Raw genomic sequence first — 72089 nt, forward strand, 5'->3', positions numbered from 1 at the left:
TGTGTTATTTAAAAGTGTGTTGTTTAATTTCCAAATACATTGGCATTTTCCATCTGTCTTTCTTTTATTGATTTCTAGCTTAATTCCACTGTGATCTCAGAGCATCCTTATATGATTTCTGTTATTTTAAATTTATTAAGATGTGTTTTGTAACACAGAATATGGTCTATCTTGGTGAATTTTCCAAGTAAGCTTGAAAAGAATGTTTATTCTGCTGCTGTTGGATGAAGTATTCTATCAATGTCAATTAGATGCAGTTGATTGATGCTGCTGTTCAAGTTAACTATGTCCTTACTTTCTGGCCTGTTTGATTTATCAATTACTGAAAGTGGTGTGGTGAAGTCTTCTATTCTAAGAGTAGATTGTCTATTTCTCCTTGCAGTTCCATAAATTTTTGCCACGTGTATTTTTATACTCTGTTGTTAATTGTATACACATCAAAGATTGTTATATCTTATTGGAAAATCACCCCCTTTACCATTATTTAAGGCCTTTCTTTATCTCTGACATGTTTTCTTGTTCTGAAGTCTGCTTAGTTTGAAATTACTATAGCGAGTTCAGCATTCTTTTGATTAGTGTAATGACATATCTTTCTCCATCTCTTTAGTTTTAACCAATCTGTGCCATTATATTTAAAGTGGCTTTCCTGTAGACAACATATGGTAGTGTTTGCAAAAAAATCCACTCTGACAATCTCTGTCCTTTAAGTGGTGTATTCAGATAATTCATATTTATTTATTTATTTTAATTTTTGCTTTTTTTTTGGTAACTTTTATTTTAAATTCAGAGGGTGCATGTGCAGGTTTGTTATCTGAGTATATTGTGTGATGCTGAGGTTTGGGGTACAAATGATCCCATCACCTGGGTACTAAGCATAGTACCCAAGAGCCTTACAACTCTCATCCGCCGTTTCCCATCTAGTAGTCCCTGGTCTACTGTTACCATCTTTATGTCCATGAGTACCCAAAGTTTAACTCCCATTTATAAGTGAGAACGTGCAGCATTTCAGATCATTTACATTTAAAGAGAGTATTGATGAAGCTAGATTAGTATCTACCATGTTGTAACTGTCTTCTATTATTTGTATTACTGTTATTTGTTCCCACTCATTTTATTTTGTGCTTTCTCTAATTTAATTGAGAATTTTATTTAGCTCCATTTTATCTCCTCTCTTTTCTTGAAAAAAAAAGTCAGCGGTTATCCTAGAGTTTGCAATATATATTTTTAATGACTCTAAGTTTAACATAAAATAGTACTCTACCATTTCACTTGTAGGGGAAGTGCCTTGTAAGAGATTATTCCCAATTCCTCTTCCCATTTTCAATGACATTGCTATCATTCATTTCACTTATTTATATGCTATAATCATTCAGTAATTTATTACTATAATTGCTTTAAACAATTATCTTTTAGATAAATTAAGGATAAGAAAGATAAAAGATTTTATCTTACCTTCATTTATTTCTCCTCCAGTGTTTTTCCTTTACTGATGTAGTTCCAAGTTTCTGGACCAATGTAATTTTCCTTTTTATTTGTCTGAGAATGTGCTTATGTCTCCCTCACTTTTGAAGAATGATTCTGGTGGATACAGAATTCAAAGTCGGTGGTTTTATTTTTTCAAAACTTTATAAATATTTCACTCCACTCTACTCTTGTTTGCATGGTTTCTGATAAAAAGTGCATTATAATTCTTATCCTTGCTCCTCTCTAAGCAAGGGTATATTTCCCCCCTCTGGCTTCTTTTTCTGTATTTTTTTAATAGAGTGTTGCTCTGTTGCCTAGGCTGGAGTACAATGGCCCGATAATAGCTCATTACAACCTCCAGCCCCCGGGTTCAAGTGATTTTCATGCCTCAGCCTCCTGAGTAGCTGAGATTACGGCATGCACCACCACGCCTGGCTAATTTATGTATTTTTAGTAGAGATGGGGTTTCACCATGTTGGCCAGGCTAGTCTCGAACTCTGGCATCAAGTGATCTGCCAGCCTCAACCTCCCAAAGTGCTGGGATTATAGGCGTGAACCACAGTACCTGGCCCCCTCTGGCTTCTTTCAAGATTTTCTTCTTGTCCTCAGTTTTTTACAGCTCAAATATAATATGTAAAGTTATATATTTGCTGTTATTTATCCTGCTTAGTGTTCTCTAAACTGTGTCTGCCATTCATTTTGTAAAATTTTCAGCGATTTTTACTTAAAATATTTCTTCACTTAAGCTTCTTTTTTTTCCCTTCTGGTCTTAAAATTACCTATACATTATACCTTTTAAAATTGTTTCACAGGGCCAGGCGCGGTGGCTCAAGCCTGTAATCCCAGCACTTTGGGAGGCCGAGACGGGCGGATCACGAGGTCAGGAGATCGAGACCATCCTGGCTGACACGGTGAAACCCCGTCTCTACTAAAAAATACAAAAACTTAGCCGGGCGAGGTGGCGGGCGCCTGTAGTCCCAGCTACTCGGGAGGCTGAGGCAGGAGAATGGCGTAAACCCAGGAGGTGGAGCTTGCAGTGAGCTGAGATCCGGCCACTGCACTCCAGCCTGGGCGACAGAGCGAGACTCCGTCTCAGAAAAAAAAAAAAAAAAAAAAAAAAAATTGTTTCACAGTATTTGGATGTTCTTTTCTAATTTATTTTTCTATCTTCAAGTTCACTGATTCTTTTCTCAGCTGTGCTTGGTCTGTTCATGAGTTCATCAAAGGCATTCTTCATTTCTGTTAGTGTTTCTGCTTTCTAGGATTTCCTTTTGATGATTTCTTAGGGTTTTATCCCTCTGTTTGCTTTATCCATGTGTTTCTGAACATTGTCAACTTTTTGCATTATAGCCCTTTTGTATTATTTATAGTTGTTTTAAAGTTATCTGTCTGGTACAGGTTGAGCATCCCAAATCTGAAAATTCAAAATACCCCAAAATTCAAATCTTTTGAGTGCTGATATGATGTTCAAAGGAAATGCTCATTGGAGCATTTTAGATCTGGAATTTTCAGATTTGGGATGCTTAACTGGTAAACATAGTGCAAATATTCCAAAATCTAAAAATATTTCTGCCCTAAGCATTTTGGTTAAGGATATTCAAAAATCTATGCCATACTCGAGTCAGATTTTTGATGTTTTTTTTGTCTGTTCAGATTGTACTTTTTCCTGCCTTTCAGCATGACTTGTAATGTTTTTTTTTTTTTTTTAAAAAAAAAAAAAAAAAAGGTGTGTCAGGTAATGGAAAGTAAGGTGAGTATGTTTTAGTGTGAGGATTTATATTAGTCCAGCTAGGAGTTGGGCTTTATTTAATATTTGCTATGGCTGTGCATTCCAGAGGCTTAAAACTTTTATAGTGTCGTTTTTTTGTCTCCCCTATTTTCTTTGGACTTTTCTTAAGAAATTCTTTGATAGAGTCTGCATCTTGCAGTTATTTCAGCTATAACCCACTGTTATTAAACGGAGTCCTGTTGGTATGGTTGTAAAATACTGAAGAGGGGAAGCTTTCTATAATCTTATGATTACATTTCGGTTCTTTTAGTGGGCCTGTATCCCTGGCCTGTGTCCTTCACAACTGTTTCTTAGCTTTTCACATCCCTTAAGGACACAGGAAGGCTGGGGATAAGGGGGTAGGCTAGGAGCAGGGGGTAGGCTGGGTTGGAGTCAGGAAAATGCTTTTCCCTCAGGTGATTTTGGCAGAGGTTTTGGCAGACTATTTTCATCCGAAAAGTAGGCTTTTGTTATGGAGAACACTCAGAGCATATTTCACGATGATTACTTTTCACCTCAAATTCCCAGAACCACAAAGTGATCTTTCTTGGCTCTTTACCATGAGAACCTGGTGGAATTCCTAGAGGTCAAACCCACTACAGTGTTGAGGCCCTCATAGGACAGCGATTTCCCCAGGAGAGAGAAGCTAGCAGCCATAGTTTAAATACAAACACTCCTTGACTTACAATGAGTTGAGCTCTATTGTAAGTTGAAGATATCATAAGTCAAAGATGTATTTAACACACCTAATCTACCAGATGTCATAGATTAGCTTAGCCTACCTTAAACATGCTCAGAACACTTCCATTACCCTACATTATGGGAAAAATCTAACACAAAACCATAACAGAACTACTGTTCACACTGAATGCATATCACTTTTGCACCATTGTAAAGTCAAAAAATTGCATGTTGAACCATCATAAGTTGGGGACTATCTGTATTCCTAAGGGTAAATTCAGTGGAAAATAGAGTTTCAATCCCCACCAGGACTCAGACAAAGCCCCTAGGTTGATCTGTTCTAGAAATTACAACTCTGTCTCAGGAACATAATTGGGCAATTGTTCTATTATGTGGTATGGGTTTGGTGCCCTATTCTAAGATATTCGTATTTAATTTGCAGATATCTTTCACAAGCTATCATGCATAATTAAAGATTCAAATCAAATCAAAATGTGAAAGCCATCATTTAAAATTTCATAAATCTGTACAAGTAACATCTATTGTTATTTGGTATTACCTACTCCATGATCTTTGAATACAAATAAAGACTCAATGCAAATAAAGATTCATTTCTTTTATTTCTCAATCCTTACCATTCTTCCCTTACCAGATTAATTCTTAGAAGCAATGATCCATCTTTTCTTCTTGAAACTCTCTCTCCTTCTTGCTGCTGTTGTTTTAATAGGTGTTATATTTTAGAGCAGTTCACAGAGAAATTTAGTGAAAGGTACAGAGTTCCCATATACTCCTTGCCCCCACACATACATAGTCTCTCCTACTATCATCATCCCATATCAGAATGGTTCATTTGTTACAACTGATCAACTTACATTAATACATCATCAGTCTTTATCTATAGTTTACATTAGGGTTCACTCCTAGTATACATTTTATGGATTTCACAGATGTAGGATGACATGTATCCATTAATATAATATCATAAAGAATAAAGAATAGTTCCACTGGCCTAAAAAGTACTCCTCTAATTCATCCCTCCTTCCCCACATTCCCCGACAACCACTGATTTTTTTACTGCCTCCATAGTTTGCTTTTTCCAGAATGTCATGTAGTTGTAATCATACAATATTTAGGGTTTTCAGACTGGCTTCTTCCACTCAGTAATATGCATTTCAGGTTTCTCCATGTGTTTTAATGGCTTGATGGTTCATTTCTTTTAGTGTTCAATGATATTCTATTATGAAAATGTACCACCATTTACTTATTCCTTCACTCTACTGAAGGATATCTTGTTTGCTTCCTAGTTTTGGCAATTATGGATAAAGCTGCTATAAATATCTGTGTGAAGCTTTTTGTGTGGATGTAAGTTTTCAATGTTTTGGGTAAATACCAAGAAACTCACTTGCTGGGTCATATGGTAAGACTACTATAGCTTTATTGTAAGTCTTAGAGTTGGGTATTACTAGTCCTTCAACTTTGTTCTCTTTCAACATTGTGTTGGCAAGTCTCTTGTTGTCTCTCCACATAAACTTTAGACATAGTTTACCAAAATTCACAGAATGATTTGCTGGAATTTTAACTGGGATTACACTGAATATAGATCAAGGCGGGAAGAACATCTTGACAATATTATATTTGTCTTAATGAATGTGGAATATCCATTTATTTAATTCATTGATTTCTTTCAGCAGGATGTTTTATGTTTCATCATATAGATCTTGTACAAAATGTTGTCGGATTTATTCCTAAGTGCATACCTAAGGTATATTTAAGGCATAACTTGTTTTATTGTGTTTCACTTTATTGCACTTCACAGATACTGTATTTTTTACAGTTAAATATTCATGGCAATCTTGCATCAAGCACGTCTATTGGTGCCATTTTTGCAACAGCATGTGCTCACTTCACGTCTCTCTGTCATGTTTTGGTAATTTTCACAATATCTCAAACTTTTTCATTATTATTATGTCTGTTTTTGTTATCTGTGATCCGTGATCTTTAATGTTACTATTGTGATTGTTTTGGTGTGCCACAAACTGTTCATATGAGATGGTTAACTTAATCAATGAATGTTGTGTGTGTTCTGACTGCCCCATCATCCAGCCATTTCCTTGTCTCTCTCCCTTGTCTTGGCCTCTCTATGCCCTGAAACACAAAAATATTAAAATTAGGTCAATAAATAACCCTACAACGGCCTGTAAGTATTCAAGTGAAAGGGAGAGTCACATGTTTCTCACTTATTTTTTTTTTTTAACTCTTAAGTTTGGGGTATATGTGCAGATTTGTTACATAGGCAAACTTGTATCATGGTGACTTTTGTACAGATTTTTTCATCATCCATGTAGTAAGCTGTTTCTCACTTTAAATCAAAAACTAGAAATGATTAAGTTTGGTGAGGAAAGCATGTCAGAAGCTAAGATAGGCCAAAAGCAAGGGCTCTTCTGGAAAAGATTCAATTGTCCACAATTTTCCTTTGCATTGTGAACTCTCTTTAATTCTATAAAGATTGAGAGAGGTAAGGAAGCTACAGAAGAAATGTGTGAAGCAAGCAGAAGTTTGTTCATGAGGTTTAAGGAAAGAAGTTCTCTCCATAACATAATGGTGGAGGGTGAAGCTTCAAATGCTGATGTAGAAGTGACAGCAAGTTATCCAGAAGATCAAGCTAAAATAATTGATGAAGGTGGCTACACAGAAGAACATATTTTCAATGTAGACAAAATAGTCTTATATTGGAAGAAGATGTCATCTAAGACTTTCATAGATAGACAGAAGTAAGTGCCTGGTTTCAAAGCTTCAAAACATAGGCTGACTCTCTTGTTAGGGGCTAATGCCATTGGTGACTTTAAGTTGAAGTCAATGTTCATTTACCATTTTAAAAATCCTCGGGCTCTTAACAATCATTCCCAATCTATTTTGCTTGTGCCCTATAAATGGAACAACCAAGACTGGATGAGAGAGCATGTCTGTTTACTGCATGGTTTATTGAATATTTTAAGACCACTGTTGAGACCTACTGCTCAGAAAGAAAAGATGCCTCTCAAAATATTATTATTCATTGAAAACACACCTGGTCACCCAAGAGCTCTGATGGAGATGCACAGGAGATTAATGTTGTTTTCATGCTTGTTAACACAGCATCCATTCTGCAGTTCATGGATCAAGAAGCAGTTTTGACTTTCAAGTCTTATTATTTAACAAATACATTTCATAAAGCTATAGTTTGCATAGATAGTGATTTCTCTGATGCATGTGTGAAAAGTAAATTGAAAAGATTTACTGTTCTCGATGCCATTAAGAACATTTATAATTCATGAAAGACGTCAGCATATTAATATAAACAGGAGTTGGGAAGAAATTGATTTCAACAAACATGGATGACTTTGAGAAGTTCAAGACCTCAATGGAGGAAGTAACTGCAGGTGTGGTAGAAATAACAAGAGAACTAGAATTAGGAGTGGAGCCTGGAGATGTGACTGAATTGCTGTAATCTCATGATAAAACTTGAATGGGTGAGAAGTTGCTTTTTATAGATGACAAGGAAAGTGATTTCTTGAGGTGAGATCTATTCCTACTGAGGATTCTTTGAACATTGTTGAAATTACAAGACAGGATTCAGAATATTACATAAACATAATTAATAAAGGAACAGCAAGTTTTGAGAGCATTGACTCCAATTCTTAAGGAAATTCTACTGGGGGTAAAATATCATTAAATAGCATCTCACATTACAGAGAAATCTTTGGTGAGTAAAAGAGTCAATCAAGGCAGCAAACTTCATTGTTGTATCATTTTAAGAAATTGTCATAGCCATCCCAATCTTTTCTAAACATTACTTGGGTCAGTCCACAACCATCAACTTCGAGGCAAGATTCTCCACAAGCAAAAAGATTATAACTTACTGAAGTCTCAGATGACTGTTAGCATTTGGAAGCAACACTGAATTTTTAAATTAAGGGACATATATTGCTTTTTAGACATAATGCTATTGCATACTTAATAGACTACATATAATGTAAACATAACTTTTGTATGCATTGGGAAACCAAAACATTTGTGTGACTTGCTTTATTGCAATATTTGCTTTATTGCAGTGGTCTTTACCTGAACCCTCAATATCAAGATGTTGAGATATTTTATTTTTTAGGGTGCTAATGTAAATGGTATTGTGTTGTTAATTTCAAATTACACTTACTCATTGCTGATGTATAAGAAAGTGATAGACTTCCGTATATCAATCTTGTATCCTGAAACCTTTTAATATTTGCTTATTAGTATCAGGAGGTTTTTTGTTGGCTCTTTCAGGTTTTCTACATAGACAACTATGTCACTTGTGAATAAAGACAGCTTCATTTCTACCTCCCTCTTGGTTTTGAGACCTCTTTCTCTTGGTTTTGTCCTTTTGCCTTCTTGATCTCTTCTCTTAGCAAAATTTATTGTCTAGAACATATGTAATTCATGTACAGTAGTAATGCTCTCTCTACCAAGATTTCTTTCCTATGCACTCAACTTAGTCATGTATTGACTTCCAATTAAAAAAGCCTGAAACCCACACGGGTATTACAAATAATCTTAGATCATTTTCTCTTGCTTTCATACATTTAACTTATATACAATATGAAAAAGAATTTATTCAAACCACAGCCAAGAGTGTTTCTGATTAAAAAATAAAATTTTTAAAACTCATTTTCAGATATCCATGGTAATTCAACATATTTTATGGCTCCAAGTAATCAATGAAATAATCTGGATTATAATTACCTGGAATAGGCTAGGCACAGTGGCTCATGCCTGTAATCTTAGTACTTTGGGAGGCTGAGGTGGGCGGATTGCCTGAGCTCAGGAGTTCGAGACCAGCCTGGGCAACACAGTGAAACCCTGTGTCTACTAAAAATACAAACAAAACAAAACAAAACAAAACAAAAAATTAGCCGGGCATGGCAGCATGCACCTGTAGTCCCAGCTACTCAGGAGGCTGAGCCAGGAGAATTGCTTGAAGTTGTGAGACGGAGGTTACAGTGAGCTGAGATCACGCCACTGCACTCTAGCCTGAGTGACGGAGCAAGACTCTGTTAAAAAAAAAAAACAAAAAAAACCCTGGAATTCCATTAAAATGGAATAACCATTTTAATACCCTGAAAATAAGAAAACTATTAAGAAAGAATAATTCAAAATGTTTACTGTATAATTTCTCTTCAACACAAAACAAAACAATATCAGCATTTTATTTATAACAGAGAAAATATCTTGCAAAATAATAGCAATATATATTATTATTATTTGTATATTATTATACAAATAATAATAACTATATATATTAAAAGGCTTCCTTTGATCATACAATATGAATTTTTCTCTAATTCTCAACATGTATTCTCAATTATCAAGAACATAAAAATGGATACTTCCTGATAGGCAAAAAACAAAACCCAAATAAAACCCCTTAGATTCTTAGATACAACAATGGTGTTTGATTTTCAAAGGGCTAAATAATTTAAAGAGATACAGATTAGACCTGTGGTATTAACATTTCTCGGAGGAGCAATTATGAAGAAAATATCCAAAGGGGTGTCTTAGTGCGGCAATACTGGATAAAAGATTGAGAAAAATTACTTGAGGATTATCTCAGATGCAATTTGTTATGAGTTGAATAACGTCTTCTCCCAAAAGATATGTTGAAGTTCTAACCCCCAGTACTTCAGAATGTGACTTTATTGGAAATGGACTGATTGCAGATGCAATTAATTAAGATAAAGTCATACATACTAGAGTAGGTTGGATCCCTAACTAAATCTGTTTGATGTCTTTATAGGAAGATACCCATGGAATGAGATAGAGACACAACATGAATGTCGTGCTAGCCATGCTATGCATCTGCATCGTAAGGCAGGTCAAAGATTAACAGCACACCACCAAAAGCTAGAAAAAAGATTCTTCCCTATAGGTTTCAGAGGGAACATGGGCCTGCTAATGAAAGGACACAAAGATAGATGTGTACCCGCCCCCCCCACTACACCCTTTTGTTCTGCTCTCTAATCTTTGCACATACCAGAGATTTCGTAAGTTCTGTGAAGTACCTGTTTTTCTGCACGTACCAGAGATTTTGTTTTGCACATACCAGAGATTTTGTAAGTGCTGAGGCAAGGTCACGAGACGTGTTTAAGTAAGATAAAACTCTTGCTGCCATAAACCTGCTCTCCCGCCTCAAAGGTTGAACCGAAATATCAGAAATGGCGGCAACCAATTATAGTTAGCCAAATCGCCTTGTTCAAACACTAGCCAATCATATATCTGATTTGTATAATAACTCTATGCCCACTTTTCTTAGACTATATAACACTGCTCGGAGCTCAGTGGGGGAGCTCTCCTGCCCGTCTCGTTTCGCGAGCGAGGGAGAGTTCCAGGTTCGAACCTGTAATAAAGATCCTTGCTGCTTAGCTTTGACTCTGGACTCTGGTGGTCTTCTTCGGGGAATAAACGGTCTGGGCATAACACTAACACCTTAGTTTTAAATTTTCATCATACAAAACTGTGAGACAATAAATTTTTGTCTTTTTGAACCACCCAGTTTGTGGTACTTTGCTATGGCAACCCTAGGTAACTGATACACATTCTTTCATGCATTTATTCATATGCTAATCCACAAACATGTTGCCTTCTCTTCACCTCCATCTTCTCATTAGCTTATTCCTTTCAGTACACCTCCGCTTCCCTTCCAATGCAAGAAGCAGCATCATTGCTAGCCATCTTGAGGTGTTTGAACACCTGGAGTATTTTGGGTCACAAAGCAGTTGATATGGTTTGGCTCTGTGTTCCCACCCAAATCTCATGTTGAATTGTACTCCCATAATTCCCACATGCTGTGGGAGGGACCTGGTGGGAGATATTTGAATCATGGGGGTGGTTCCCCTGTACTGTTCTTGTGGTAGCGAATAAGTCTCACGAGATCTGATGGTTTTATCAGGGGTTTCCACTTTTGCGTCTTCCTCATTTTCTCTTGCTGCCCCATGCAAGAAGTTCCTTTCACCTCCCACTGTCAGGCCGCTGAGCCAAAGCCTGCACATATATATCCAGATGGCCTGAAGCAACTGAAGAATCACAAAAGAAGTGAAAATTGCCGGTTCCTGCCTTAACTGATGACATTACCTTGTGAAATTCCTTCTCCTGGCTCAGAAGCTCCCCCACCCAGCACCTTGTGAGCCCCGCCTCTGCCCACAAGAGAACAACCTCCTGTGACTGTAATTTTCCACTACTACCCAAATCCTATGAAACTGCTCCACCCCATCTCCCTTTGCTGACTCTCTTTTCAGACTCAGCCCACCTGCCCCAGGAGATTAAAAAGCTTTATTGCTCATACAAAGCCTGTTGGTGGTCTCTTCACACAGATGCACGTGACATTTGGTCCAGAAACGAATTTTCCCCTGCCCGGGACTGGCAAACTGACTTTACTCCCATGCCCCAAGTCAGGAAGCTAAAACACCTCTTGTCTGGAAAGATACTTTCACTGGATACGTGGAAGCCTTTCCCACAGGGTCTGAGAAGGCCATTGTGGTCATTTCTTCCCTTCTGTCAGACATAATTCACTTTCTTGCTCAGCCCCAACTTCGTCCCAGACAGCAGCCCCCTAGGTGACTATCTTCCAGTCCTCCAGCAGGCTAGACAGGAATTTCGCCAGGCTGCTAATCTTCTCTTGCCTACTCCAGATTCCCAGGCATATAAAGACACCCTAGCTGGACAACCAGTTCTCATTAAGAATCTGACCCTTCAAACTCTACAATCTCAATGGACTGGACCGTACTTAGTCATCTATAATACCCCAACTGCCGTTTGCCTGCAGGACGCTCCCCATTGGGTTCACCATTCCAGAATAAAGCTGTGTCCGTCAGCCAGCCAGTCTGATATCTCCTCTTCCTCCTAGAAGTTGCAAGTACTCACTCCTACTTCCCTTAAACTCACCCACATTTCTAAAGAACAGTAGTAAGCCTTATGAACCTAATACATCCTTTCCCTTTGTTAGGTCTATTCATCCTTACCCTACTCTGCAACAGGGCTTTATGCAGTCACCCCCACTACTTAGACTGCATCCTAAAAACTTTTCATCCCTGCTATCTTGTGTCTAGTAATACTGTTATTATTTGTTCTTACCTATCCATAAGTGCCCTGCCCTTGTCTACACTACTGGCTTATATTTTTTCTCCAAACCATCATAGCTGGCCCTGGTCTTATCCCCTAACCACTACTCTTAACTCCCCCTTAGAGTGGATAAATGACCTTTGCTGAAAAAACACACTGCAATTCTTTCACCCACTTTACATTTCCAGTTTTGCCTTACACAAGGTCTCTTCTTCCTCTGTGGCTCCTCCACCTACGTGTGTCTACCTGTTAATTAGACAGGCACATGTACACTAGTTTTCCTTACCCCCAAAAATCAATTTGCAAACATGACCAAACAGCTTTCCATTCTTTACCAACACTTTATCACTATCTTGTTTTGTTTTTCTTATTATTAATATAATAAGAGAGGAATAGGCCTTGATTTACTGCTGAAAAAGGAGGACTCTGTATATTTTTAAATGAAGAATGTTGTTTTTACCTAAATCAACCTGGTCTGGTATATGACAACATAAAAAAACTCAAGGATAGAGCTCAAAAACTCACCAACCAAGCAAATAATCATGCCGAACCCCCTTGGGCACTCTCTTAATTGGATGTCCTGGGTCCTCCCAATCCTTAGTCCTTTAATACCTGTTTTTCTCCTTCTCTTATTAGGACCTTGTGTCTTCCCTTTAGTTTCTCAATTGATACAAAACCATATCCAGGCCATCACTGATCATTCTACATGACAAATGCTCCTTCTAACAACCCCACAATATCACCCCTTACCACAAAATCTTCCTTCTGCTTAATCTCTCCCACTGTAGTTTCCCATGTTGCCACCAATCCCACTTGAAGCAGCCCTCAGAAACACCACCCATTGTCTCTTCATACCATCCCCAAAAATTTTCGCAGCCCCAACACTTCACCACTATCTTGTTTTGCTTTTCTTACCAATATAAGAGGACAGGAATGTCAGACCTCTGAGCCCAAGCCTGCACATATACATCCAGATGGCCTGAAGCAACTGAAGAATCACAAAACAAGTGAAAATGACTGGTTCCTGCCTTAACTGATGACATTACCTTGTGAAATTCCTTCTCCTGGCTCAGAAGCTTTCCCACTGAGGACCTTGTGACCCCTGTCCCTGCCCGCCAGAGAATAACCCCCTTTGACTGTAATTTTCCACTACCTGCCCAAATCCTATAAAACTACCCCACCCCTAACTCCCTTTGCTGACTCTTTTTGGACTCAGCCCACCTGCACCCGGGTGATTAAAAAGATTACTCACACAAAGCCTGTTGAAATTCTTTTCACATGGACATGCATGACATGATTCTGAGGCCTCCCAGCCATGTGGAACTGTAAGTCCAATGAAATCTCTTTTTCTTCCTAGTCTTGGGTATGTCTTTATCAGCAGCATAAAAATGGCCTAATACAGTAAATTGGTACCAATAGAGTGGGGTGTAGCTGAAAAGATACCTGAAAATGTAGAAGCGACTTTAGAATAGGGTAACAGGCAGTGGTTGGAACAGTTTGGAAGGCTCAGAAGAAGACAGGAAAGTGTGGGAAAGTTTGGTACTTCCTAGGGACTTGTTGAATGGCTTTGACCAAAACCCTGATAGTGACATGGAAAATAAGGTCCAGGCTGAGGTAGTTTCAGATGGAGATGAGGGACTTGCTGGAAACTGGAGCAAAGGTGACTGTTGTTATGTTTTAGCAAAGAGACTGGCAGTATTTTGCCCCTGCCCTAGAGATTTGTGGAACCTTGAATTTGAGAGAGATGATTTAGGGTATCTGATGGAAGAAATTTCTAAGCAGCAAAGCATTCAAGAGGTGACTTGGGTGCTATTAAAGACACTCAATTTTATAAGGGAAGCAGAGCATAAAAGTTTGGAAAATTTGCAGACTGACAATGCTTACATTTTCTGGGAGAAATTCAAGCCGGCTGCAGAAATTTGCATAAGTAACTTGGAACTGAATGTTAATCACCAAGACAATGGGGAAAATGTCTCCAGGGCGTGTCAGAGGTTTTCACAGCAGGCCCTCCCATCACGGGTCAGGAGGCCTAGGAGGAAATGTTTAGCGGTCCAGGTCCAGGGTCCCAGTCCTGTGTGCAGCCTAGGGACTTAGTGGTCTGTGTCCCAGCTGCTCCAGCCGTGGCTGATGGAGCTTGGGCCATGGCTTCAGAGGGTGCAAGCCCCAAGTCTTGGCAGCTTCCACGTGGTGTTGAGCCTGCGAGTGCAGAGAAGTCAGGAATTGAGGTTTGGGAACCTCAGCCTAGATTTCAGAAGATGTGTGGAAAAGCCTGGATGCCCAGGCATAAGTACACTGCAGGGGCGGGGCTCTCATGGAGAACCTCTGCTAGGGCAGTGCAGAGGGAAATGTGGAATCCGAGTCCCTCCTGGGTCCCTGCTGGTCACCCCCCTAGCCGGAGGGGCCACAGAGTCCTTGATGGGGCACCACCTAATGGAGCTGAGAGAAAAGGGCCACCGTCCTCCAGACCCCAAAATGTTAGATCCGCTGACAGCTTGCACCATTCACCTGGAAAAGCTGCAGACAGTGCCAGCCCATGAAAGAAGCTGGGAGGGAAACTGTACCCTGCAAAGCCACAGGGGTGGAGCTGTCCAAGACCACGGGAACCCACCTCTTGCATCAGCGTGACCTGGATGTGAGACTTGAAGTCAAAAGAGATCATTTTGGAGCTTTAGAATTTGACTTCCCCCCTACATTTTAGACTTTCATGGGACCTGTAACCCCCTTTCTTTGGACAATTTCTCTCAGTTCGAATGGCTGTATTTACCCAATACCTGTACCCCCATTGTATCTAGGAAGTAACTAGCTTACTTTTGATTTTATAGGCTCATAGACAGAAGGGACTTGTCTTGTCTCAGATGAGACTTTGGACTGTGGACTTTTGGGTTAATGCTGAAATGAGTTAAGTCTTTGGAGACTGCTGGGAAGGCATGATTGTTTTTGAAATGTGAGGACATGAGACTTGGAGGGGCCAGGGTGGAATGATATAGTTTGCCTCTGTGTCGCCACCCAAATCTCATCTTGAATTGTACTCCCATAATTCCTATGTGTTGTGGGAGGGACCCAGTGGGAGATAATTTGAATCATGGGGGCAGTTTTCCCCATACTGTTCTTGTGGTAGTGAATAAGTTTCACAAGATCTGACAGTTTTATCAGGGGTTTCTGTTTTTGCATCTTCCTCATTTTCTCTTACTGCACCATGTAAGAAGTGCTTTTCACCTCCTACCATGATTTTGGGGCCTCCCCAGCCATGTGGAACTGTAAGTCCAATTAAACCTTTTTTTCCTCCCAGCCTCGGATATGTCTTTATCAGCAGTATGAAAATGGACTAATACAATAGTAAAGTTGGTAGGAATATTTAAGGTCATTTAAGTGTATTTTTACCTGTGGTGAAGCTGAACCTCAAACAGATTATGATAATTTATCATAATGTCCATGATAATTTTAAGACAAAAAGTTGTACTAGAACATGGAGCTCCAGACTACAGGTTGGTTTTTTGTTTGTTTGTTATTCACAATATGCTGGTTTTACAGTAATTGTGAATTTAATCTAACTTTATTCACTTAAACAAAGGCAATTTATTATTTGTCTTACGTGTATTTATTTGATAGTATGCTTTTATTATAAATACATTTCCAAATGTATTTGGAAATAACTGCTTTGTCAGTACTTTTACACAGATTTCAAAGGATCGGACTAGATTAATATAACTATAATACACTCCCTTCTGATCTTATTATTTTACCCTGAATGTTACATTCAGCATCAAATCACTTTTGGCAGTGCTTAGAATAAAGAGGGAGTATCTTCCATGAAATATTATTTCCACAATACATTTACCCAGGATCTTCATTCATTCATTTTCAGTTGTAATAGTGCATTTTCTTTCCTTATCCTCAAGGAAACAGTCAAGTTGAAAAAGTCTCTACACTCTTCTCAAGGAGACAAATAGTTCTTCCCAATCACAATATTTACTATGGGAACACAAAATGTTTTAACTTCTATTGTCACATAAAAGGTTTCATATCCTTGCTCATCACCCAATACTGCCCTTGGTTTATGTTTATACTCTTCCTGAGGTGGAATAGAGGTTGGGGTGAGAGGGAGAAAGTCTCAAGCTTAATCCAAGAGGGTAGGCTATGTCACTAACTATGGGTATGAGTCAAGTCAGATATTCTAGATTTTGCCTTCCAAAGCATGGAGTTGCACTTCTCATCTTTTTTTCTCAGACAAAACTGATAAAGTGGTATTATGGAAAAGTTCATGCTTCAGGGAACATAACACAGCACATTTAATGCATCAGTTTTATCCATTCAGCAAACATTTATGGAAGGCCAGCCATGTGCAAAGCACTATGCATGGTCCTGAGGAAACAACACTAGGAAAGCATAGATAGTTTACTTTGACATAGTTTTAAACTTGGTGAAAAAGACAAGAATTGAGTAAGAATTTAAAATGTGCTGAGTCAAATAAAATTAGCGTGCTAAGAGGACTTAAAATGTGATCAGGGAGTGTGTTGGTAGCATGGCTGCTTTGGTGCAGAGAAACAGAAGGCTTCTCTGAGAAAATTGTGTCTAAGTAAAATTTCCTGGATGCACAGGACCCGAGTAAGCATCTAGAGTCTATTTGGGGAAGATTATCATATTAAATTATATAGGCCTGCTTTCAGTGAGAGTTAAGTTCCTCTTGCTCCACAAGGCAATAAAAAATTTCAGAAAAAGTCTTTAATAAGGCTAAGACTGATGTTTAGAATGTTTTTGAAAACTAAGTTAAAAACGTCTTAATGCTGAAAATTTATTATAAACAATTAGGAACAACTCACACTATTATTCCTTCTTCAAAAATGGAAATAGCAATGAGAGAGTGCTTTTTACAATGATAGAGTTGTTTACTGTAGTCAGTGCTCAATGCAAATGATAAAATTGTGTGGTTGTTAGAATATTTGCTACAAAGGGGAAAATAAAAAACCTGAGGCAGCAGTTTCTTTTAATGTGGTAACAGCCTAGTCATAAAAGAACATCCTACTTCATTGTCATGAATATATGAATGATTCCCGTATTTTACCATGAAACTTCATTGTCATGAATATATGAATGATTCCCATATTTTACCATGAATATTTTCACCATTTACAAGAAAACAGCTGCTACAACTAGATGAATGATTTACTGATAAATACATAACAATTTTCTTTTTAGGATTGCTTTCCAAAGTACCCCCATTTCACCCTTCACTTCATTCAGGTGTATGCATATTGATATAAGAGGGCATTTCCAGAATTTTCTGGATTAAGTAGAAGTAAATTCTTAAGTCCATAAGGTAAAGTTTCTGCTACGCTCAGAATTTGAGCATTTCATTGAATTTACTCCATCCCATTTTCAAAGAGTAAAACCCTTCTCCCACCCTCCAGAACATATCTTCAAGGTTAATGTTTAAGAATTAGTTAAGTCTAACCACCTCTTAAGAGATACGTAAGTAAATAGGCTAGTCATGATAACAAGGTTTCCAAGAGTAGACATAAAGGAATGTTAATGCATCTTTCATAATAGAAACAATAGCTTTATAATCTTAGACTTAAAGTAACTATGGTTACAAAGCCTTGTGCTGCTTTACCTTCACTTGATTCCTTTCACTGGAGATCCACCTCTGTCATCAGGAGAGAGTCTCCTTGTGCTAATGGCTCTCCGTTTGTCATCATGAGAATATAAACATTAAATACCTTATGAACTGAGGGTGTAAATTTCTTTATCTGCTTAAGAAATGTCTTTTCAAGAAGGAAGACTTAGTCAACAAAGAAGAAAGTGTTCTCAGTTTAAGCTAACTTTTCAAATAGAAAGCATTGGCTTTCTGTTGTACCTGAAGTGTTTTGTTATCAATGATTACCAGGCCAGCTCTTCAAGTCTTTGTAGCCATCTTCCTGATGTTGACTAACTACTTTAAAAAGAATCTTTGCAGATACTTAGGGTGAAGAGGTCAAGAAGAAGGTATTATCAGAAGAGAATACTGGATATAGGATGAATTGCTGATGACATCTTCTAAAAGAGCGTTAAAGGCATAGAAAATTGTTGGAACCATAACATTGGAAACAAAGCAGGACTCAAAATTATTTATATAACCTATTTTTTAAAATGATATAAAATACATAAAGAAAAGCACATGAAAATGTAAACAGTGGTTACTTCAGGGTGGAATTATGAATGATTCAGCATAATATACATGTATTACTTACATAATTTAAAAAATTAGGTTCTAGATAATGTATTTTAAACCACAGCCCCATGGCTTTGGAAATTACAAAAAGGACTTACTATGTATCTTCAGAGGAGGTTGGTTAACAATATCAGGAGCTATTAAAGCACTGATTTTTTTTACTTGGAGAAAAAGTAATGAAACGTGAAAGCTACCTTCATCTATTAGAAGAATTGTCAAGTAGAGGATTGTCAAGACTAGAGGTTCTATGAAGACAGCACTTGTCTTAAGAAAGACATTTCTAGCAACAAAGGAACAGACTGATATTCAAGAATTATGGATGGCATTCAAGAAGAGGTGGGGTGGGGGGTGGATATCAGACATATGGTTATAAAAATGATTGCTGCACTCCGTGAGAACTAAAACTGAGGTTTTTTTGAAAGATCCCGTTCAACCTTGGATTCTATTATACATTGCCAACATATTTGCCCCACATTCTACAGGTCAGAGGTGTTGGTTTTTCTTTTCTTCTCTATTTTTAACCCACCTGACTCCCACCTTCTTCCTGTATTGCCAGAAGGTGCTGACTTTCTACGCAAAGAATCACTGGGGCAAGTTGCCCTTGAGAACAATGCTAAAGAGTGGCAAATTGCTCGTGATAAAGTCTCTGATTTAGGTAGAATCAGAAGTGACAGAAAATAGTGATTTGTTTAATTTACCACAATGTGTTAATTATGTACAATAAACAGTGGGGCTGGGCGCTTGACTTGGGGCTCGTGGGGGCTTGAGACAAATCACAGAGGATAAGATGGGTTCTGATTCCGACAATTCATCTAATCACACAGACATAACCCATGCTATCCGTTCCTTCCTCCATCGCCATTACTCTCTATACTATCTCACTCAGAAATGGTCAAAAACATTCTCTGAACAATCTTCCTAAACATCCAAGTCCCCTAGTCCAGGGTATTCTTTGGGTGGTCCCCAATGAGTGTGATACCTTTACCTCTCACTGACTATGAGTAGGAAGCAAACATTTTTATAACACTATACTTTTAGGAAACAACCAAAGAGTCCTAGAAACTTTTCTTTCAAATACCCATGACCAATTATCTTCTAACAAAAAGAACTTCATAAGGATATTTAGAATTTTAGGCAACTTAGATATTTAGAAAACCTATTCTACTCAAACGTGTAAATACTAGAGGGATAATTCAGCTGTTTGGGTATGTTTCTTTGATAATATTAAAAATGTAGATTTCTTTTACTTTGATTCTGAAATACAAATACATGCCATAGACAGGAGAACTGTAACATCCAGGGCTTAGACCAGCTTTCTGCACTCGGCAATGAAGAGGAGATAAAGTAACATATTTTCTTCAACCCATCACAAGGTTCATAGCTGAGACCCCTGTAATGAAAAACAGAATAACAAAAGGAAAACATAATAAATTTATTTAACCATAGTTCTACATGACACAGAAGCTGTCAGAAATGAAGAGCCAAACATGCAGGGAAACTGTGTATTTCATGAATAGTTGTACAGAAGAAGTATGATTGGAGGACAAAAGTGTATGATCTAATGGTAATAAACTGGAAGGAACATAGCAAGGTCTGTCTGTCCAGATTCTTCTTAGCCTCTCTAAGAAGTGTGACACTTCTTCTCTTCGCATTCAGGGCAGAACACCTGTCACATTAGGGTCTTCAGGGGAGAAGGGAGGGAGGTCAGAGAGTAACTTCCTGCTTCTGTGATTTTTTCAGGTCCCTTCAACTTAAAATACTCAGTACACTAAGGTGCCACCTTTTGGGTTATTATGTTCTGAGCCCCAACATTAAGAATGTGAAATCTGTGTGCCATTATTGTTGTTGTTAATGGTATTACTATTAACAGGTGGAAAACTTACATTCTGTAGTTCAGATTCAACTTACATTTATCATCTATATGTTCCAGATGATGGGCTTTTTGCTTTCATTTAAAACACTATAACTTTGAGTGAGGAACTTTGTTCCTCTTTGTTCAGATGAATAAATGAAGTTCAAAAGATTAAGTGTGCTTGACTCATACAGCTGCCTAGAGGTAGAGCTGGGATGCAAACTAAGGTTTCCTGAGTCCAAGACTGAGGCAAATAATTTACAAAATGCCTTTACCTGATTCATATCTAATTTCCCAAACGACCTGTACTGCTTAATCATAATATGAAAATGTTCACATTAACCCATAAGGTAGATATAACACCATTATTCCCTTCCTGAGGCAGATGTGTTAAACTAGTGGCCAAGACCACTCAATTGGTACAGGACGCATATTGGATTCAAAGTCACGTTTCTGTGAAATTCTTCCTTCTGTTGTGAAGAAAAGCATTGTGAAGCATAATGGTGCTCAAGGAGAACAACAGATATTAACAGTGACAAGCCCTAAAAACCTCTGTTTGTCTGCAATGTCTTGGTCTTTACATAACACACATTATAATAATTATTTCTCAATATAGAAGCTCTTTCTTTGCTAACCATCTAATTCCTATGGATGAGTTGTATTTCAAATGATTCTATTGGTAGATTAGGGGAAAAAAACCGTCAAAATTGAAGTCTTAAAATGGAGCTAGAAGATGTGGCCAAAACGGGTGAAAGAACAGGTGTCTGCCTTTATTCTACACTACTTCCGACTGGACTATGAAAGAGCAACACTCTCACTGGGGATACGTGCTAAAGAAAATAAAAAAAACAAAGTCGAGTTGTTCAGTGAGTCTCATGAATATATGGAGACATGTTTGCTTGTCTTGAATTGAAAACTGAATTCTAGTCTTCTGAGACTGTGAGCTATATTTTAGAAGAAGAGGCCAACAAAAGCCTGCTTGTATTATCTAATCATTCTCTCTTTTGGGAACACTCTAATTTTGCTAAAACCAGGATCTCAATTTGGCCTAGCTATAAATTAAAAGAATACTACATGGTTATGTAACTCTGCTCAAAAGTTTATTTGCCCTTACATTAAAAAATAACTCAAGTTACTCTCAATGGATTCATTAAAAACCTGATTTTTCCACTTTATAGCTATTTTGCCTGACAGATGGAATCTGGTTTTTCCCTTATGCTGCATTTTTTGAACCAAGTATATATGGTGGGAGAGCAGCACATTCTTCCACCAACAAAAAAGCCACATTCATATTTCAATAAAATTGCATTATTTGGCATCTACTGTTCACATATGTTCATTTGGCTATTGCTAGTCCCAGTCAATGATAGCACAAGTGGAGTGGATATTTGAAGTTTAAACAAGGAGCTTTAAATTTTGTAAGAGAGAAGAGGCCTCCTGACAGGTAGATCAGTCTATAATTCATTTTTAATGCAGTTGAGAATTCTATAAATCATTTGTTTTTCTCCCATTACATACTATCTCCTGTGCTATAGAAGCCTTAAAAGAAACTTTCTGTATAGTTTTGGGTAGGGTTTGAGGGGTAGGTAAGACTCTTTGAAGGAGCCTTTAAGGATGAATAACTTTGCCATGCAGGAAACATAAAGTATTGCAAGCAGAGAAAATGTATGGAGTTGTGATGAGTTCAGGACTAGGTCAAGCTCTGCTTACGTAGCTGAGGGCACATAGTGAAGAGGTGTAGACACAACGGTAGAAAAGGTAGAATTTTTGCTATAAAGTGCCATTATCAAATGTTTTTGAGTGAAGAATGTACGCTCTATCACTGTGAATACTGAGAAATGGAGTATTACATTCCACAAAATGTGAAAAGAAAACTAGCGAAGAATGTCTATACCATAGGTCTGAAGTTAACTGGACAGGCAACTAGGGACAACATGTATTTCAAAATATTGTTATGAAGCTAAGAATAAAAGTATGCAATACTATAGTCAGCTTAACAAAAAATTTTTTTTTTTTCCATTCTGATTTTTAAGAATTTGATTGGGGTTTGGGAGAGAACATGGTAGAGATGGAATCACTGTGAATGTTTTTTGGTTAAAGTTAAGGTCATTCAGAGATACTGTTTGTTTAACCACTGCTTATAATACATGTCAAAAGAAAACACTCAAAAGACAAAATGCACTCACAGGTTTTTTTTAATGCATCAAAAATAAAGGTGGTTGAAGCTATGACTACCTATGTGTGTCTTGATTAGCAACTAGAGTATGAACTTATTCTAATTTGGATTCATCAAAATTTTATCACTTTCCAAAATTTACAGGTATAGATTTTCATCCTAGATGGTAGTGTTTTATAATTGCATGCATGTTATAGTTGAAAACGTGACCTCTGGAACGAGGCAAACCTGAGTTCTGCTCCACTTAGGAGCCATATGATCTGAGCAAGTTATTAGATTCAACTGTTAAAAAGGAAAATCAGACACTTAATCATATGTACCAAATAGTTATTGTGAAGATTAAGTAAAATGTTGTAAACATGCTTATTATACTGTCTGGTATATACTAATAACTTGATATAAGTTATTAGTCAATTATGTAATTATTATTACCACCCAAAGATCAATGCGCATAATCAGTTTGAGGAAAAATCTGTAAAAACAGCTTTATCTATACACTGGAGCCAATTGATTCACTGCATTTTGCCTGATTAAATCATGAACAAAAGGGTAATAATATGAGCATATAAAATACTTTATTGCAGGGATGTCCAATCTTTTGGCTTAATTGGGCCATACTGGAAGAAGAAGAATTGTCTTGGGCCACACATAAAATACACTAACACTGATGATAGCTTATGAGAAAAAAAAATCACACAAAAAAACTCAATGTTTTAAGAAGGTTTATCAATTTGTGTTGGGCTGCATTCAAAGCTGTCCTGGGTCACGCATTGGTCAAGCTTGCTTTAGTGCTTAAGAAGTATTCTCTCACAAAAAAATAATTTGGTTTTTGTACCAACCCTGCGAGTTAGAAAATATAAAATATTCTTATGGTTTACAAAGAAGAAGAAGAAAAAAGAAAAAGAAAAAAGTATCAAACAGCCAAAAGAAAAATACCAATAAATTCATTCCAGAATAGATCAAGAAGACAAAGGAAAAAGACCGGTTCTTTCAAATAACTAGGGTGGAAAAATAGGATGTCAACTAGTGAATTGATATTGTCAAGTTAAATGAGGAGGATCTAATAAATATCAGATTTATTTAGCCTTTGTAAATAGCTGGCTATTAATTTCTCAAGTGTAGATGATTCACCCCAACAGTAGTGTTTCAGTTATAATTCTTTTTTTTTTTCTTTTGAAACAGAGTCTTCCTCTGTTGCCAGGCTGGAGTGCAGTGGTGCGATCTCAGCTCACTGCAACCTCCGCCTCCTGGGTTCAAGAGATTTTCCTGCCTCAGCATCCCGAGCAGCTGGGATTACAGGCACACACCACCACACCCAGCTAATTTTTGTATTTTTAATAGAGACGGGATTTCAGCATGTTGGCCAGGATGTTCTCTCTCTCCTGACCTCATGATCTTCCCGCCTCTGCCTCCTAAAGTGCTGGGATTACAGGCAGGAGCCACCGCTCACGGCCTCAGTTACAATTCTTAACACATACATTATCACAAAGAAAACATATTATAAAAACATCTATTTAAAATAAATGTCATAATATGACACACGTTTATTTTTAAAAAGTACATTATTGCATAAAGTTTTCATTTATTTCAAAAAATTATATGTATATAGATCAAAAAACAGATGCCATGTTTACCTTTCAATCAACAAACTATAATACAGACTTTGAATTAATAGTCCTCAAACTACACAACTTGGGAAAAGGGTTCCGTTGCTTAGTTGAATATGACCAATCTTTCTTCAAGTTTGCATTTGACTAGATTTTCTTATTTAACATTTTCACCAATAAGAGTTTCTTTAAAAAAAAATCTGATGCCAAATAATTATTGAGTCTGGCAAAGTGAATGTCCAAGTAATATAAAATATATTGATGAAATTTCTCAGAAAAGTGATTGTATCTAACTAAAGAGTTAGGAAAATTTTGTGGCCCTATATGTGCATATTTCAGATTTTTATATAATATGCATATAATATAGTTTCCCTAAGAAATATTGATTCCGGCTCATATATTAGTCAATATTTTAATAACTCATGTACTACCCTGAGTATAATGATATTCAGATGTTCTACCTCCCGATCAAGTTGGAGAAATACTGTTTTAGAAGGACACATATCCAGATTATTCATTTCTAGTTAATTGTCTTAAATTTCCTTGAATATGTCTTGATTGAGTAAGTAAAATATAAGCCAGCAAACTTGGTTAGTCAAATTTAAGGGGAATAAACTCATTAATATTTTATGGGGTTCCTATCACAAGAGTTCCTAAACTAATGAACAGCAACAACAACAAAATGAAGAGAATGCAACTGTTCCATATGGTTACAAATGACGCACTCACCAATGATGCTTCTTAGAGGCTTATTTGGCACTTAGATAATGAACTTAAAAAAAAAATGTCATGTTTGTGTGAATTAATTCTGAGAATTGTGTTTATCATTAATTACAGAAATTGTTAAGCTGTGTCAATTGAAGGTATTCTTAAAACCTGTTGACAAAATAGTGTTTAAAATATAAGATTTGAATAACATATGCCAAATAAGATATAAAAACCATTAATATTTAAATTACTTTCCTTAAATGATGATGAAATCATTATAGGACCATGAATCTCTCATTGGTTTTAATTTCTTGTATTTGTATTTAACTACTTCTCCCGTATACAGTATGGAATCAAATAAATGGTGACAACTCAAGTTTGAAAGGTCTGTAACACTAAAGCTGGAATTGAAAGGGATTTCTGTAAAGTAAGACTCACTGACCCTCCTTGCCAAAATAATGTCTCACATCTCAGAAAGGGGAATTGTGCTGCAATAAACACATGCATCCGTGTGTATTTATGGTAGAATGATTTATACTCCTTTAAGTATATACTCAGCAATGGCATTGCTGATCGAATGGTAGTTCTTCGCTCTTTGAGGAATTGCCATACTACTTTCCACAATGCTTGAACTAATTTACACTCCCACCAAAAAGGGAAAAGTGTTCCCTTTTCTCTGCAACCTTGCCAGCATCTGTTATTTTTTGACTTTTCAATACTAGCCATTCTGCTTGATGTGAGATGGTATCTCACTGTGGTTTTGATTGGCATTTCTCTAATGATCAGCTTTTTTTCATAAGTGGGAGCTAAATGATGAGAACTCATGGACGCGAAGAGGGGAACAACAGATACTCGGGCCTACTTGAGGGTGGACGAGGGGGAGGAGAGAGAGGAGTAAAAAAAAAACTGCCAGGTACTCAGCTTAGTACCTGGGTGAGAAAACAATCTGTACAACAAACCACTGTGACATGAATTTACCCATATAACAAACCTACATATGTACCCCTGAACCTAAAATAAAAGTTTAAAAAAACAAAACAAAACCGAAAGGAAATAATCAAAAGACATAAGATGAGAGACATGAGAAAACAGAGAGAAGAGATGAGAAAGTCTTGGTGCTGTGATTTTTTTCACTATAGGATTGAATTCTCTGAGTAGTCTTAGTTTTCTTGCTTATGAACCAAAAGGACCGGGGAAGTTTTAAAGTCTCTTTAAATTCTGCACTTTTGTGATTGCAAGCATATAAGATTCTCTGCTCCATAATTGTTGCCCCTTTGTTTTCTTTGGTTATCCAACACATAATATAGCGAGGATAAATATTTCAAAGTATGGAATAGAGTTTGTATTTTAGCCTGACAAATTGAGGTTTATTTCCTCATTTTATTAATTTTTAAATTTAAATAGATGTCTATAAAAATCATGTTGAGGCCAGGCGCGGTGGCTCAAGCCTGTAATCCCAGCACTTTGGGAGGCCGAGACGGGCGGATCACGAGGTCAGGAGATCGAGACCATCCTGGCTAACACGGTGAAACCCCGTCTCTACTAAAAAATACAAAAAATTAGCCGGGCGAGGTGGCGGGCGCCTGTGGTCCCAGCTACTCGGGAGGCTGAGGCGGGAGAATGGCGTGAACCCGGGAGGCGGAGCTTGCAGTGAGCTGAGATCCGGCCACTGCACTCCAGCCTGGGTGACAAAGCGAGACTCCGTCTCAAAAAAAAAAAAAAAAAAAAATCATGTTGAATTACAGGTATCTATAAGTGAGAAAGATTTTTCTCATTACTAAAGCGTATACATCTATTTGTAAAAATTTGAAATTTTAATGTCATTTTAACAGAAGATGTCTTAAATATATAATCCTAAAAGAAACTCCCAAAATCATAGATAGGTCTATGTGTATGTGTATGTTTGTGGAGAGCTGTGGGATAATTCATGTTCAATATTTTATTTAATAAATAATATCAAATTCAGTAGCTAAAAATACTTAACTCTAGCATTATTAGAATCCTCACACTTCAATCACGGCATGCCAGCCACCACTCAGTGATTCTCGAAACGGATTTAATGCAATGTGCTACTTGACATTCTCTCTTTGGAATTTCGATGCATTTAAATAAACCCCACGGGTAATTCAAAATAGGGTATGTAAAACTTCTATAAAATGCCCAGATGTTAGCAAAATTTTGGTCTTTTATATTTTAACACTTATTCCTATGTAACTTTTATAAAATTCAATTTTAAAAGAACACAATGTATTTTACATCTTCCTAATCGTCCTTAAAGTTTTAAAAATTAATTTCTCATATTAATTGGACAGGCAAGAAAGGCATATTTCTCTAAAAGCTTCATCAACATTTTGATTTGTATTTTCAAAGGCCCTTTTGGAAAATGTGTACTGGCTCACAGAGGATTCATGGGAAAGTATAAAGTAATATAGGCCTTGCTTAGAATACTCTCAGGCAATGACTAAAAACACCATGAAAATGTGTGATCAGGGCATCCAGACCAAAGATACTTCTGAGTGCTCACTTAAGTAGATACTTAGCTCTGTTTTCCACAAAAACTTTTCCTTGAGACACTAGTTTTTCCAAAACATTCCTCACAAAAAGGAACTCCTAGTTAAACAATTTGAAATTCTTTATGTACTCTATCTTCCTCCTAGAAATTCACACATCACAACATATTGGGTTCCCAACAAGTACTGCAATAAAGTGTACTATTTAGTTCTATTTAATCCAGAGTTTCCTAGTTATGGTGTTACCAAGTATAAAATCCAACCAATTCTACCCCCTTCCCCCGGTTCTACTTTACTAAATACTATTAATTTGTAAATTTGTAACTCTATCAAATACTCATCAGGAAACACTGCTCAAGACCTCAAGGCCTTGGTATCATGACTGACTTAGGCCAGAGTGGAGCCCAGGGAGCAGATATTTAGGAAAAAGGCAAAAATCTAGGAAATGCATGAGGGTTGTTCAAAATAGAATTATGAGTTCAATTTTTATTTCATAGAGCACAATGAATGTACTGATGTTTTATGTTTTCACATATTCAGAAACATGATAAAGTTGTGAGCTGCAACCATGATACGCTTAGTAAAAATGACTGCTCTTCTTGTCTCCAGTAAAAGTATAACTCTACTTAAATGTGCAGCATGTCTTTGTTGCAAAAATGCCTATAAATGAAAATAAATGTATAGAAAGTATATTTTCAAATAATTAAATTTTTAAAGAATGTGAAAAATTTCAGGAGTGCAGGCAGTACACAACTTATGTTATTCAGGTAGACCAGTAACTTGAGCCTGAGGACCCTGCATGTTACTCAAATGTCATCAAGAAGTTCTTCCTATATTAAAAGAAATAACCCTTGGTGAATATAGCACAACAATGTAATGCACTTAATGTCACTGAACTGTACACTTAAAAATGGTTAAGATGGTATCTTTTATGTTATGTTCATTTTACCTTAATTTTAAAAAATCTAATCTTGTTTTGAAACCCCACTAAAATGGCAAGATTTTGTTAATGTTTGTCAGAATTACTTGCCTAGTAATAAAATCAGATTTCAAAAAAATGCCTAAAAACCCTCCTCTATCATTAGGAAACATTCATCTCTGTTAAAAGAGAAGGTATCATGGATGCTGAAAAGGATGAAACAGTTGTCAGAACACAGGGAATATTCTCTTCTTTTTCTCTACTTCCACTATGTAAATCCTCATAACAGTAGGGCTTCAACAACAGCTCTGAGAGTGAACTTTCCTTTTACATTGCAAAGAATCATACTTCTTTCTATAAATGTGAAATGGTATTTCATGAGTTTTTTTTTTTTAAATTTAATTCTTATCACAGCACTAAGAGCAAAACCTGCTACATGAATTTAAGGTTAGGTAAAATATATTTGATTTATCGAAGTGTGCATTAACATAGGAGAATTAACAAATTTGTGAGAAATACACTTAGGAAAGGATTAATGAACTATAAAAGGATTGATGAACTATAAAAGGATTGATGAACTATAAAACTGACTGCACAGCTAGAAATATTTTAAAACGTTGCTCTTGTTGGCTATCATAGTCTCTTGACTGCAAGTTTATGAGGGCAGAGAACACATCCATCTTGTTCACTACTACTTTTTTCATGCCGAAAACAGTACCTAGTGTAGTAGGCACTACAGATTTTAAAATTATTTAGTGAATTCAAGATAGAGTTAAAATGCAGAAAATTTCTTTGTAAGCAATGGTTGAAAATTGACACGAATGAAAGCGTTTTTCAATTAATAAGCTATTTCAAATATTACCACTTGACCATTTAGATATCTAATCTGTCATGGGTTCCACTGTTCATCAAACACACGTTGAATGCTCTCTTCCAAATTCATCCAAATCTCACATATGGAATTTTATTCACAAGCAAATACTCTATGTTTCAAGAGACCAATATTATCAACACTTAAGCACTAAACATCCAATTCTGAATCGTTTTGTCTATCGAACTATTGCTGAATTTTTCTCATGAAGTCTGGGCAAAGAAATTACATTGAATACATTTTCTTATAACTTTTTAAAGTGGAGGCATTAATATTAAAACATTTTATATATTTTTAAGACTTCTGTTGGAAGAAAAACACCTAATTTGTTAATATATGTTATTTGAATTAATTAATATTCTTCAAAATTAGAGCTGTTTGCACACAAACATCAAAATGAAGAATTATTAAATGATGTTTCATGTAATCCTGATATAAGATTTAGAGATAGAAGTCTGTAAATATTTGGAGGAATATAAAAGAGGCATCTATCACTTTTAAATGCATATCTTAGACTTTATTTTTATTTAAGTTTTTTTATTTAGAAAAAGTAAAATATAAGCAGGAAAAGTAGAACATAGCTTTTACATAATTAGCTAAAAGAGACAAAGCTTTGGAATGTCTTTTAAATCTATTTTAAAAGCTCAGCTACTTTGATTTTTTTTCTGTTACAGACTCAAGAAAAGTTATTTCAACTGAATCACATACATAACTCCTAGAGTGTAGACAGTTGCTATTATTTGTTCACTTCATCAAATGCTCTTTTAAATTCTTGCTACATCTGTATTACCAGGTCCTAGAGAAACCAAGGTGAAAGAGGCCCAGGAGAGGCCAAACACTCTTTGCTATTTCTAACAAAGGAAATGCCATTCTTGCCACTAACTCTTGGAATGATTTCCAAGTTCTCGAAAAATAATTTAACCTGTGTCAAGTAGCTGTCTTATCTGGAAAACTCAATAAACGAATGTAGAAGTTAGAAAGAGTAGGGGAAAGTTAGGTGTTATACTGAAATGGTTTATTCCAGGCAGGTTGAATTGAGACTCCAAATTAGCCAGCATACTTCCATACATCTGCTCACTTTTCTTTAAACTTGAGCTATATTATTGCAGAAAAGCATGATAATCCCCACTCTGATCTTGTATATCAAATGAAGGAGGTTGAAACATCATAGCACATGCACCTTTCTAGGTCAGTTAAATATTATGAGTGGATACATTTCCTTTGGGGATCAGCATTTTTACATTTAAGGACAGATTAAACAGGCAGAAAAAGTAGAGGAGAAATATATAAAATATTTGTATCCAATGACAAGGATTCCAATTTTACATTAAACTTTAGCTTAAAGAGGACATGCCTATTAGATGATACTTCACTTAATAGTTGGATCCTTTAACATTTTGTGCAAATTATTTCTCGGTAGCCAAATCCTACTTCACTGTACCTGAATAGTGGTTCACATGTAAAAACCTCAGGCAAAGGCTCATGTAGTGCCAAAGTGAACAGTATCCTTTATTTATTTGTTTAAAAAGGTGAGGTCTTTGTACACTATTTTCTTAATTTGAAGCAGTTTTAATGTGGCAGTTATAAAAAATAAAATTTTAAATTATATTACATAAGTTTTCAAGGAAATTCTATTTCATAATTTTCCAGCTGTAGAATTATTTAATATGAATGTTTATTATATGTTGGTTCATGCAAGAAATATTTCTTATAATAATTTTAAGGACATCTGCTAGTGTTCTCAAGCAGAAGAACTGAGGTATTTTTAGGAGGGATCACTCTGCATTGCTTATCAATATTTTTCAAGAAAACCAAAAGTACAATGGAAACATTCTACAATTTAAACATTTTCTCATTTTCATTTTTTAATATGAAAGACAACTTATAAAAATTTTTATAAAGAAAAGGGGCTACAGTAAATTGCACTTGTTCATGCTGACTGGTATAAGAATGAATATTCAATTTGTCTAAAGGGTCCTGGGATGGCACAAATACAGGTTCATGCTCTGACTCTGCTTTCCCGGTCCCACAATTTGCTTTAGTGTTGGCTGGAAAGGGGATGAAAGGAGATAATATATGAAACATCTGCCATTTGCCAAGAACCTTGTTTAACATTTTACATATGGTTTCTCACTTATAAAAAGTAACATAAAATCAAAAAGAACAGCCAAAATAAATCCCTTATTTTTCTTCCTATCAAATCTAGATTTTTCTCATCTGTCTGAATAGAACTACAGTCTCTAGTAAGGAAGAAAAGCCTGATTTCTTTCTCTTTTCCCTGTTTGTAGTCACAATTTTTAAAGAGTCATGAAATAAATAAGATCCAGAGGGGGCTGGCAGCCCAAGAGAGAATGCTGCTTTTATTTACCTTATTCTCTCTGAAGGTTAGATGGTGATAGTTGAGAGAAACTGGACAAATAGCAGGTAAAGAAAATGGGCAAACGTTCAGAATAAAGAATAGTTTTCAGCTGATTTGAAATAACAGATTATTAATGACTGATTTAAAATGGTTAAAATGCACTGAAATGTAAATCTTTAAGTCCAAATACTGGGGGGATAAAGGTAATTTATTTAATCTCATTTAAGACTAACTAAATTTATAATCTCTTGGAGAAGCCAGGAGTGGTGGCTCACATGTGTAATCTCAGTGTTTTGGATGGTTGAGGCAGGAGGATAATTTTAGGCCTGGAGTTCAAGGCCAGCCTGGGTGACATAGTGAGACCTTCGTTTCTACAAATTTCTAAAAATCAGATGGACATGATGGTGCATGTCTGTAGTTCCAGCTACTCATGGGGGGCTGAGGTGGGAAGATTCCTTGCGCCCAAGAGTCTGAGGCTGCAGTGAGCTATGATCATGCCACTGCACCCAAGTCTGGGCAACAAAGGGAGACTCTATCCCTAGAAAAATAAAAAGTATACGCCGGGCGCGGTGGCTCACGCCTGTAATCCCAGTACTTTGGGAGGCCGAGGTGGGTGGATCACGAGGTCAGGAGATTGAGACCATCCTGGCTAACACAGTGAAACCCCATCTCTACTAAAAATACAAAAAATTAGGCAGGTATGGTGGAGGGCGCCTATAGTCCCAGCTACTCGGGAGGCTGAGGTCGGAGAATGGCGTTAACCCAGGAGGCCGAGCTTGCAGTGAGCCGAGATTGTGCCATTGCACTCCAGCCTGGGCGACAGAATGAGACTCCGTCTCAAAATAAATAAATATAAATAAATAAATAAAAATAAAATAAAAAGTACAAATTGTTTTTGGAAAGTGATTTCATTAACTCCCTTATATCATTTAATAACATTAAATTTGGCATGGCTTGTCATTATAGGTAGCTATATCTCAGCTCTGCTGAAAGTGATGAGATTTAGAAAGATAATCGTTAAGATGAGAAACTGTACTGAATTGATAAAAGTATTTTTATAAATCCTTCAGTCAATACTATCCTAAATCTGTTTTGATTTAAAAGCCATCCATACATATTGTATAAATCAAATTTTCAGTCATATAATTGTAATATTCTCTATTTTTATCCCAATAAAGCATGGGTAACATGGGAAACAACATTTCCAATCAAGAAAGTTTTGTTTGCTGATGTAAATAAACCAGTAGTCTGAAAAATTTAAGTGCTTATAAACTACTTGAGAGCAAAAATAAAATAGTATTTACTGCTGTCTTTCTTGGCTTATCACAGCACTCACCTTAGGCTCATAAATGGCTATATAGTTGTCCTAAATGATAAACAATTTGAATCAAGATTACCACTGTGAATTAAAAGCTGGATTACAAGTAGATCTTGATTTATAGGAAATTTGTGTCCCCCTGAGTAGGCTAAGCCCTGGCCTCGGTCACTGCTACCCACATTTTTCCTGTCTGCTGGCCAGTGACGGAGAAAACACACTAAACATTTTGATGTTTCACTATAAAAGTGCATGTCATTATGTGGCTAAAGTCTTTATAGTCTCCCACACCAAAGTCATGTTTGAAACACAATACATGAGCAATCCCGAGCAGAGTTTGTTATGAAGAAGGATACTGAGAATAAATAGATGAAATTCTAGACATTTCTAAAGAGGATCCAGCTATTTAATGGCCACTGAAGTCTTCAATGAATAGGTGTGAATATTTCAGTGTAGTCCAACCTGAACTGAAAAGCAGTTCTTACGTCCAAATTTAAATACCTCCTGTGCATATAAAAAAGGTCCACTTATTAGTCCAAACATTACTATGATTGGGATCCTGAAATAACATTCTCTTATTATTGGGTATATTATTCAGCAAAAAACCGTTGGGAAGGCTAGGCTAGAGACTGAGACTTGTGCTTGGAGATGACAAAGTTGAGACATCCTGGTATTTACCCCACAACAGGTCGGGATGGGCTGAAGATGGCTGAGTAAGTACATTTCTCTGTTAAAGTTAAAATAATAAACCATGGATGAAAGTCTGCAAAATTCTATTCACCAACTGAAAAGTTGTTAGTATTTGGATATTGAGGATCATCTGAACCACTTTCCTCATAGGTTGGGTCCATTGTCTTAAAAACGCAAGTGCAGCTCCCACTGAGAGGGCTGCAGTGAGCTACGTGACCACACTGACACTTGAGAGCACAGTTTGGTCCATACAGGCCCGGCCTGCATTCTATGAGGGAGAAAATAAAAATAAAAGCAATTCAGATATGCTTTCAAAAACACACTGTGTTCTTACTATTACTTCTTGGCATTCAATAAGATAATTATACGTTTGTAAAGTATTCTTTTTTACCATGGGGTATCTTCCCATGCTAGAATGCTATGTGATAAAAGTAAGAACGCCGATGGAAAACAGGAGAAGGCTGGGAGTGTCAAGGAAATTAGTGGTAACACTGAAAAGAGAAGTCAGGACAGCTACTTACATTTTTAAGGTGCCTTCTGAGAATCAGAGTATTCAGTAGAGCTTTAGTGGTTGCATTGTGAAGGACACAGGGAAAGTTGGCTAGTTGTCTTGAGGTCAGAGAAAGGCAACACTCACGCTGAATGCCCAATACAGGAGACTGACCTTTAGGATGAAAACACAATTATTTGTACTTATGTTATTGAAAATAAAATGACTTTAATTTCAACTGTTTCATTTCTTAAAATATGTCAGAAGGTCCATAGATCCCCTGATCTATGTCCTACAGGACTCTAACTATCTTTAAATTGAATTGCATTGTGCTTGCAACTGAAAGAGAAATGATGGAAGATTATAGAAAGTGTTAGCTTTATTAAAACAACCAAATGTTGACCAAAAAGGCCGAGCCTCGGTGTTTGCTCTTGGCCTAATTTCCATCAGAGAATTAACAAGTTCTGTTTCTGAAGAATTACGAGGATAAGGAGAAAGCCCTGCCCAGCTCATGGAAACAGAAAATAGATTCATATTTCCCACTCGGTCAGGCAGGACTGGGAAGAAACTCAGTTTATCAATGTTCAAGGATCAGAGAAACTCAACTGTTCAATCCTAATAGTCACCTATCCTTGTGGAGTTTACAAAGTGTGTCTCTAATACATTATCTCTGTTGGTTCTAATACCTGTGAGGTGGGCAAGGCAGTGAGTTAAGCTCTCACATTCTACAGAGAAATAAACTGAGGTTTGGTATGGCTTAAAAGATCTCAATTACTACAATATATCTCTGATAAACAGCAGAGCTGGGTTTTAGAATTCCTACCTAGTGCTCTTTCCCCATTTTACACTACTATATGAGTGGATACAAGGTGTTAAGCATATGCAGAAGAAAGCCCTAATAAAAAAAGTAAAAAGCAGGAAAGTGAGAATTTGGGAAATGTCAGTAAATATGAAGATATAGTCCCTGGGGCAAATTCTGAAATTTTGGGCAAATTTTGTTTAAAACTTCTTTATTGACTCACTATCCTTTGTGCTGGGTTAGAGATGAGCAGCTGGATGTAATTTTTTTATTCTTTTGCATTATGAACGTAGGTTAAGATGTGGCCTAGCTCTCTTGCCTTAATTAACTAATTGGATTAGAAATATAAGGTAAATAGAAACATAAACCAATTTTGCAATTAATTATTTTCACAAGGGTTCAACATCAGCAAACAGTAATTCAATCCCTTCCTAAATGAAGCAGAAACAGGTTCCTTTAGGAAGAAGCTTTGGAGGCAATGGAAATGCTGCTCTAAATCTTTAAACCATGAAACTTTGTGAAAAATTAAAAAAATCCTGTATCATTTTAAATGAAGTTCAACCCAGATACTTCTGCCCAGTGTGTGGGAGGATTACTTAGTTTGGTGGCAAGATTGAGTGTTCTTACTAGAAAAAGTTGTGAGTCAGGCTCTCTCCTGAGCACTCCAGAATCTGATTTTAATTTATAAAAATACCACATTTTCATGTTAATAATGATGTATATTTAAGACATCTGTCTGAATGTCTGCAAATGTTAATTTACCAATGGGGGAAAAATAATCCAATAAAAGGTTGTTATATTCTTTTATGAATTAATATTATGGGTGTTTAATAGCTCCTTTACCAGAGTTCAGGTTAAAATGAGGTCTTTTATCTTTATGGTGCCTGCATAGACACAGCTGTTCACACTTAATATCACAGATGAACTGTGCTTAATTGAAAATAAAAATGAAAATAAAAGACCTTGTAGGACATCTGTGTAGGCCATGACTTTATTTAGAAATAACCCTTCTTTTAGAAATGAAGCTTCAACCCTTCTCTTTTGCAGATGAGAAAAGTAAATTCTGAGATTAAACCCTCTATTTTGGGAAATATCTGTGGCAGGGTCAGTCCTTCAGGTCTATTGTGAATTATATAAAACTTTTCATCTGATAATCATCCATTAAATCTAGTAGCAAGTGATTAGTTCAAAATTACTCAATCTACTCTCTCTTCTTCTTAAGACAGTCCCTGAAGAATTAGAACTTTATATTTTAGGTCATTCTTTCTCTGAGTCAAAAGAAAAATGAAATATACATTTCAATTCCCAAAGAGTAGCCTGAAGCTTAGGTCCAAAGAATACCATCTGGAGGGACCACACCTTAATTGCCTTAATTCTAGTGATTTCTATGAATCGCCTTTGTGATGGGGCATTTAACTGTGTCCCTTTAAATACTTACCATGTTACCATGTGTCCTCCGACAGCTATAGTGTTGTTTGAGCTGCCTGTGATGTAACAGTTACAAATCCTGCTCATCATACTAAGGGCAAAGTATCAAGCAATTCTGGGCAATGCTCTTTCCACTTCTAGTAGGAAAATGTCTACAGATATCTTATAGCCATGGGTCAGGGGGGAGTCCTTAGGTGCTTTGGGTCTTACCAGCATCACATCTGACTCAGTTCTCCCAGGGAGGCAGAGGCATTTTTCAATTTTTGGGTGGCAGAAGTTTTCTCCTTCACAGTCACAAAGTTGATGGCAATCATCTCCAAACATGCCAGGTGAACACTGACCAAAAAAGGAGAAATGCTGAAAAATTAACACCTTGCACTTTCATTAATGCATCTTAATTAAAATTAGATATAAAATTTCCTCAAGATTGAGTTCCAAATAGTAAAGTGGGATGATACTGGAATTTGCTGGTAAAAAGAAGAGAGAAATGTTTTGGAATGTCAGAATGAAGGTCCATTCTCTAACTGATTTGACTTGCAAGTCTTAAAGTTGATTTACTTTAACACTAGTATATATCTTTAGAATGCAAATAAAATTTTTGAAGGTAGGAGCTTTAGGAAGGGAACCAAGTCTACAAGCCTATTGTTTTACCTTTAATATTTCCCCTTAAAGTGTTTTTATTATTCATTTCTCTAGAAGACAATAAACTCCATGTTTTCCACTATATTTCCAGAATTTAACACAGGGCCTGCTACTTGTCATGTGGTAGTATACCAGAGTCAGGTTAGAATTTGTTATCTTATTGCTACCACAGATACATAATGGGTGACATTTTATTGAATCACTAAATAATACATGAATAATGAAGGATGTACAAAAAGATTTGTGAGTCAGTATCTCTCCTGAGTACTCCAGAATCTGATTTTAATTTATAACCAATGACTTCTTCTGATGTGCAGCCAGAAAAATATTGATCTTCTCCAGTCTTGGAGGTAAAATCTCCAAGAGGTTTAAGTCCTCCGTATTGGACTTACTAAGAGACAATTCTGTATTACACTTGATTGGCCACCTAAGGAAATGTTTCAAAGATTAAATTTTAGACTTTAAAACCTAACTTCCTTGTAAGATATTTACCTACCGTATATGCATCATATTCTTTCACACTCTTTCTTCCTTCTTCTCTTCCTCCTTCCTTGGTCTCAGACCCATGTTTGTCATTTACTCCCAGGATTCAAATATAAAAAACTATATGATATCACCTTCCACAGATACCCTCTTATTTATTTACATAATTTAATTTAAAAATCATTCTCACTAAATTTAGCCTGGATTTGAACACATTGCTTCTTTATGTCTTATTTATGATTGTGCCACTGCAGCCAGAAAAATATTGATATTTTTCTTTATAGTGACATCTGGGAACGTAGTATGAGACTAATATACAGATCCTTTTTTAAAGGCCACAGACAATAACTTTGACTACCATTATCATCATACTATAATTATAATAGTCATGATTGTTGTAACTATATGCACAAGACTGTACATAATATAGGCCAAAACAGGACTTTGTGTTGTTTACTGAGTTTGTGGCTTTTAGGGCTTTATAATATTTTATTTCAAACTGAGTAGCCCAAATTCTCACCTTTACATCTTTATCTCCACTCATGGCTATGATTACTTTCTAGTGGTAAATGCCTAATTCACGTCTTTAAATATTTTCATAAATTCCTTGTATCTCTTTCAATGCCATTGAACCCAATACATAGGTCACATTTGTTAAAAGCATTTAATGAAATATTTATTCTCATTCAGAGGTAGACTCCTTGTCCATCAAAGACTATCATTTTTAGTGGTGTTTTGAAATATCTCACAACTTTATATAAAGGAAACTAAGATTTTGACCAATCAGCCACAAAATCAGAAGGACTCATTATATTGGCCATTGAGTGAATTCCTACCACTTTAATGTGCAAGTTGAATGGTTAAGTAATTGTTGCGTATTTTCAGTTTCATTACACGTTTGTGACCAGATGAGAAGATCTCACAGTTACACAGAATTCTCACATTTATTTCCTTAAAAATGCTCTGGCAATACCTTTTTCACATCGGCTGCTGTGGACACCTGCTGGGCAAATGCACTGTTCCCTTGCTGCATCACAACTAGCTCCATTTTTTGCAGTCATAGATGTGAGCATAATTCAAGCCATAAAATCCAGGAGGGCACACTAGGAAATGGAAATGTCAAAATGCTATTACTTTAAAAGTAAATAAAAGGAAAATTAAAATTTTATTTACTTTAAAAGTAAATAAAAGGAAAACTAGAATATGTTCAATTCATTTGTTTCCCAATACCAAATAAAGAGATGAGACAATTGGAATGAAAGAAAAAATTATACAGAGAAGCATATTGACGATAATTTGGTCATACAAATAAGTGAATATACAGGTGCCAGTCTCTATAACTAGTCTAGAAAAATGAATGAGGAAATTGAAATAGCTTTAAGTAGATCATGCTTATGTCTTATGATGTGCACATAAACATTTGGTCAAAGCCTTTCCTAAAATCCTTCAATACTGGCTGGGCGCGGTGGCTCACGCCTGTAATCCCAGGACTTTGGGAGGCCAAGGCGGGTGGTTCACGGGGTCAGGAGTTCGAGACTAGCCTGACCAACATGGTGAAACCCCGTCTCTACCAAAAATATAAAAATTAGCCAGGCATGGTGATGCATGTCTGTAATCCCTACTCAGGAGGCTGAGGCATGAGAATTGCTTGAACCTGAGAGGTAGAGGTTGCAGTGAGCCGAGTTTGTGCCACTCCAGCCTAGGTGATGGGTGACAGAGTGAGACTCCATCTCAAAAAAGCAAATAAATAAAAAATAAAAAAAATCCTTCAATACCTTAAAGACATAAAGAAGCAATGTGTTCAAATCCAGGCTAAATTTAGTGAGAATGATTTTTAAGTTAAATTATTTAAATAAATAAGAGTATCTGTGGAAGGTGATATCATATAGTTTTTGGTATTTGAAGCCCTGGGAGTAAATGATGGGTGTGAGAGAGGTGATCTTTCTCTCATTTCTTTTGATATTTGATCATTTTGATATTTGAAGTCCTGATATTTTGATATTTGATCATTTTGATATTTGAAGTCCTGGGAGTAAATGATGGGTATGAGAGATGGGTGTGAGAGAAAGGAAGGAGGAAGAGAAGAAGGAAGAAAGAGGGCAAAAGAATATGATGCATATATGGTAGGTAAATATCTTGCAAGGAAGTTAGGTGTTAAAAGTGTAAAATTTAGTCTTTGAAACATTTCCTTAGGTGGCCAATCAAGTACAATACAGAATTGTCTCTTAGTAAGTCCAATATGGAGGACTTAAAACGTCTTGGAGGTTTTACCTCCAAGACTGGAGAATATCAATATTCTTCTGGCTGCACATCAGAAGAAGTCATTGGTTTGTATTTAGAAATCATGTAGTCTAAGCAAATACCCTTATTTGAAAGCTAAAATTGTCGTCTGCCTGGGGAGATGCTCATTCTGAAGAGGTGTGGGAGAGCTTGACTGTGGACAAAGGATTTCCATTTCTTTTCTTGAATTTTCTCTGGGGCTATGCTTACCACTCACCCATGGAATACAATTTCCTCACTTTTTATTTATTACCTCCTTTTGCCTTTGTTTTTCTCTCTTCTCGCTTTCTCTCTCTGATCCCCCTCTGCCCTCTTAACAGATACGTAGAGTTGAATTTGACTAGGCTTGATGTGGATGATACTTCTCCAGTATGCATGAAGTTACCCACGACAGATTTATCATTAGGAAGCACTGACATTCAAGGAGCAGAAAAAAGAAGTAAAACTGAAAGAAGATAAAGGAATGAATTGTATACTATATATTCTTTCATTTACTGTCCTCATACAATGCTTAAAATTAAGAGAGATCCGTGCATAGTTTTCTTCTGTTTGTTCCTATTAATCAATTTTTATCGAGAATACTTAGCAATATCAGATTTCCTTTATCTCCCTTACTTTATATATAAAACTGAGATACGCCGTGGCTCATACCTGTAATCCCCGCACTTTGGGAGGCCGAGGCAGGCGGATCACCTGAGGCCAGGAGTTTGAGACCAGCCCGACAAACATGGAGAAACCGCATCCCTACTAAAAACACAAAATTAGCCGGGCGTGGGGGCGCCTGTCTGTAATCCCAGCTACTCGGGAGGCTGAGGCAGGAGAATCACTTGAACCTGGGCAGGGGCAGGAGCCGAGATCGCGCCATTGCACTTCTGCCTGGGCAACAAGAGCAAAACTCCATCTCAAAACAACAACAACAACAACAACAACAAACGAGATAATAAAGGTTGCCACACTTGATGTCTCCATTTTGCTAAATAATACTATCATTCTTCCAAGTTCCCTCCCTGGCTTGGAATTTTGGAGCCATCTTTGATTCCTCCATTTTCCTTATCTTTATCTCCAATACTTTGGGATGCCGAGACAGGTGGATGGACTGAGGTCAGGAGTTCGAGACCAGCCTGGCCCATATAGTGAAACACCATCTCTACTAAAAATACAAAAATTAGCTAGGCACGGTGGCAGGTGTCTGTAATCCCAGCTACTCGGGAGGCTGAGGCAGGAGAATCGCTTGAACCCAGGAGGCGGAGGTTGCAGTGAGCTGAGATCATGCCATTGCACTCCAGCCTGGGCAACAAAAACGAAACTCTATCTCAAAAAAAAAAAAAAAAAAAAAAAAAATTAGCTAACCCAAGCAAGATAAAAGTGATAAAATGCAAATATATGACAAAGATTTTTTAAGGTGGAGGGAATGACCATCAAATGAGATAAATATAAAATTATAATATGAATAAATTTAAAAAACTGAATGAAATGAAAAATGTTATAGAAAATAACTCACCAAAATTATCCCAATTTGAGGCAGAAAATCTAGACAAGGCAATTAAGTTAGAAAAACAATATAGAAAACAGTAAAATAGCCCCTGCATTAAAAGAACAAACAAAAACAACAAAACCCAGCAGTTTCAGGTTCACAGAAAAATTTTATAAAGCTTTACCAATCAGATCATCACCTTACTACTTACACTGTTACAGAGCATTATAAGAAAGGAAAATCTCAACTACATTGAGCTGAGTGCATATAACATCAATTTCAAAATCTGACAAAAGTTACATTAAAAACTAAAGCTCAGTTTCACTCATGAATATCAATGTCAAAATCATAAAAAAAAAGTCAGTATACAGGATCTAACAGCACATTACAGAGTATAAATCACAGCAAAGTAGTATTTATTCCTAGATGTAAAGTCATTCATTGTAAGAAAGTTCATTAATACAACACATGATATTTATCAGCCTAAAGAGAGAATCTTATCACTAATTGTGTAGGTAAAGAAAAGACATTTGCAAGAGAGTCACTATAAATTTGGTATAAAAATATTGAATAAATTAGAAAATTAATAGCTATATATTAATATGAATATTAAAAGCTAACATCTTTTTTTTTTTTTTGAGACAGGGTCTTGCTCTGTCACCCAGGCTGACGTGCAGTGGCATACCTTACTGCAGCCTTGACTTCCTGTACTCAAGCGATCCTACCACCTCAGACTCCCAAGTAGCCAGGAGAACAGGCATGTGCTACCATGCCTGGCTATTTTTTTTAAAAAAAAGGGTTTGTAGACATGGGGTCTCCCTATGTTGCCCAGGCTTGCCTCAAACTCTTGGGCTCAAGTGATTTTCCCACTTTAGCCTTCCAAAGTGCTGGGATTACAGGCATGAGCCACTGGCCCAGCCCAATATCTTATTTAATAGGAAACAAAATGTTTAAACAAATGCAAAAATGTACCATGTTTGTTCTTGGAGAGTTAATATAAATATGTCAGTTCTCCCTGAGAGAAAGTAGGCACAACATAATCTTTGGATGATGCTGTGAGAACAGACATTTCATATATTGCTTATGACAATGCAAAATGATACAACTCCACAACGGAGAAGAACTTCTTGTACGTCACAGAATTACATTTTAATTTACCCAAAGATGCAGAACTCACTGATATTGCTAGAGAAGGAGAATTGGCAAAAATATTAAACAATATATGCGCACAAAAATTTTGTATATTGATACAAAATTTATAATACCAAAAGCTTAGAAACAACCTAAATATCTGTTATTAGGAGACTGGTTGAATAAATTATGCTGCATTCACAGTGAAGCACCATTCAGCTATGAAAGGGAGTGAAAAATAGCTTCACGTACTATTATAGAGCAATCTCTTGGATACATGTTTATGTTCCATAATATCCTTGAAATTATAAAACTATAAAGATAACATCGTATTAGTTACTGCCAGAAGTGGATTTGGGGATGAAATGGGGGTGGGTGCAAATATATAATGAAGAGACAGTATGAAGTAGTTTTTGTGGAAATAGAACTATTCTATATCTTGATTTTGGTGGTAATTACACAAATCTATACAACTGCATAGAACTACACACACACACACACAAACACAGATATGCACATACAGATGAATGTAGGTAAAAACTATATTAGTTCTGTAGTCTAGTTAACAGTAATGTACCAATATCAATTTCTTGGTTTTAATATTGTACCATAGTTATATAATATACCACTGTTCGAAGAAGATGGGTGACAGATACAAGGGACTCCTACTTTTGTAACTTCTTGTGACTCTATAATTATTTCAAAATAAAGAGCATTTAACAAGGCAAAGTGGAAAATTGCATGCTATCAAATTATAAGAAAGGGAGATAGGAATACATATGTCTATTTTCTTACATTAAAAAATTGAATAGTATGCCATACAAACTTTTTTTTTTTTTTTTTTTTTTTTTTTTTTTTTTTTTTTTTTTTTTTTGAGACGGAGTCTCGCTCTGTCGCCCAGGCTGGATTGCAGTGGCCCGATCTCGGCTCACTGCAAGCTCCGCCTCCCGGGTTCACGCCATTCTCCTGCCTCAGCCTCCGGAGTAGCTGGGACTACAGGCGCCCGCCACCACGCCCGGCTAGTTTTTTGTATCTTTTAGTAGAGACGGGGTTTCATCGTGTTAGCCAGGATGGTCTCGATCGCCTGACCTCGTGATCCGCCCGTCTCGGCCTCCCAAAGTGCTGGGATTACAGGCTTGAGCCACCGCGCCCGGCCACAAACTTTTTTTTAAAAGGCCATTTATATTTGGGAGCAGGGAATAGAGTGGAAACAGCAAGAAAGAAGCTAGACTTCTCTGATTATAGCATTTTTCAGATATTTAAATATTTTATGTTACTGTAAATAATAATTAAAATCAATGAAATGAACCTAACTATGATTGAATTGGTGGCAAAACTATGTAGCAAAGAACTGTTTCAAATAACTTCAAAACACAGTAATTGGACAACATGTGTCTAGTGGAAAGTGTAAGAAAAAAACTACAAAAAATTTAAATATTTAAAATATGTATTAATGATTTAAATAGTAAATTTAATTAAATTATTAAACTGATCAACTTAAAATTAATTAAACCAAAATTACTTTTTAAATTATTTAAAATAGTTTTATATTTAATTGAGATAGTTAATATTTAAACTAATTTTCAGAATTATACTGATGTTAGTAGTGTTGCTGTTTTGAGATTTGACTGTACTATGGAATAAAGCCAAATGAGAAATTATATTGATGTTGTTCAGAATCAAGAATTTTAAAGTGGGAGAAAGAAAGTGCATATGTAAGAACAAAGAGGGTATGTAAAATTGCTGTGGTCCTCAGTTTGAACTGCATTTGTATGAACTCATTATATAGTTGATATGTAATAAAAAGGCATTTCATAGCTCTGTTCAGAGAAAGTCTTAGAAAAAAATTACTGTCCCAGTTGCAGTGAGCACAGCCAAATTTTGGTTTCTATACACCGTTTCCAACTAAAAGAAACCAGAGCACTTTGGAAGAAGTGGATTATTTCAGATTTGGAAATGCATATGTAGAATTAAGCATAGAACAAGCACCTAGTTATCTCAGATAACAAGGAATGGATCATATTACTGGGGTTGTGCAATTAGAACTCAAGAGCCAATTATAAGAGGCTCCCTCTGTCCAATGATAGAAAAGTGTGACATCAGTAAGTATACTAACTGTATGAATTTAAGTGTATCAACATGTTTGACCTCCATGATTTCATAATAGTGCTGCCAAAATGTAGTTTTTGTTCATCTTGGAAGGATACTAGTAAATCAACTATCTTGTAAATTGATAAATAAGTGGAAAGTAGAAAGCATTTATCTTGCCTTTTTCATGTGAACCATGCCTCAAAATAACCAAATATGTGATCAGAGAAAACTTCTCTACATAGACCTATTCTAACTAACAAGTAAAGAAAAATTTATGGACTTAGAATATCAATCTTCTGTAAGCTTTAATGAATTCATGGATCAGGGCAATAATGATCATTGACTGCTAGTATAACAAAAAGATAGGCAAGCCTGACATGTGCCTTATTGTGGAAGACACATCACCCATGAAGTGTTCTCATCAATATATCAAGCCTGAATCTGATCAAGACTTCATCTACCCAGGGAAGGCAGAAGACAGAGAAACGTGTGATTATAATACCAAAATACACAAAGGGCAAAATGAGAAACTTGACAACAGCAGCAACCTAATTTTTTCAACATGTATCTTACAAGGGGGAGAAAGAAAAAGAAGGAACTTCTAATTGTTAAAAGATATTAAAGAAACTTATATCAAGGACTGAATTTTAGAGGTAGTATTTGAATCTTGAGTCAATAAATGTATTAAAAAATCATAATGCTTGAAGACTATTTGACTATAAAAAGAAACTAGTATTTTTGATATGAAAATTGTATCATAGTTACATTTTAAAAACAAATTCTTATCTTTTAAAGATATATACTATGAGAATGTTTGGATAAAATGAAACGATGCTTAGGATTTGTTTCAAAATAATTAGGAGAGAGGAACAGAACTAGCCATGAGTTTCTAATTATTGTGACTGGGTGACAGGTACATTAGGATTCATATATTATTCTCTAGATTTGCAGAGGATTAAAATTTTCATTAAAAAGAAAATCCTATACTTTTATTAAAGACATATTTTGATTGGTTCTGTTTAGATTAAACAATAAGATAATTAAAATTAAAAGTTTTTTAAATGATTAGATATGGTGAAGTATTGTGGGTATATTTTTAAAAGAATACTACTAATACTTATCAATATTATGACCATGATCTGCTTCTAAATAAAACCATAGAGGTACAGAGTGAAGGATTGGGTGAAAGTATAGATGACATAAGATTAATCATAAATTGATAATTGTTGAAGGTGAATGACAGATCTATGGAGATTCATTATACCATTATATCATTCTCTTAACTCTTATATGTGTTTGAAATGTTACATAATAAAAAGTTTAAATGATAGAATCAATGGTAAAAATATCCCACATACTAAATGCCAGAAAATTACTCAATTTACAATCAAAAAGAGCATGGACATGACAGTTCTGTCTGTTTTTAAAAAGTTGATGTTTTAATCTCAAATCACAAAACTGGTAAGGGCCATCTCCCATGAATTAGGGAGGATATCCATCTTGTCAAAATCCCATGAAAAATGGCCTTGAATCTTAGATTTGGAAGGACTGTCAGGTATTATTCAGCTCAGTACCCTCATATTCAGATGGGATAATTAAATCACAATGAGGATGTGAACTGCCCAAAGGCAGACCACATGGTGTTAGCAGAGCCAGGGGTAGGATTCATGTTTATCCATGCCCATTGCAATGTGGTTTCTTCTGCACCATGTTGCTGAATTTCTTTCATGACAGTTGAATTAGTAGTGACAGATGGTAGATAATCACACTCATTGTCACCAGGTCTAAAGAATCACACCACCCGTAGTTGCAACCATCTAGGTAAACGTACACTGTGAATTTTTTTCTACTCTGAGTGCCTCAAGTTTAGGCCTCCAGCACAAAGTTCTCACCATACTTTGCCAGAACCTTTGCTCTGTAATCTGCCAAAATACAGTGTCTCCTACAATAATGTGCTCTAAATAAAGCACATGCTTTCCAGTGTTGTACAAAATAATAAATTGTGGTTCAGGAAAACAAACATTAGAACAACTATCAATATTCATTTTATCCATTTTTATCACTTTAAACATTTATCTACATTTTATAATATACTTCTTAGTCAAGAAGTGCAAGAATGTCATTTATAAATAAAAATGCATATATAGTGGTATAGCAGGTCCCCCCATCCATGGAGAACACATTCCAAGACTCCCAGTGGATGTCTGAAAGCTCAGATAGTATTGAACCCTATATACACTATGTTTTCCACTATACATACATAGCAATAATAAAGTTTAATTCATAAATTTGGCACAATAAGGCATTCACAATAACTAATAAAATAGAAAATTACATCAATATACTTAATTAGAGTTTTGCCAATCTTACAAAAATCTTATTGTACTGTACCACAGGTAAACCACAGGCAAAGGGGGACCACTGTACTAATCAAATTTTTCCTGATGAAATAAATTTTGGAAACTTTTAGGAAGCCCTCTTCCCTCCTTGTAGCTGTGCCTACTCTTACTCAGGTGATCTGGCTTCTCCCAGAGCCCTGTATCCTCCACCTTACCTGCCTCAAAGCCTCAGGGGTGTTGGAGATTCTTCAGCTTCATGCCTAGAAACTCAAGACTTAGTAGATTCAGTGTCCACAAAGCCTTTGGGTTTAAAAAGTGGCTGGTAGGGGAGTTAAATTTAGGTCTCAGAGGAGCTCTTTCACATTAATACTACTTCAGTTACTTAAGGAATTTAGGAGTTTTCATGTGATATTTCAGTAACAAGGGAATATATCAATCATATTTACATAACAATTTTATTGGAAATTCAATTATGGTTATAAACAATTTGAATTAGCTTACAGGAAAATAGCTTCTTCAGAAGCTTCTGCTGTATTTTATCAACCAAAGACAGTATTCTCAAAAGCAGATCTCTTTTTTTTTTTTTTTTTTGAGACAGAGTCTTGCTCTGTTGCCTGGCTGGAGTGCAGTGGCTCAATCTCAGCTCACTGCAACCTCTGCCTCCAGGATTCAAGCAATTCTCCTGTCTCAGTCTCCAGAATAGCTGGGACTCTAGGCGCCTGCCACAACACCCGGCTAATTTTTGTATTTTTAGTAGAGACGGGGTTTCACCATGTTGACCAGGATGGTCTGGATCTCTTGACCTCGTGATCCGCCCGCCTCGGCCTCCCAAAGCGCTGGGATTACAGGTGTGAGCCACTACGTCCGGCCTAAAGTAGATCTTTATTGAGGGAAAAAAGGCAGTGAATCAACTTGCTTGTTTCACAATAATTTCCTGTCCACCCAAGGCCACAGATAGACCTTCCATCTGCAGAATTGTAAAGGCCACCATTTTTGCAAGTACATTTTAGCTGATAATTGAGGCCATATCTTACATGGGGACAACCTGTAATAAAACTTTTAAAAAATAAAATAATAAGGCCGGGTGCCGTGGCTCACACCTGTAGTCCCAGAACTTTGGGAGGCGGATCACGAGGTCAGGAGATCCAGACCATCCTGGCTAACATGGTGAAACCCCGTCTCTATTAAAAATACAAAAAATTAGCTGGGCGTGGTGGAGGGCGCCTGTTGTCCCAGCTACTGGGGAGGTTGAAGCAGGAGAATGGCGTGAACTCAGGAGGCGGAGTTTGCAGTGAGCCAAGATCGTGCCACTGCACTCCAGCCTGGGTGACAGAGCAAGACTCCATCTCAAAAATAAAGTAAAATAAAATCAATCAATCAATCAATCAATATAATAAAAATAAATAAAATAAAAGAATAAAAACAACTTCCTTCCTTTTTTTTTTTTTTTTTTTTACAGATTTGACGGAGTCTTGCTCTGTCACCTAGGTTGGAGTGCAGTGGTGTGATCTTGGCTCACTGCAACCTCTGCCTCCCAGGTTCAAGCAATTCTCCTGCCTCAGCCTCCTGAGTAGCTGGGATTACCGGTACACGCCACCACACCTGGCTAATTTTTGTATTCTTAGTAGAGCCAGTGTTTCGCCTTGCTGATCTCAAATTCCTGACCTCAGGTGATCCGCCAACCTTGCCCTCCCAAAGTGCTGGGATTACAGGCGTGAGTCATCGTGCCCTGCTGGAAAAACAACATTTTTCTCTACTTCAGATACAGTAACCTATCTAGATAGCAAAAGCATAAGAAATGTTAAAATTAAAACAAAGAACTACTCACATGTTATCTGTAAGGTAGCAAATACATCACTTTCATTCATTCATTCATTCATTTTTTCATTCACTCCATAAATATTGATTAATACTGTGTGTTTGTTATATTGGGAACTGCAGAGACCCTTGTGAAGAAATAGCAGTCCATCCCAGATGGCGAGGGAAAAGATTTTATATATTTAGTCTTATAACTGATAAAGAAGAAAAATGAGCAGTTTGTTTTCAAGTTACTAAAATGGTAAAAGTATTTCAACTTACAGAGGCTGGTGACACAAACTAAAATGCACTACAAGGAATTAAGACACAAGTGGCCCTGGCGTGGTGGCTCACGCCTGTACTCCCAGCACTTTGGGAGGCCGGGGCAGGCGGATCACGAGGTCAAGAGATCAAGACCACCCAGGCCAACAGGTGAAGCCCCGTCTTTACTAAAAATACAAAAATTAGCTGGGTGTGGTGGCAGGCGCCTGTAGTCCCAGCTCTTCTGGAGGCTGAGGCAGAAGAATCGCTTGAACCTGGGAGGTGGAGGTTGCAGTGAGCCAAGGTGGTGCCATTGCACTCCAGCCTGGCTACAGAGAGTCCATCTCAAAAAACAAACAAAACAAACAAACAAACAAACAAACAAAACCGCACAAGTGAATGAAACTAACCAGACAAGGAAAACTGAGCCTCTCTTTCTTCAGTATCAGGAAGATAATTGAATGATGGGAAGTGCAACTGATGGTGAGCCCCTCCAAGGTGAGAATTAGACTTGCATTTTGCTGCTTCAGATATGAAGAATGCAAACCCAATATTGCTAGCTAATATGAGTTTTTAAGGAAAACTCAAAAATCCATATTTTATGTGTAATTAACAAATCTTTGAAAGTTGATGACTAATTAAAGTTGTTTTACAGTACTGCTAAAAGTCAAAACTATGACAGCCAATTCAAACATATTTGTGGCTACATTTGGCCAGCAGCCTGCCATTTTATGACCTGCAGTTTATAGTATTTTTACATAATAATATTTTCCACATGGATTATCTCATTTAATACTAAAAAATACCCCTGTGATGTGGGTAGCAGTATTCTTATTTTACTCTTGAGAAAATTGAAGCTCTGAGTCTAAAGTCTTGCTCAAACTTAGACACCCTGTAAGGATAAGAACAATATTCAAATCTAGAATATCTGACTTCCAATCAAATTATTTCTATTCCAACTAGCAGAAGCAACCTTAGAGTAATTTTTTAAATTCCAGCTAGCAGGAGAAGCATTAGAGACATTTTTATATTCCAGCAAGCAGGAAAAAAAAAAAAAAGTTAGAGAAGCTTTTTTTTTTTTTAACTTGACCAGAGGCATTGGTCAATACATAGCAGAACAGGTACAGGAATTCAATCTGCATGATACTTTCTTTATTGCTTTTATTTGAGTGACTAGCTGCACTGAATTCCAGTACCAAATGAAAAAAAAAGTTTTGATTTTGTTACTTAAATAACAGTTATATTTGTACAATTAATGGTTGAATCATCATTACATGTGTAATAGACTACCTTGAATTAAATCCATTTTACCTTTTGCCTATAGGGCAAATTAAGCAGCATCAATATCAGGTCTTATTAAAACAAACTTTTGTCTGTTTCCCTTCTACCCTCCTAAAACAACCCTGTCCTCGTCAGCCAGGAGACCCATTCATCTAACAGCCTATACATTGAAATGGCTTGATGAAATCAATGAATCTGTGAAAATACAGGACTTCTACTAAGCCAAGATAAGACTTAACACATAATTGGAAAAAAAAAAAACCATAACTGGAAAAGTGAGAAGAACTTCGAAATATTTCTTTCCACAGGTCTAAGTCTTATGACAATATTGATGCAGAATTGTGTAAATGACTTTATGGCCTTTCTAAACTTTATATAATCACATTAATTATTTCAAACAATATACAAAGACATATTACCAAAAAAAGTATTCCATTCCTGTGTTCCAGTATTCTCAGTTCCCTTCTTAAAAACATCATCAAAAATATCATCATTACCAGCTATTTTCTGTATCATAGATTTCACTTCTTTCAATAAAACTCGCTGAGTACTCTAAATTTTCAACCCACCCTGCACTCTCCAGCCCTATTTCATGTTCTTTTTTCTCTTACCACAGATTTTACTCCCTCTAGAGCACACACACACACACACACACGCACGCAGACACACATGTTACTCTTAAGAAAATGAAGCTCAGAGTCTCAAGTCTTGCTCAGACTTCAACACCCTTTAAGGATAAGAATATATGTATGTTAGAGGGATATAAATAACATATAAAAATTTATGAATTTCCTTATTATTTATATTTATTGTTTGTTATCTCTCTCACTAGAAAGTAAGTTGCATGAGCACTTGGATAGTCTGTATTTTAACCATATACTTTATGTGCTTGAAACAGGCATTGTCATTCAATAAATATTTTTTGAATTAAGTGGATAAATGGCTGGATATATCCAGAAATATCCTATGGCTAGTAAGGCATAGTATGTCTATGTCCTGTATTCCTTAATGCTTTTCTACCCAAAGGTTAATGTGTGTGTATGTGTGTGTGTGTGTGTGTGTATATATAATATATATAATATATAATAAATAATATTGTAAATGTTGCTTTATTTTACATAAAATTTCCCAAGATTTTTCCAAATTAGTAAATATAGATTAGCAATGTACTAAATTAGTACATGTACATAAAATTAGTATAGTACATAAATTAGTACACAAAGTATTATCTTTCAATACCTTAAGTTTTCCAAATTAGTACATTAGTACATATATGCCTCATTCTTTTTTAACAGCTGCATAGGAATTTATTGTACTTTACAAAATTTATTTTGGCATTCCAGATTGTTTAAAATAATTTGCTACTACAAACAATGCTGTAATGAATATCCTTATGTAAATCTTTGCTCTTATATAATATAGTATAATATCATAATATAATAACTGTAGAGTAAGTTCCTCAAATAAAATACGTGCTTTTTAAGTAGTAATGAACACTGTCAAATTTCCCTACAAACAGATTTTCCAGTTTACGAAGGATTATTAATGTGCCCATTTGTCAATCTTTAGCCAATATGGCATGCCATGATAATCTGATAGGTGAAGATGGTACAAAGTGCAACTTAAATTTGGATTTGTCACACTATAAATGATGCTTGTGATCTTTTATAAGGTCCATTGGGTGTTGTAGAGCCTCTTCTTATTGATATATGAAAGAAATCTCTTTGCTTATTAAGAAAATTAGTCCAGATACAGTGGCTTACACTTGTAATCTCAGCACTTTGTAAGGCCGAGGTAGGAAGATCACTGGAGCCCAGGACTTGAGATCAGCCTGGGAAATATAGTGAGACTCTGCCTTCATGAGAAATAAAAAAATTAGCTGAGCATGGTGGTACATGCATGTAGTCCCAGCTGCTCAGCAGCCTGAGGTGAGAGGATCACTTGGGCCCAGGAGTGAGAGGTTGCAGTTAGATATGATAGGGTCCCTTCATTCCACCCTGGGTAATAGAATGACACCCTGTTTCAAAAAAATGAAAACAACAACAAAAACCCCCCACAGATCTTAAAGCTTAATCTCCCATTCCAGCAGTGTAGCTTAAAAAAGAGAAAAGTAAAAGAAATACAAGAAAATTAGTGTGCTTTGTTGGTCTTTCTTCATCCAGCTTATTTATACATTTTTGTGTGTGTGTTTTATACCTTTAAGAAATTTTTTATTTTCTTTAAGTCAAAAAGACTATGGGTTTCTTTTCTAAAAAATGGGTTATGAGTTTTTGTCACGGCCATACAAAATAATTTTTTTATCCCCATGTTAATTTTGGTACTTGTATAATTTTCATGATTATCTTTAAATACTTTACACATCTGGAAGTAATTTGGGTGAACAAAATAATGTAGGAATACAATTTTTTTTTTTTTTTTTTGAGACGGAGTCTCGCTCTGTCACCCAGGCTGGAGTGCAGTGGCCAGAACTCAGCTCACTGCAAGCTCCTCCTCTCGGGTTCACGCCATTCTCCTGCCTCAGCCTCCCGAGTCGCTGGGACTACAGGCAACCGCCACTTCGCCCGTCTAGTTTTTTGTATTTTTTAGTAGAGACGGGGTTTCACCGTGTTAGCCAGGATGGTCTCGATCTCCTGACCTCGTGATCCGCCCGTCTCGGCCTCCCAAAGTGCTGGGATTACAGGCTTGAGCCACCGCGCCCGGCCAGAATACAATTTTATCTTTTTCTAGATTGCTGTAATTTCTCTTAATGGAACTCATAAGGTCAGTCATATTTTACCTTTTACTTAGTAATTCCTCATTTCCATTTAAGTTAATTTTATTGTTTTCATTGTTCTTTATTTTCATCCCTTCTTATTACTAAATATTTACATAAATATTTTGGAAGATAAATTCAATCTTTCATCACTAATTATGATGCCATAAGCTTTATATAAATGCAAATTATCAAGCTGAGGAAATTCCCTTTATTTTTAGTTTTCTGGGTTCTTTAAAATCATGAATAATACTGAATTTTGTCAAATGCTCTTTCTGCATCAATTGGTATGATACTCCTAAATTTCATCTTTAGTCCATTAATATGGTAAAATTGATTGTCAAACATTCAACCAGCCTCACATCCCTAGAATGAACCACACTTGTTGGTGGTGTATAATTATTTTTTAAACTAATTTTTAAACTCTTGACATATTTTCTAATATTTTGTTAAACATTTTTGCTATGTTCATGAAGGACATTATTCTGTAGTTTCTTTTTTGGTAATACTTTTGGTTTTGGTATCAGAATAAAATGAATTGGGTTCCTTTTTCTTATATTTTAGAAAGAGACTGTGTAGAATCTTAATTCATCTTTGAACATTTTATAGAATTCTCTAGTCAAATCATGTGGAACTGGAAATTTCTAACTTATATTTATAGGGCTATTCAAATTATCTATTTCATATTGGATTAGTTATTGTTTATGCTCTTCAAGGAACGAGTTCCTTCTATCTAATTAGTCAAATTAATATGTGTAGAACTATTTATAGTATGCCCTTATTATTCATTTCATGCCAGCAGCGTCTATAATGATATCCCCTGTGATATGGTTTGGCTGTATGTCCTCACTGAAATCTCATCTTGAATTGCAATCCCCACAGTTTGAGGGAGTGACCTAGTGGGAAGTGTCTGTATCATGAGGGTAGTTTCCCCATGCTGTTCTCATGATAATGAGTGAGATCTCATGAGATCTGATGGTTTAAAAGCTTTTGGCAGTTTCCCCCAGCTCGCTCTCTCTCTCTTCTGTCGCCACATGAGGAAGGTCCTTGCTTCCCCTTCAACTTCCATCATGATTGTTAGTTTCCTGAGCCCTCCACAGTCATGCAGAACTATGAGTCAATTAAACCTCTCTTCTTCATAAATTACCCAGTCTCAGGTAGTTCTTTATAGCAGTGTAAAAATGGACTAATGTAGGAGAGTGGTACTGGCAGAGCGGGACACTGCTATAAAGATAGCTGAAAACGTGGAAATGACTTTGGAACTGGGTAACGAGGAGAAGTAGAAAGAATTTAGAGGACTCAGAAGAAGAGAGGAAGATGTGGGAAAGTTTGAAACTTCCTAGAGACTTGTTGAGCAGTTTTGACCAAAATGCTGATAGTGTTATGGACAAGGAAGCCCAGGCTGAGTGGGCTCAAATGGAAATGAGGAACTTATTGGGAACTGGAGCAAAGGTCACTCTTGCTATGTTTTAGCAAAGAGACTCATGGCATTTTGATCCAGCCCTAAAGATCTATGAAACTTTGAACTTGAGAGAGATAATTTAGAGTATCTGGCAGAGAAAATTTCTAAGCAGTGAAGCATTCAATATGTGACCTGGCTTTTTCTGAATGGATACAGTCATATGCACTCACAAGGAGATGGTTTGAAATTGGAACTTACATTTAAAAGGGAAGCAGACTGTAAAAGCTTGGAAAATTTGCAGCCTGACCATGTGGTAGAAAAGAAAAACCAACTTTCTGTGAAGAAATTCAGGCCAGCTGGAGAAATTTACATAAATAATGAGGAACTGGATGTTAATAGCCAAGACAAAGGGGAAAAGGTCTCCAGGGCATTTCAGAAATCTTCATGGCAGCACCTCCCATCACAGGCCTGGAGGCCTAGGAGGGAATAATGGTTTCACGGGCTAAGACCAAGGTTTTGCTGCTCTGTGGAGCCTTGAAACATACACCCTGCATTCCAGCCACTCCAGCTCCAGGCATGGATAAGAGGGGGCCAAGGTACAGCTCAGTCCATTGCTTCAGAGGGTGCAAGCCCCAAGCCTTGGCAGCTTCCATGTGGTGTTGGGCCTGTGGGTGCACAGAAGACAAAAGTTCAGCTTTGTGAGCCTCTTCATAGACTTCAGAGGATGTATGAAAACAACTGGATGTCCAGGCAGAAGTCTGTGGCAGGGGAGGAGGCCTCATGGAGGTTCTCCATGAGGAGAACTGGCTTCCAAGGGCAATGCAGAGGGGAAATGTTCAGTTGGAGCCCCCACACAGAGTCCCCACTGGAGCACTGCCTAGTGGAGCTGTGAGAAGAGGGCCACCATCCTTCAGACCCCAGAATGATAGATCCACTGACAGCTTGCACTGTGCACCTGGAAAAGCAGCAGACATTCAATGCCATCCTGTGAAAGCAGCTATGGGGCCTGTATCTTGCAGCACCACAGAGGCAGAGCTGCTCAAGGCTTTAAGAGCCAACCTCTTGCATCAGTGTGAACTGGATATGAGACATGGACTCAAAGGAAATTATTTGGGGGCTTTACGATTTAATGGCTGCCCTGCTGGATTTCATACTTGCATGGGGCCTGTGGTCTTTTTGTTTTGGCCAATTTCTCCCATTTGGAACAGGAACATTTACCCAATGCCTGTACCTGTACCCTCATTGTATTTCAAAAGTAACTAACTTCTTTAAAAAATTTTATAGGCTCATAGGCAAAAGGGACTTGCTTTGTCTCAGATGAGACTTTGTACTTGGACTTTTGAGTTAATGCTTGAATAAGTTAAGACTTTGGGGATTGTTGGGAAGGCATGATTGGTTTTGAAATGTGAGGACGAGATTTGGGAGGCACCAGAGGTTAAATGATATGGTTGGCTCTGTGTCCCCACCCAAGTCTCATCTCTAATTTTACTCCCCATGTGTTGAGAAAAGGACCTCATGTGAGGTGAATGGATCAAGGGGGCAGGTTCCCCCATGCTGTTCTCACACTAGTGAGTAAATTCTCACAAGATCTGATGGTTTAAAAGTGTTTGGCAGTTTTCTCCTTGCTCTCTTTCCTGCCGCAGTGTGAAGAAGGTCCTTGCTTCCCCTTTGCCTTCCACCATGATTGTATGTTTCCCAAAGTCTCCCCAGCCATGCAGAACTGTGAGTCAATTAAACTTCTTTCCTTTATAAATTACTCAGCCTTAAGTAACTCTTTATAGCAATATGAACATGGACTAATACATCCTGTTTCATTTCTAATATTGGTAATTTGTGTCTTGCCTCTTTTTTCTGTCAGTCTTGCTGGAGATTTGCCATATTTATTGATCTTTTAAAGGGGCCAGTTTTGTTTCTGGTTGATATTCTCTATTGTTTTCTTGTTTTCAGTTTCATTGATTTCTATCTTTATCTTTACTACTTCCTTCCTTCTTGCTTTGGGCTTATGTTTCTCTTTTAATTTATTGAGGGAGGAGCTTAGATTATTGAATTGTGACATTTTGTTTTTTTCCAACGTAAGCATTTAGTGCTATAAATCCCTCCTTCAACTCTGCTTTAGCTGAATCTCACATGTTTCAAAATTATAATGTCATTTTCAAGCAGTACTGTATAAAATTTCCTTGAGATCTCCTCTTTGATTCATGGATTATTTAGCCATGGTTGTTTAGTTTCAAAGTGTTTGGAGATTTTCTTGCTATCTTCCTATTATTGATTTCTAGTTTGATACCATTGTGGTTAGGGAACACACTCTCTTTGTTCATTTTGTATTGCTATAATAGAATTCCACAGACTTAATAATTGTATCTGGTAATGCCTTCTTGCTGTGCCATCCCATGGCAAAAGGTCAAGGGCAAGAGAGTGCACACAAGAGAGAGCAAAAGGAAAGGGTGCTGAACTCATTATTTGTAATGATGCTACCTTGCCTGTGATAATAGTAGTAATTCATTTATTAAGGCAGAGCCTTCATGGCCTAATCACCTCCCATTAGGCCTCATCTCCCAACATTTTTGCATTGGGTATGAAGTTTCCAACACATACATTTGGATGAGACATATTCAAACCATAGCAACGCTATGTACAATTTTAATTATTTTAAGTTTGTTAAGGTTTGTTTTACAGCAAAGAATACAGTTTATTTTGGGATATGTTCTATGGGCCCTTGAAATGAATGTGTATTCTGCTGTTACTGGGTGGAACATTCTGTAATTGTTGATTAGATAATATTGGTTGAATTTTTCTATAGACTTGCTGAATTCCTGTTTAGTTGTTCTATTAATTGTTGAGAGAGGAGTACTAAAGTCTGCAACTGTAATTATAAATTTGTTTATTTCTGTTTTTAGAACTACCAGCCTTTTCTGTAGATATTTGACAGCTGTGTTTTTTGATGCATATAAATTTAGGATTGCTATGTCTTCTTAGTGAATTAACCCTCTTAAAATTATATAATGCTCCTCTCTGGCATTAGTAATTTTCTTTGCTTTGAAATTTATGTTATTTAATAATAATATAGCTAATCCTCCTTTATTGTAATTAAATAATCCATGGTCTTTTTCCATTCAACCAATTTATATGAATTTTAAACATTGGTATATTTAGGCTATTTACATTTAATGCAATTGGTAGTATGTTAAATCTGCTATTTTCTTTTTTGATTTCAATTTGTTGCATTTTTCTTTCTCTTTTTACAGATTTATTTTGTATTACTTTAACATTTTTAATACAATTTTGATTTAGCTGTAGTGTTTGCCAGCATATCCTTTTATATAGATTTTTTGGTACTTCTTTAGGTATCATGTTATACACACCTGACTTACAGTCTACAGAGTCAATATTTTACCAGCTTGAATGATGTGTGGCAACCTAATCTCCTTTCTGTCCCTTTACTCTCCTCATTTATAATAAATTATCAAATATTTTTTCTATATACATTGAGAACTATATCAGTGTCATAGTTTTTGCTTCATCTGCCAAGTATAATCTAGAAAACTCAAGCAGAAAAGAAAAATAGTTTGTGCTGCTATATTTTTACTCTTTCCTTTATGCATTCTAATTTTCCTGATGTTCCAATATTCTTTCTTGGTCATTTTCTTTTGGTTTCCAGAAGTTCCTTTAGCCATTCCTTTAGGTTAAGTCCACTAGCAACAAATTCTCTGCTTTCCTTCATCTGAGAATTTTTTTAAAATCTCCTTTCCATTCTTGAAGGATTTTTTTTGCTGGATATATGATTCTGGTTTGATGGTTTGTTTGGTTTTTTTTCCAGCACTTCAGATATGTTGCATCCCTTCCATGACTTTTTATGAGAAATCTGCTGTCATTCTATTTGTATTTCTTCTATAGCTGAGGTGTTGTTGTTTCTCTCTCAACACCTATCTATAAAAGAAATATCAACATCAAGCTTCTGAAAATGAAATATATATTAATGTATTTGATATATATAATATATAAATTATTCATTATATTAAAATTAATATAGTTTATTCATTAATTGAATTAAAATATAGATTATCTTTAATATACCAATTGATTTGATATATTATTTAACACATATTAATATATATTAGTTAAATTAATGTATATTTAATTTTCAGAAGTTTGATGTTGATATGACTTTTGTAAATTTCTTTGAGTTTATCTTGTTTGACATTAACACAGCTTCTTCAAACTGTAGGTTTATGTTTCTTGTCACATTCAGAAAATTCTCAGCCATTATTCCTTTAAATATTTTTTCATCTCCACCCTCTTTTTCCTCTTCTGGGACTCAGATGACATAATGGTAGATATTTTCTTAGAGTACTACAGGTCTCTGAGGCTGTGCGTGTGTGTTTGTTGGTTGCTATTTTTTTCTCTCTTTGTTGTTCAGGTTGGGTAATTTCCATCATTCCTTCAAGTTCATTGGTTTGTTCCTCTGTCCACTCCATTATGCTGTTGAACTCATCCATTGAGCTTTTTATTTTGGTAATTTTATTTTCCAGGTCTAAAATTTCCATTTGGTTCCTCTGAATGTCTTTTATCCTTTGCTGAGCCTTTTAACTTTTTATTTGTTTTAATTATATCTGTAGTTGCTCATTGAGGCATTTTTATGACAAATGCTTTAAAATTCTTGTCAGATAAATTTAACATTAGTGTCCTCTCTGTGTTGGCATCTGTTGATTGTCTCCTCTTCCGTAAGCTGAAATTCTCCAAGTTGTTGGTTGCTGAATTTTAAAATATTGAAACTTGGAAATTTTGAATATTATGATACCAGAACATGGATCTCATTTAAATTTTCCATTTTAGCAAGCCTCCTCCTTCTATATTACACTGGTGAGAATAGGGGTTCACCAGGTAGAGGTTCAAGTTCCCTAGATGGCCACCAAGTAGGAGGTTGGATAAATGGGGCCCCATCCTGCTGGGCAGGATGGGAATTCAGCTCCTCACTATGCCTCTGCTATACCAATGTCACTGATAGGGTTAGAGGTGCATCCTATGGCTCCCACCTGGTCTCCACTGATACTACATTCATTACCACTTGGTGGTTGTGGGAGTCCTGACTCTACTAGACCTCCTCTGATACCACCAAAAGGGAGGAATAATGTCTCTCTGCTGTCTGGTGGAGGTGAAAGTCCACACTCTTCACATCACATGGTCTCCTTGGACTAACTGCATAGGTAGAGGCTTGTTACTAACTGGTAGGGACGAAAGTCCAAACTCCCCACGATGCCTTCTCTTACATAGTCCTGGTGTGCGGGGTAGAGAGGGGTACCTTCTCATATCAGGATGGGGTTTGAAGTGTACACTCCTCATTTGGCCCTTGCTCATGGGATTGGGATTGAGGATACAGCTTCATTTCGTAGTGTTTGCCTGAAGAAGACCAGTTATTTTCTAAAAGTTTTCTGTATTGCTAGACCGTCCCATTTCCTGTCCTTTGACTAGAGAAATCAATTGTATCTTAGAACTTTGTCTGCACCCATTGGCCTACCTGGGTTGTAGGTTTCTCCAGCACTTAATCTGGGATATATGAGACAAAAAACAAAACAAAACAAAAACAAAATAACACAAAACAAAACAAAACAAAATGAAACCAGGGAACTCACCATCATGTTGCTTCCTAGATTTCTAAGGTTCTTATCCAATCTGCTTTCTTTTCTTCATATTTCAGAGACTTATGTTTGTTTTCTACATTATGTGGAATGTTTACTATGTTGAAAGGTAGCAATAGGAAAAGGTATGTGTACTCCATTGTTCCCTACATGAGCCTTATAAATATACTCTTACATAATTTAGGGAACCTTGTTTAGAGAGTACAGATATTATATAATATAGTAAATTTATTTATTTAGTACATTTTAATTCAGTATAAATGGTAATGAAGTTAATACTATTCTGCTTTCTCTTATTTTTTTTTCATTTCGTTCCTCCATCTGCTTTTAGTTGGATGTATTTTTATTCTTAACATCTCAGTTGAAGTATTCTAAATTCTAGAATGTACCTTTATACACTTAAACACACTTACTGTATTATTATATTTAAATAATATATTTTGACACAGATCTCTCCCATGTACCCCACAACCTTTAATGAGGAAATAAGACCAGTATACCTATACTCCTTTGCTTTCTCTGTCTTTCCAGTTTACGCCTTGTTAGCACTGTTAAAATCTCTACAATTGTTATAATTTACAATATTTATCTTCTGTCATGGAGGCATAATTCCCACAACTGTTTTAAACTTAGCCTTAACTAAGATGAATGTAATGTTTACTAATAGTCTTTTTATCAGATATTTCCCATTTATTATTTGGCTGCTTAAATTTATCTTGCAATTGTTCCTTTAAAGTATTTTAAGGCTACTATATTTCCGGCAACTTTTTCAAAAGCGGTTAATTTGCCACCATATTATATTTGAATAACAGCTAATAGTGTATAAAATACATGTCACATTTTTTCCTCATGAACTTAATAGGCATTGATTAGCCATATGTTGGCAATGAATACTGCTATAAGGTAAAAAGTCAGACTGATTTTTCTCATTCTTAAGTAAGCTCATATTTTTCCTTATATCTTCAATGGAGTTTCCCCTTGCCTTTGAGCCACTGTAACTATTATTTCCTGAGATAAAATATATTCATTCAATATGTAACATCAGATCTTTTGTTTCAAAGGAAAAATCTTGAACATTATATCTGAACATTTTCCTCTTCCAATTATACATTTCTCTCTCATTTCTTTTCCATTTCATTATTTTAACTTTCCTCATTTTTGTTTAACCTGGCTGTACTATCAGCAGATTCTGTCCTTCCTTTACCTGCTCCCAATGTGGCCTTCATTTATATGATGTGAGGTTTAATTTTTCATTTCCACTTCTTTTTTGAGCTCTGCCAGCTTACTTTTTCATTTCCTTTTGTTGTCTTTTCATTTATTGCATGAACCCTTGTATCTCTGCATTGCACTCACGTTTTATAGAGAACACTTTTTCATTACATCCTTTGAATTCTTGGAAGAGATTCTGGTTAATATCTTCATGTGCTCCATAGCAAAACTTTTCTGCTCTTGTTTCATCTGCCTTTTCTTTTTCATATTCCTTTACTCCTTTTTCCTTCTTACAGAATTTGCACTAAAAAAGCAAGGGAAGCTTTGAACAGTTTCAGTTTTTGTTTGTAAAATGAGAGAAGTATTTTATCTACAAGCTTCATTTTTCAATGCACCAGATATTTCTGGAAGGATAGTGTTGAGTTAGGGTTAGAAAAATGATCTCAGCTAGAAGAAAGCCTTCTTCATCCAGCGTGCAGCTCCATATAACACAAGGTGTGGAATGTATGTATGTATGTGTGTGTGTGTGTGTGTGTGTGTGTGTGTGATATGTGTGGGCTGAGCTTTTCTTTAGTTGTAAGGCTGCTAAACTACCCACAGATTCCTTTCTGTCCTAGTGCAGAGTTAAAAACATGGTATGTCTGTGTAATTCCTGTTTTGTTTTGTTCAGTTTTCCTCCACTCTAAGATGTTCAGTAGGATTCAGAGACGTTTCAATAGCCCTCCTATTCACCCAATCCTTATTTTTCAGGAAACTGTCCTTAGTTTTGCTCTCTGTGTGTGCCATGGAGAAGTGGCCGCTCTGCTGACCCTACTTAAGATCTGTAGGGGCCCAGTATTCTCCCGAAAAATCCCTGTTTTCTGACACTTGACAGCTCTTCTCTCCTTATGACAGTAATAACAAATACTACAATTAGGATAAGAAAATTTTGCAGTTTTCAACAAAGATTGTGTTTTTCTCCTTGTCTCCCATTTTTCTTATAGATTTCAGGGGGCCTCTTCAGGTTCAACCTTCTGATTGAAGGGGATATAAAATTATTTAGTTCTTATAATTAGACATCTCCAACACACAATTTTTGGCAGTTTTATAAAAGTTATCAAATGTTGTCTGAAAATTTCTTCCCTGTCAAGAGCATGCATAAGTTATTCTTTGCTTTTGTTTCCAATTTGTGCTTATCTTCCAGTAAGCTATTTTCTATATAGCGCTCTGGTAGCATTTTTGTTTGTTTGTTTCTTTTTTAATTTTGGTTTTTGTTTTTGAGACGGAGTCTCGCTCTGTCGCCAGGCTGGAGTGCAGTGGCCCGATCCCGGCTCCCTGCAAGCTCCGCCTCCCGGGTTCACGCCATTCTCCTGCCTCAGCCTCCTGAGTAGCTGGGACTACAGGCGCCCACCACCAAGCCCCGCTAATTTTTTATATTTTTAGTAGAGGCAGGGTTTCACCGTGTTAGCCAGGATGGTCTCGATATACTGACTTCGTGATCCGCCCTCCCCAGCCTCCCAAAGTGCTGGGATTTCAGGCGTGAGTCACCGCGCCGGGCCCGGGAGCATGTACTTTCATGTTATTTGAAAGCCACACTAAAAGAAAAAATTCTTGTAAGTATTGCGCATATAATTATCTTCGTTGGCAACAAATCTACTTTTGCAGCGTAGCTAAATTAGTGCTTGGACAGAGAAGGTGACCTTGCCATCATTGTTACCTTCCTGACACCTGGTTCCCATTCGGCCAGGTGGACACTGACACACTCCAGTCACTGGGTCACCTTGTCCTGGGCCACAGGAAACCGTTGAACACAGTTCTGCCCACAGTGATCTTCAGGACAAGCTGCAAGTAAGAGCAAAATAAAGCAGAGCAAAACAAAACCAGATTTTTCTTATTAAACATTTTGCCAGACAAGATTTTTTAAAAGTTGTGAAATACATGACATTTTCATTTAATCAAATAGGTTTTACTGACTTGCTTTTAGTTTGATTTTCAATCTGAAAGGTTAGTTAGAAATAAACAAAGCAAAACAAGGGACTGTTTAAATCGCTGCTTACATAGAGCCATTTTAGTTGGCGTTAGGAATTTTCAACTGAATATCTAGTGTCAAAAACTTACATATAATATGAATGTCTCTTACAAATTAGGGACCTCAACTGTTCCCAATTTGGATTGTTTTTCTTTGCCATGTGTCTCTGTCTTAGCAAGTATAAGAGTGTGTGTGTGTGTGTGTCTCTCTCTCTCTCTATATGTATGCATATGTATATTACATATATTATGTTATATAATATATAATGTTATATAATATATGTAGGTATATTATGTGTACATATATGTTATATAACACATATAGGAATATTATGTGTACATATATTATGTTATATAATATATGTGCATATAATATATATACAAAATATATATTTGTAATAATCTTGAGTATATAAAGCCCATTCTAGAATATTAGCTAAAGTTCCTGTACATAAATATGAGATTCATTATGCTCATATCTTCAAATATTCATTTGTATATTTATTAATTTGTTTGGTTATTTTTTGCAACTTCATTCCACAAATTCGAGATGCTTACCAAAATATACATAAATACACAAAGATAAAATAAATATCTGTTGAGAATCACGTAGAAGGGAAAATATGGTAATAATATAAAATAAATATCATATTTTTTGGAACATTTAAGAAGTGAGTTGCAAATTTGGCTCTACCCTACTAAGCTGTCAAAGCAAATGGAAAGTGCTTAGGTACAAGATCACAACTTTCTTAAGACCAAAGTACCCCCAGTGTTCAGAGAAATCACAGCTTTGAAAATGCTTTGGCAGGAGGACATTTCTTCCACTTACTCTCTTTCAAGAACAAATAGAAAGGAACCAGACAGAACCTTGCTTAAGAAATGTTTATAGGTTGGCCTTAACTGAAAGATAATTTGCCAATCGAGGCCTCAGGAGGTACTATCCACTAGGTGTCAGTTGTCTGCTACCTGGAGCCAGGTTTTGTCTTGTCGTTTATTCTCAATATAGCAGAGCGCTGAGGCCTGCAGGGCACTTAAACAGAAAAATTACCCTCCTACAAAGCAGACAAAGCAACTGACTGACCAGGAAACATAAGCATTTTGGGTGTCTTTAGCACATAACAGTGTAGTACCCTGTCTAGTTACAAACTTAGCTATCATTCATCCAAATGAAGGAATCTCAAATGAAGGTATTTCACAATCTAGTTCACTCATGTTGAGGTGTGTGTTAAGGCAGTACTTCCATCTTTATTTTAAGATCTGTTGGAGGTACTTTTTTAATTCATAAGATTACAGGATAAAGCACAAAAACACAAATGTGCAGTTCAATGGACGATCACAAATCCTCATTCATAACACCCATGTCAAAAATACAGTGTTGCCAGGACTGACTTCCCCACAATGCCCTCTCCTGCTCATTGCCTCTTTTACCTTCCCTAGAAATTATCATAACCGTGGCTTCACATGTGAGGGTTTCATCCTGAGTAACTCTCACCTGAAGCGTCAGAGGAGTCAGAGTATATGACTATGGGTCGAGTTATTTGGGTTAAGCAAAACTATATAAATATGTTTAAAATGGCACATCTGAAAAAAGAAAAAACAAAATATACTTGGTAACCATATCCTCAGAGTGTCTAAGTCTGTGCATTTGTAAGGGCTCTTCAATCTAGTGCCTTAAACTTCATGTCAATAGTTGTTTTTGTAATAAGTAGTTAATTTAAGGTCTTTGGCTTTTAGGAAACTGTTTACTTTTTGGTGAGCAGGAAAACCACTTACTTTTGAGATAGGAAATTGCTGAGCATAAATGAAATTGTGGAACTTTAGACAATGAGTTTGACACCGTGAACACAGTAATCTCAAGTCTGCTCTGATCTTGGCAAACGTATTTTCTAATACTGACTTGAGTCTAGCGTTGCTGGGGCAAGGGGGGTTATCACCAAAAAGATCTCTTTGGCTACTTTCACTGTCTTTAGCTGTCAACCAAACTCCTACATAAATATTTTTCAACCTAGAATTTAGATCAGTTTGTGTTTGCTGTTAGTACTATAAATTAGGAAGTAAAATAATTGCAACATTTACTCTTTAATTGCAGTTCTTAAAAACTCCAGTTCTCAGCTTTAGTACTTTTGCTACCAGTATTGGGCCTTGGAATGATCAGCATATCCACTCCATAATAGGCGATAATAACTTACTTTGACTTCAGTCGGCCCCAGTGAAGCTATGAGGGCAGATACAGGTGCCAATCATGGTGTCACAGATGCCATGATTCAGGCACTTACACATCTTTTGGCAATATGGACTATATGTGCCTTTTGGGTATCCTGTTAAAGGAGAACAAAACCATATGTGGTATTGTAACTTACAGCAATCAGTGTTTAAATTCACACCAGTAGACATGTGGTTAACTCAACATTCCAATTTCTACTGGTATTTTCAATCACCTTCAAGCTGTTGATTCAAGGCATGGAGCTATCTGAGGATAACTGAGATGATACAGATAATTATTAGTATTTGATGCTGCCTGTTAATAAGGTATGACTTAACTTTGCGCTTCCTTGGGAATCTACCTACTTTTAAAAAGTGCTTAGACAATTCACTGAACAAGGTTATCTGATTTCTACCTAGATAAGTTCATTATTTTACATATTTAAGTGCTATAGCTTGTCTTGTCTGGAATTATCTGGGTTTAATACATGTAATAATTGAAAATGAAACCAAATATAGAGGATGCCTCTTCATTTTCTGTTAGTTTTCCAATTTTCTACTTTCATATCCAGGGAGGTACGGCCTACCATGATGATACTGTGTAAGAGATAAATAATGGCCAAAGAATGCTTTTTGTTGCGATTCAAAATTTTATAATCCACACGCATATCCTATCTCCAAACCCAAAATTCTCACCTTGAGTCTCAGATTTGCTTTTAGACTCAAAGAGTGACTGCTTCTTTCCTCCTTTTTCATTCCAGTTAAAAATGAAATTCTCCATTATGGAGATGGAAACCAACACTTTAAAACTGTTCATACCAAAGGTTATTTATCTGTACAGCTGTTGTATTTCTTTACTGCTTTCTGTGAAAAACAATGGGTTTATTTCATATTCTCTCCTGTCATTTCCTCCCATCAAGGGATGTCAGTTTTCATAGCTAATTGCCCTCTTTTTTCGTGCACAGCATTTTTTTTTAGTCCTCTCAAGTAGTTCTTTTTCTCTCTCACTTATAACAATTTGAGTGTACTGAAAACAAAATCAATGAGGGTACCTAAAAACAAAATTAGTGATTTTTTAAAAAAAAGTCTCCGTCTCCTTCTCTTCTACCATTCACCAAGATATAAAATGCTTCTTTCACATCCATTTGGGTCAGTTTTGAGAACATAAGTATTTACAGTTTTTATTAAATTACTAATATAGTAAAACAAATGTGATGCTGAAAAAGAACACTTGGTTGCTTGAGATTAGAGAAAAATGCATGAAACAAGCTGAAAATATGGCAATTGAAACCTTAAGGTCTGATGTGTACTGCTGGCCTGTTGCTTTCAAAAAAGGAGATTAAATTAATAAGAGTTGACTGGTGTAGAAAACTCTCCAGTGGTATTACTGTGAAAGGAAAGATAACATGAATTTCTACTCAAGTAAGGAAAGGAGCAACACAAGGAAGAGTGAAACTTGTGTTGTAATGGAGGAAAATGTTACACTTTAGATATAATCACAAGTATCAAAGAATCAGTATCTCAGTTGAAAGGAAAAAAACAGCTTGTGTAATTGATGAATTTAAATAACTGATATAGGCGAAGGTCTAGATTTTGAGATAATTTTCATGTGAATCAGTTACTTAGAAAACATAATTTTCCTCTGATATGAAGCTATTTTCCAAACTTTCTTAATGACGGTTTTATATTTCATAGACTCACCCTGTGTGGTTCTTTCTTCATATCTATATGTGTATATATATATATGTGTGTGTGTATATATATATTATATATATATTTGAACATCATCTGATTTTTAGCCTTCAACTTAATTATACTTTTGAAATTGGGAAACTGAATGTGGTAAAATTAATGTACTAATAAGTGAGCCATCTGTTTGAAAAACAGTATCTGTGCTAACCTCTTAGTCCGCAAACTCATTAAATTTGTATCAAGAGTATGATATGTGTTTATAGATGTGCTGATGACGTTTGTTTTCCAATAGTAAATTATTTTATTGACAATTTCACTTTCCTATTCAGTTCTGTGTCATGTGAAGTTTGAATTCTGGAATCACGCACACAGCATTTGCTAAAATGTTTGCTAAATTTAACAAGAAAACAAGAAAACGCACACCCAGGATTTTACTTGGCTCGTCCCTTCCCTCATTTCCTAAATCCATTTTGATCTTTACTTGGCCTTTACTCTATCCTTTACAATTCCTTCTTCCTGGAAATTTTGTATTTCTGCCAAGCTGTATTTAGTTACTTTCCATTATAAGGTGACTATCTTTTCCCATCCTTGCACATCCCCTTCTCTTGAATTCTCATTCCAAGAAGCTTGGATGGGAATTTACAGTTTTGATTTGTTTAAATATTAAAGGTTAAATGCCAAGCCCCTTTGCTACTGTATAATATTATTATGTGAATGGCCTTTGGTACTATGATTAAAAACTTAAAACAAACAAGGCTATGACTGCATCCTGACATACATAGCTACCAAGAAATGAAAAGCATGCATCTGTTTTCCACAGAGTCTGTTTTCTCAGTATTTGACCAGGTTACTCAGATACACCAGCCATTGTTATGCTGTTTGGCTTTATTCTTAAAAGGAGATACTGACATTTGGTCTGTCTGAGTTTTTATTGCTATGAGCAATAGCATTAAAGCTCAAGTTCTGTGAATGTCTTGATATCTTTCTCTTGGCACTGGTGACTACTATGTGGCCCATGCTTTTCAAAGTATTCTATACCAAGTGTGGGGGTGTTCTTATGAATACTGTTAAAAGAAGTGACCATAGTTATAGAGGACTCTAATGCCTTAAATAGCCTTAAAGAAAGTGACTGTAAATAGAACGTATTGCATACAGGTTGGAGAAATAAAAGGTTTCCAGGGTCTGTGGTCACTTTAAAACCTCTTATTGGCCATAAAATACATAGCACTATGAGTTTACATCTAACAGGAATTGCTGTTTTTCCTACATGCTATCCACAAGTTAGGACGGACCCATCTAGCCTCTGAATTATGAACAAGTGATGAGATTCTACTGTACGTTTGTCTGCTTCCTCTGACCTCTGCTGAGAGGAAATTTGGATTCTCCATTCTGAACTTAGGAACATGAAAGCCCAGTTGTTCTTGGCTGCCGAAAGTTTTGTTTTTAAGCCAGCTACACCTTTTATAGATATTTTCTTGAATCTTTTTTCATAGTCCTGTAATTATAGTGGATGTTGCCAAGGACTCCTTGCAGTCACATCCAACCACGTGTTGCATGGAAATAAGCCAATTTGACTAGTCAGGGAGCAGTTCCCTGACTCAGCCAGCCTCACTTTTTATGAGGTAAAGCTACCCTCCTACACCTAAAGGTAGCTTGCCTTCTGAAATAAAAGTGCAACTCAGTTACATGTAACTTGATATTATTTTATTAAGACAAAACATCCTTGATATAAAGAAGAAATTCTTTCTGAGACATTTGAATCAAATGTAGGAAGTAACTTTCTTTCTTCCAATACAAGGATGCTTGAAATTTGCCATGACCAGAAACTAATAGAAATTGACTAATTTTGGGCCGGGCGCGGTGGCTCAAGCCTGTAATCCCAGCACTTTGGGAGGCCGAGACGGGCGGATCATAAGGTCAGGAGATCGAGACCATACTGGCTAACACAGTGAAACCCCGTCTCTACTAAAAATACAAAAAAACTTAGCCGGGCGAGGTGGCAGGCGCCTGTAGTCCCAGCTACTCGGGAGGCTGAGGCAGGAGAATGGCGTAAACCCGGGAGGCGGAGCTTGCAGTGAGCTGAGATCTGGCCACTGCACTCCAGCCCGGGCGACAGAGCGAGACTCCGTCTCAAAAAAAAAAAAAAAAAAAGAAATTGACTAATTTTATATTTTAGTTCTTCATTTTAAGTTTGAATAACTTCAGTGGTTATAGATCCCAAGCAATCAGTAATTGAACACATTTTCATACATGCTTAATTGTGTTTTTAGCTGGTCATGTTCAAAATTAGGAAAAAAATAGGGAAGTAATATTCAAAATATATACTCAATGGCTTATAGAAAACTAAAATCAATAGCTTGACCAGGAGTCTATATTTTTGGTTTGAGGAAAAAAATCCCCAAATTATTCATACCCTTGTAGACTTAGGAAAGTAAAAGGAATCTGCTATAGCAATGACTAGGGAAGAAAGAGAGTAGCAGTCGCCAAGTTGGGGGAAAAATTAAATCTATAAAAAGTACATTATAAATAATTACAAGCTTAAAAATAAGTAGCTGGTTGAACATTTTAACATGCTCTTTGGGACTTTTTTTTTTTTTTGCATTCTTCTATAACCATTTTCAATGTTAAAATATCCTTAAAAAATCACTGTAAGGTGTTTGGTCTAGGGACTATTCTTTTTTATTACACAATAAGGAGCCAACTGGCATTTGGTCATTTAAGCTAGTCACCATTTTCATTTCAGAATAACAATTTGCTTAATTTAATTTAATTGTTCCTAAGCAGACCCTGGAATTAACTTACTTTGTGAATCAATTGAAATATATAGTAGTTTGTTGTATGTCGATTTATAAAAATAAGTTTATGTTTTCTCATTTTTTTCTTTCTCTTTTTTTATCTCTTTCTTTTCATGTTGGATATTTGTGAAGAACTTGGGGATATTTTGAATAGACAAGGCAAAATAGAAGAATGAGTTACACACAAAAAAAGTGTATGTTTTCAACTATTCAAATATAAATTCTTACGGAATTTGCTATGAATTAGAAGCTTGAATTAACATTTGTCCTTTGGTATTCTGAGTGCTGACCCACCCTACCAGTGCCTCTTCAATAAATTACAGCTGAGCACAGAACATGCACACGGAGAAGACAGTGGTTTCCATGGTAGCCAGGCAGACAGGTGCATCTCCCTGTGACTGGGTGACAGTCCTCATTCTTGGCTGAACACTGACATACCTGGTTACAGTCCTTTCTATATGTGCCTGGTGGACAAACTAAGGGGAAGAGGAAATGTAAGCCCAATGAATTAAATTTGTCTGCGTAAATATAGCTCTAAAAGTGAAAGCAGGGAAAAATTTATTAAATAAGACCATTGCCTACAGAAGTGTGCTGCCCTTGGGATTTAGGTTTCATTAAATTTATTTGGGGATTACTTCACTGTTTGATTTTGTTTTGTTCAGTCAATTTGTGACCGACTGTCAAGGGCCGGTTGCAATTTTCTTGTCACGGAAAAAATCATACGGTAATGTCAGGTAAAATCAACTAAAATAATAGTATAATTCATGAGGGACCACATATCTGGATAAAGATTTTTTTTTCTGGTGCAGCCAGTTTAAACTCTCAAGGTTGTTTCTCTTTGCACATTAGCATACATTGTATTTGTGTCACCCGTCAGCCACTCTGCTGGGTTCTGCTGTTTTCCTTTTACAGACTGTGCAACGAAAACTTCCCTCCAATTTTTAAATAACGTCATGACCAAAAAAAAAAAAAAAAAAGAAAGGGTTTCTGGGTAGTTTTCAGCAATAAAATGAAGTCAAGTAGACATTTTGAGTTTCATGGTTGTATCTTCATGAGAATTCAAGCAAATTCAGTGAAAAAAAATCAGCCAAGTTGGTCTTTAGGTCCCACAGACCTAAAATTGAATAATAATCATTAGACCAACCATCTTATTACCTTGGTGCTTTAGCATCAGGAGTACATGAAAGAATTAACATTATTGTTTTGTTCACTGCATCCATGTTTTTGTTTACTGTTCTTGTATGCCTGTGGTATCTCTTGTATTCTTAGCATCCATTATCCCTAATAATATTTAATCTTACAGTTTTAAGTAAAAATAACAGTAATGTAGAAATTCCATTGGTTGCTTGCTTAGTATTAAAAACAAAGTGATAGGGTTCCAAGATGGCCGAATAGGAACACTTCCAGGATACAGCTCCCAGCATGAGCGACACAGAAGACAGGTGATTTCTGCATTTCCAACTGAGGTATGTGGTTCATCTCACTGGGGTGTGTCAGACACTGGGTGCAGGACAGTGGGTGCTGCCCACCGAGTGAGAGCTGAAGCAGGGCGAGGCATTGCCTCACCCAGGAATTGCAGGGGGTTAAGGAATTCCCTTCTAGTCAAGGGAAACCATGACACACAGCACCTGGAAAATCGGGGCACTCCCACCCCAATACTGTGCTTTTCCAAGGGTCTAAGCAAATGGCACACCACGAGATTATATCCCGTGCCTGGCTCAGAGGGTCCCACCCCCACGGGGCCTCCCTCATTGCTAACACAGCAGTCTGAGATCTAACTGCAAGGCGGCCTTTGCTGAGGCTTGACTAGGTAAATAAAGTGGCTGGGAAGCTCAAACTGGGTGGAGTGCATGGCAGCTCAAGGAGGCCTGCCTGCTCCTGTAGACTCCACTTCTGGGGACAGGGCATAGCTAAACAAAAGGCAGCAGAAACCTCTGCAGATTTAAATGTCCCTGTCTGACAGCTTTGAAGAGAGTAGTGGTTCTCCCAGCATGGAGTTTGAGATCTGAGAACGGACAGACTGCCTCCTCAAGTGGGTCCCTGACTCCCAAGTAGCCTAACTGTGAGGAACCCCCCAGTAGGGGCAGACTGACACCTCACATGGCCGGGTACCCCTCTGAGATGAAGCTTCCAGAGGAACGATCAGGCAGCAACATTTGCTGTTTAGCAATACTCACACTTCTGCAGCCTCTGCTGCTGATACCCAGGCAAATAGGGTCTGGAGTGGACCACCAGCAAACTCCAATAGACCTGCAGCTGAGGGTCCTGACTGTTAGAAGGAAAACTAACAAACATAAAGGACATCCCCACCAAAACCCCATCTGTACGTCACCATCATCAAAAACCAAAGGTAGATAAAACCACAAAGATGGGGAAAAAACAGAGCAGAAAAGCTGAAAATTCTAAAAATCAGAGTGCCTTTCCCCTTCCAAAGGAATGCAACTCCTCACCAGCAATGGGACAAAGCTGGAAGGAGAATGACTTTGACAATTTGAGACAAGAAGGCTTTAGACCATCAAACTTCTCTGAACTAAAGGAGGAAGTTCGAATCCATCGCAAAGAAGCTAAAAACCTTGAAAAAAGATTAGATGAATGGCTAACTACAATAACCAATATAGAGAAGTCCTTAAATGACCTGAT

At 36.5% G+C, this 72089-nt stretch overlaps 1 long non-coding RNA gene across 1 annotated transcript; it reads right to left on the minus strand.

Moving 5' to 3' along the window:
* Positions 1-22382: 22382 nt before the first annotated feature.
* LOC112619590 lies at positions 22383-48782 on the minus strand. Its single transcript, XR_003118256.1, has 5 exons — positions 48749-48782; positions 46917-47097; positions 36186-36311; positions 33780-33922; positions 22383-22561 (listed from the first exon to the last, which is right to left on the minus strand). It is a non-coding gene; the product is annotated as an uncharacterized LOC112619590 (long non-coding RNA).
* Between the last annotated feature and the right edge of the window lie 23307 nt (positions 48783-72089).

Source organism: Theropithecus gelada, chromosome 2 (genome assembly GCF_003255815.1).
Source record: "Theropithecus gelada isolate Dixy chromosome 2, Tgel_1.0, whole genome shotgun sequence".
NCBI classification, from domain to species: domain Eukaryota; kingdom Metazoa; phylum Chordata; class Mammalia; order Primates; family Cercopithecidae; genus Theropithecus; species Theropithecus gelada.